The sequence below is a fragment of the Drosophila guanche genome, unplaced genomic scaffold (genome assembly GCF_900245975.1).
Source record: "Drosophila guanche unplaced genomic scaffold, DGUA_6, whole genome shotgun sequence".
Taxonomy (NCBI): Eukaryota; Metazoa; Arthropoda; class Insecta; order Diptera; family Drosophilidae; genus Drosophila; species Drosophila guanche.
In genome coordinates this window covers 5,387,854-5,459,942 of record NW_022995744.1, presented here as the reverse complement: position 1 = coordinate 5,459,942, position 72,089 = coordinate 5,387,854, and the positions used below count along the sequence as shown (strand labels likewise).

Below are 72,089 nucleotides of genomic sequence, written 5' to 3'. Positions count from 1 at the left end.
CTAACTTTATAATTTCTTGTGCTGACGCATAAACGCCGCCTAAATCAACATAACTAACCCAAGAAAAGTGCGTTTCCTTTTTGCTGCTGTCGTATTTATTTACATTTTACACATAAATGCGAGGATGCCAGAGCTCCCCAAGCTTGCCCGCATGAAACATGACAACAAGGCGCAAAATTATGCACAGTATGCCCCCAGAATCCTTCAGATGAAATCCCAGCAGAGTTAGCTCTGTCAGCGATGCTGTTGATGTGTGTGTCTGTCTGTCTGTGTTTCTGTGTGTCTGTCAGCCAGCAACAAGGTGGGAGGAAAACCGGCAGCACAAGCACAGAATGAGCCCAGGATAGACGCAGAGACAGTGTCAAAACCAGAACCAGACACAGCTACAACCACACGGCCAGACACACAGATACTCCATACAAATACATAGTTACAGGAGCCAACATGGGAGCCGCTCCACAGCACATAGGAAAATTCAACATGGCGTCAGGGTTGCTGCTGCTGCTAACTTCTGACGGATGACTGCCTCGTTCCTCGTTGGACTCGTTCCACTCTTTTTCCCAGGAAAAATAAGGAAAGAAAAATCCAACAGTAGCAGGAGCTACACAAAACTGAAGCGATTCTGTGCGGGCATCATGTGCGTAGGAAAAGTGTTTTTCTTTTCTATATTTTTTAGATGGGTGTTGAGGGTAGAAAGTGATACCCAGTTTAGGGTTTATTGTTATGGAATGTAGTGGCATGGAAGAAGGATTGCGGATGTATTACGTGGCATTAGAAATAACTTGACGTTTAAGAGATCCGATTACAGGGAAAAAAACACTTAAAGATCTCTGAGTTCACCTATTTTAACTTGGGATATTTACTGCATGGATTGGATTGGGTTTAAGCTGGTGTTCATGACCCTAAAACTGGCAAGGAAACCTAATTTATAAATTGAGCAATCAAGACCATTTCCTGAATCTTATCTAGGAAATGTCAGAAATGATTAAGTTTGTCCTCCAACTCTTCGAGAGTCAATCATCTTTCACGTTTATTTTCTTCATTAGCTCGTTGTTCCATTGCTTTTGCATGCCACACTCTGCTGCTGTAATTTCTGATTGTGATTTTCTACAGATTTAGATTTTAGTTTGCCAATTGAGAAAGAGGCTTTGAGGCTCAAACAGAATGGTTGAAAAGGAAAACTTTTGCAGCGGATGCTAAACTTTGAGCATAAATTGCTTATCGCAGTCAGCGAGCATTTCCATTCCTTGAAGCAGCATACAAGCGCGTAGGCCGCTGTAACAATAATTTTCATTTATGTGAATGCGCGAAAAGTTTTTCCTCCGCCTCCGCCTCCGCTGACTTTTCTCCTGACTGTGTGTAATCCAATTTTACCTAACAACAATTATGGAAAAAGGCCTAGCGCACAAAATTATGTATTATAATTTATGTTAATTACTCAATTACATTTTGAGCCTACCCACCACCACCCCTCGCCCGCTCCGCAGAGTGCTAACCTCCCCGGCCCTACGCTACTTGCCCCAATTATAAATTCCAAACACAAATGCGCCTCATTAATAAATATGAAAGCGTCAATGGGGAAGAAGGCGAAACGACACTATCGGAGAAAGGAGAGTGGAAGTGGAATGTGGAAGAAGTGGAGTGGAGTGGAGTGTGGAGAATGGGGAGTGGGCTAGGTGTGGGCGTGCCACAAAGATTAAGCAAGAAATCAATATGCATAGAGGGTGGAAAAAGGGGTAGAAAAGTGTCGCCGTCGACTCCAGAAACAGCCAAAAGAACTCTTGACTCCCTGAACTGCTGCTGAAGTGCTCCTTAAATTTAAATAAATTACACAACGTTCGACTTTTTTCCACGTTTTTTGGCATACAATTTCATGGTGTTCCCCCTTCCTCTGCCTACCAAAGAACAAGGGGGGGGGGGGGGGGGGTTGCTTCATTTCTGCCCCTCTACTCTGTTTGGGGCGAGGTTGACATACGAGTGGGTAATTTTTCAAGGGCAACTTCTCTCGAACTTCTCTCTTTTGATGCCGCCTCTCTTCGAAAGGTAAAAACAAAAGGGAAGAATGTCAAGGCAGGCCTCTGACTCTGCCTCTTCCTCTTTGACGGTATGTGTGTGTGTGCGGGTGTTTTTTTTGGGGAAGCAATTTCCTCGTACGTCCTGCTACTGGGTTCCATTCTCCACGCCACTGCCAGACCTCAGGGAAAGATTAATGAGGTTTTTTGACAGCGAAAAATTAGGCAAAATGTGATTTAAGGGTTGCTCGAGACCCCCACCACACCCCTTTTACCAGCCGAGGCGCCCAGTCGCCCATTGCTGTTGCTGTTGCTGCTGTTGCTGTGTGTGGTGTGGCCAGGAGATAAGCTTATGGGCCAGGAAAAGTAGCAAAATGTTTGGGGAAATTTGGGGAAAGGCAATTTATTTTATTTGCCAAAAGACGATAGTTATACGATGTAGAGCACGGCATTCAGGCAGGCCAGGCACTACTATTTATTTGATGATGTATTTTTATTACAAAAGAATTTATTAGATCTCTGTAGCACGGAAGAACAGATGTTGGCCGAAGCATTTTCTATTCACTTAAGTGTGGGGATACAGAGGTGTGGGAATATTTATGGTTTATGTGTTTGGTTGGCGTGGAGAAATATGAAGGAAAATATGGCTGCAGTTAAGGGAATTTTGATGGGAATTGAAGTTAGAATTATGATTATTTTTATTAGAAATATTACCATTTAATGATTAATCTTTGGATGTTCTGAAACTATTCAACAGTATCCTCACTTTTACACAATCAAAACCTCACTTAAACTGTAGTTAACATCGGGGACTTTTTCCCCCGCTTGAATGTTCGCTCATCCAACCCTCCAGCAGATGAGTTTGCAACCCACGGACATCAGCTATTAGCAAACAAAAAAAGCTCGGAAAATTGCTTAATAATGCATACTAAGTGGAGTGGCCCTTTCCTTTTTTAAAGCCCTGTGTGCGCCATGGAAAAACCATCAAAATTAACCCACACCGATTGCCAATTTTCCTTTATTGAAGATGTTTTTCACACAACGCACTCTCCAGCAGAAGCAGCAGCAGCACCAGCACCAGCACTTCCTGTCGCCTCCATCTCTGCTCTCATTTCCGTTTCGAACCGCCGCTGACAGCTTAATGGCCAGGCCGTCCCTCTACCGACTGCTCAAACATTTAACACACAAAAATGTGAATATAAAAACGAGAAAAATGAAAGGAAAATCTCTCTGTTTTTTATTTGAATATCGCAAAGAAAATTCTTTGTAATCATTTGATTTACGGGCAAGGGGGCCAATGTTTCTCCTCCCTCATCATCGCACATTTTCCTAGCACTTTTATGCAATCTGCCAAATGAAATTGTTTGTCAATGGTTTAATTTTTCATCAGCCAAATGATTTTCTATGATTTTTTCATGATTTAATCGGCGATATATTTATGCATTTATTTGGTGATTGAAATGTGGGTGAGGAATGCTGAAAGAGACAGCCAGAAGAAAGAATTTTCGACTTAATAAAGTATATATCGGTATCGTTTGGATAAAGAAAGATTTGCAAATCGTATGGAAAATGGAGAATTATTAAATATATATTTGAGTGCATAATCACAGGGTAGCATAGTGTCTAATCTCATCCATTTCGACTGCTTGATTGTGCAATTAATCAACAAGCCCAACAAAAATGTTCAAAAATTCAACTTGAAAATATTTCAAATTTCATATTTAAATTCCTCTACAAAAAACGTCTCTCCATCAGCGCCCATGCTCTATATATATACACAATACACTCAAACAGACATTTACCCTATAACAGGGAGATATTATAGTTGGTCCATCAATTTATGGTTACGTTGAGTGCTTTTTGGAGATCAAAGTGACGGCAACAGGCAGAGGCCGAGGCCGAGGCACATATTGCAATCAATTTCTTCGTTTCGCTCGCTAATGAGCTAAATTTGATTTTATTGAGTTGTGCGGTGGGCGATGGCATTGGTTTTCGGGCATATAATGCTGTTGGTCCAGTGACGCAAAGGCTTCCTGGGGAGAGATGCTGAAATGTATCTGAAATATAGAGAGGATGTCTCTCTCAAGCGTTTGCTGAAATGATTGTTGCTTCGGGTTTATATTTGCTTGTCTTTCTGTAATATTTGCTTTTACATTATTTATGTGCATAGATCTTCAACTTTATATATCAGTTTTCTTAAATGTTTCAGCATTTATTTGTGGTCTTAAGACGGATTTCGCCAGCTCTTTCTAAGGAAGCTCTGTCTGAAATATTAGGAAATGTTTTGGTATTGATGTTTGGATTGTTTCCCAAACGTTTTAATGCCTTTACTTGTTCTCTGCTAAAATCTCTCCCGAGTATCCAATCTTTGTGACCTTGTTTAAGCGGTTTTCTCCTATGCTATTTTCCCCAGCAGCCAGCCCCTGAAATGTAGGCTCGTAAACATTTCTTTTCCCAAACACGGAAATCTCTCTCTGTGCTGTGTATTCCTCTATAGTATAAACAGGCCGTTCTCTGGGCAAATTAATAAATTAACTTCCTTGTGTCATAAATCATTTCTGTTCTGCAGAACATTTTGGGCCATTAAGCAACGTCGTTGGCTGCCTGCCTGCCTGCCTGCCTGGCTGACTGCTTGGCTGGTGTGGTTTGCCTCCTTTTTGCGGTGCTTTTTCACTTACCCTTAAACCAAAGAATGAAGAAATAGAGTGAGAATGAGGCAGAGACTGAGACTGAGACTGAGAGTCGGAAGGAGCTGCCACTGCCCAAGATACCGCAGAGACCCCCTCGCAGACCATCCGATCATCATCATCTCCCTGCACATTCCATGGATTTCATCATGAAGGCCTCGCTCGTGGCATAATCAACGTGTTACAGCTGCTGGGTGCCCCATTTGGGGCCATAGGCCTACTTGGAAACCTGCCATAGACCTTCTTCCCAAAAAACCCTCCCCATCCAATCATAATTTGTGCTTTACATAAATTAATGACCAACCCCCTTTTTGGGTGGAATGGCAGGAAGTCTGTTTTTGATTTCATTCCAAAAAACAAAAAAAAAATGATTTAGTAGAGGTGGAAAATATACAGATTCCCTTAAAGGTAGGCGTTTTGCTGCTGTCCAAAATTTCACGGTGCTACTTTTTCTTTCGGGGAATATCCAACGTTCTAGCTTCCCTTCCTCATTCATTGTGGGTTCTCCCTGATACTAACTTCCTTCTTCTAGTGGTTCCTCTGGTTGCCTACTCCGTTCCTCTTCAGTGGGTTCCCTATGGTATCCCTGAATCCATCGTACTACTTCCTCTTCAATGCTTCTGTTTCTGGGTCTAACTTATTTCCCACCCCTTCTACTGCTTCTCCCTTTTGTTGCTCCTTCTGGTGCTGATGCTGCTGCTGCTCCTTCTGTTATTTACACACTTCTTCATGTGTTTTATGACATGTTCTTCTTTGGATTTTGCCGTATGATGGGGGGGGGGGGGGCTGCCTACCCGCTTCAAAGATTTATGAGTTTGTCCTTGGGGTTTATGTTTTTCGTGCTCTTATTTTTGGGGCAGGGCACTAGCATTTGTGTTTGCCTCTTAACTTTAATCATACTTGTAGTAGTTTTCCGGTTCAGAGAATGTCTCAATATGAAAACCAAACTAATTTGTTTCCCCCAAAATGTTTGATTTTTGCTTCAAATTGAGTCATTTTCTTTTTGGGATCAAATCAATATCCCAGATTTTCCCTGGCTTTTCCCATGTTGTAATTGTCGTAAAGTTGTCTACCCCCCGACCCGTCCAAAATTAACGATCATAAAAATTAGACACAAAAATCATAATAAAAATGCATTCATAAACATGAAATACGGTGAAGATACGGGGGTGCCATGCCCATGCGGTGCCATCTAGGGGGGATGGTGTTGGTTTGGGAGGGGGTTTGTCTAAGTCCTCTATTAAAAGCGCATAAAAATAACTTTTTCCTCGGATTTTACGAGGTCTAAGCCCCATTCATAACCCCACAGAGAGCGAGAGACACAAAGAGAGACAGATACAGTGATGCCCCCATCATCATCATCATCAACATCATCATCATCATCATCATCATCATGTGGTCTCTTCTGTATGTGTGTGCAGCAGCAGCAGCAGGGGTTGCGTGGCGGGACCCCTAGTGCATTTGGTTGGGTTAATTAAATGACGCCAGTGTTTAGTTTTTGTGACCGAGCGACTGCTGTTGCACACGCCGCACACGTGTTGGCAATTGTGTGGCATGACGGGGAAAATGAATGCACTTTTCCTCCTCCTCCGCTCCCCCGCCGCTCTTCAAACTACTCCTCTGATGGCGCATGAAATGGTTTATGGATGGCATTGAATTAGATGGATGCTCATAAATGGATTAGTCCAAAGCGTTTGCCTCATTTCAAATTCATATTTCATAATTTTCGAGGGAATTTTCACTCGAAGTGCTCCAAATGAGTCGCTCTATGTGTTTGCCATTGGTTTTCTAGTTTGATTGAAGAGATTATTCATAGTTTTTGAATAAAATTAAAAGAGAATTGCTCTAGCAGGCACATAGATTGAATTCCAGGTGCTCAAAGAGCCAAATGCAGGCTAATATTTATGATTATTATTTGTTGTTCTGATTGTGCAGTTTTCTTGTCTTTAAGTTATGCCAAGTTTTCCATTCAAACATCCCACAATCATCCCGTTTTGGCATTCCATTTCGCCAATTAAAGAAGAAACGAATGAAATCCTTGAAATTTTCAAACATTACTCACACGATTTGGAGCCAGCCCGGCCACTCTGAGGACTCTCTACCTCGTGGCGACAGCTGTCAATCTGAAGCCCAACCCAAAGCGAACCTCCGATGCACCACCGCACTCCTCTACTGCACAGGCAATGTCCAGCCGTCATAATTGATGAATTTATGGCATTTCTGAGAAACGAAACGAACATGGGCACACGAGACAGAAGCCATGGGCCATGAGGCATGAGGCATGAGGCCTCCTCCATCAATACAAAATGCTACTCGAATTATTCGTCTTGTATTCCGCCTGCACAACGCGCACAAATCTCTTTGTTTTACTTTGTTTCTGCAAGACTGCAAGGCAAACGTGCGAATTGCTCAATTCCTGGGCTGCCTTTTCCATTGACCGCAACCGAACAGAACCGACACACAGAACACAGAACAGAGCACAGAACATCCACAGAGCCGTTCCAGAACAAGAGAAATATGTGGTGTGTAAAACCGACAAAACTCATTTTCAAATTGTTCAACGACTACGTGACTTCCGCGAGAAATAATATCGAGAGCGTGTGGCTGTGCGGCGGAACCCTTTTCGGATGGCTTAGAAGTGCAATGAAAATGCATGGAGGTGGGGATAGGCATGAAGGCTAGCCAGGAGAACTACTAATAAGGAAGAATGGTTAGCAAAAGTCGTCATGTCTTAGACTTGAATGATTCGTGATGATTCTGCTTGCTTTAAGCCAAGAATAACAATGCACATTGTGAGCCATTGAAGAAAGAAAGGATTATTAATAGTTATAAGAAAGTTTTACAGAGATTTGTTGTGTATTTTGGTTACAAATAAATCTGGGATTCAAGTGGATGTTCCTCCACACTTAAAGAAAAAACTTTAATATTTACCCTTTGATTTAAATAGTTCTATCCTTGGAGGATGAGTATTCATTTCCGCCTTGACGCTCTCTCTCCACAGTATTCATATCAGCCACAGACATCAGCCATAATGTTAATTACATTTCATAATTGTACATCCCCCACCCGGCGCACATCAATTAACTCTCGCACAAATCATTTCTGATGATTAAAATCAACCTACCCGAATCAGCAGGCAACATTTAACTGTCAGTTATTTATGCATTTTTAAACATTCAAATCGAATTGGCAATTGAACGAATCGAAGCCCACATGCCCCTTAAATGTTCATTGTTTTCGGATACTCTGACATTAAACGTAACGCATCGAAATGTCTTTTAATTAAAAACAAGTTTTCGTTACGCTCCTTGATTGTTTCCCTTGTTTCTTTATTTTTTTTTTTTTTGTTAAATCTCGTTACCAGAGAACCGAGGTACGAGTGAGAGACACGCTGCCCAGACGGCTGCAAAGTTGTCAACTTAAACAAGACACAAAAAGAAAAGAGTTTTTTCAAGAGTTGATCTTGAAGTTTTTTTTCTTCCACCACGAGAACATTTTCACAGTTGGTTCTTGTTGCTTATGCCAAACACGTGTCTGCCGCCTTAAATTCCACAAAAGAAAAGTCGGAGAGTCTCATCCTTCACTCCTGCTGCTGTGGCGCCTGGGTTTCCCTTTAAAAAGCAAAAACTTTTTTCATTCACTTGCAACTTTATGACTGTGCTGCTGCGCCTCCTTCTTCTCTAGTTTTCGTCTCATTTTCAAGTGGACTGTGTGGCCATAAATCTTATGTTAATTTATGCTAAAACTAAAGACCAAAACAAATTTCTGTATAGCCAAATATTTTGTTACCAGTTTTTATGCCTTTTGTCGACGTTGTCGTTGTCGTTGTCGGTTGTCGGTTGTGGCTCTCCAGAGCTGTTTCCTCCACTCCACTCCGCCCCACTCAACTCTTGACTCTCGACTCTGGCGCGGCCTCGCCTCTCGCCCCCTCTGCTTCTCCCGCTCTGCCTCTCTTCGCTTGTCATAAAGAAATTTTAATAATGTGCGGCGCCAAAAAAGTTTGTTTTTGTTGTAGTTTTTACGAGCCGCAGCGACACCGAAGGGGGAATTTTGGGTGGTATAAAAGTGTTAAATTCAAATGAGCATCGTGCCAAATGACTTTTCCCCCACACCAGTTTGGTGGGTCAACAGCGCGTATGTGTGATATGTAATGGCATCAATAAGACATTCCAGGCATTCAGACTGCATAATGTGAGGTACATTTAGCAAATACCCTGTAAACAAGGAGAGGTATGCCAAGAATGCTAGCGTCTCAGTGGATTGGCTTGTGGGAGTGCATTTACAATTTTTTAAACGCCCTCAGAAGAAACAAAATAAAGCAAAAGTTGGCTGAATTTTTAAATGGTAGAGATTATATTTGAACCATAACAATTTATAATTGATCTTTGTTGTTTCTTAAATAATAACAAATTGCTGTTTCTCTTTAATTCCAGGCATTTAACCATCAAATATTTCAATCTGTAAGTAAACAACAAACAAAAATATATTCAAATACATTTGATGTCAATAAAACTCTCGGTTAAACAATCTATTTGTTTTAGCATGAAATGGGAACAACAGTGAAATATCAACAGATTTGTTTGCCTATCATTTATTTTGTTTGTTTTTAAATAAATTCATCATTTAGATACATTTTTTGTATGGTTTTTGTCAACTTTTATGCCACAAAACTTTCAGTTGAAGTGACATTTGTGGAATTTGGTTATACCAAATTGATACATAAAGTGGAACGGAACGCTTTCTGATGGCTTATTTATTTCCTTATAAATGGTATGCTATGGATTTATGTAAAAACAATTAAAAGAAACCTCCTCCATTCCATTGATTGAATCTCTTTCTCAAAATAACAATACTTTGAGTTTTATGGAACCATCGGCTGGCTTGCTCTCTCTTTTGTGGGATATTCCCTGCGTTATGAGACTGACCCACAAATCAAGAAGCATTAGGCGTCTGTCTATCTGTCAATCCCCCACCAATCGAAAAAGGCATTCAGCTATGTAAATCTCTCGCATACATCAAAATATACACTCATGGCATATTCCCCTCTATCTGGCTTTGGGGCTTTGCATTTTCTCTCTTACCATTTTAATGATGCGCATAAAATCCACAAAATCATTTACACAAATTAAAAGTTAGCTCAGGCATAAAATTAGCTTAACACCCGCTGAAAAGAAGGTAGGGAGATCTGACCAGTCTTCGGGCCACTTCCAGTCCAGAGTCTGTCTTTCTTTATGTTGTCTGGACAACAAGTTGGCTCTCCACTTTTTCCCACTCTGAATTTTTCTTTTCATTAAAATTTCCTGCTCTGCACCTTTTGCATTTCTCTCTTTTCCTCCGGTTTTCTGAGCTAAACCTGTCGCTGTCTTCTGCCACATGCCACCTGACAGCCGTGTCCATCGTTTTATGTAATTTGCAAATTTTCTAATTGTCGCTGGAAATTTTAGCCTTTGGCCAACACTTTGTGTGGCAGTTGGCTGAGGAGAGTGACGTCCGGCCCCAGGAATCGGAAACGTGTCGCTGACTCTCCTTCTTCTCGCCATAGGGGGAGGTGGAGGAGGAGGAGCTCGAATGGGTGTGTTCTGTGTGGCATAAAGTAGGTCGACTCGACGCAAAAACTCAATTTAATTGAAGGTGTTCTCCGTTCTCCTACTTCAGAACTCGACTTTAATTGCAATTATGTTTTGGTTTCGGTTTCAATTTTTGTGTTATTATACGAAATTTTTGTGGCTGCGTTTTTTGAGTCCAAAGTCTTGTGTGCCCCTCACGTCTAGTGCAAGCAAATCCAATTTATGCACAGAGCTCTTCAACGACCAGAGATTTTTATGGTTTTTTATTTCGAGTGCACTTTCGGATGAGTATGTTTTTAATGAATTCTACAACATTTCGTTATGGAATAACCTAGAAATAAAAGAGTGAGAAAGAGAACCGAATAAGCAGAATCAGTAGGAATTTGTTGTTTGCAATTTCTGGCTTTTATGTTGACACTTGAACTCCTATTGATTGCCTTGACTTGGTGGATAGTTTTTGCACTTCCTTCTCATACGAGAGCATCACACATTCGTCTAATTTCTGACCACATGCTCTGACTGGTTATTTATTTATTGGGCTGACATTCATGCCGCCCCATAAATAATTCACAATTCATTGACATATTTTTATGAATATAACTTCCGATCGTTAAACATGAGGCATATAAAAAAGAGGCAGAAAATACTGTGTGTGTGTGTTTGGAGGGACAACGCATTATATGATACCATCAGCATCTGTCTGCCCCTTCAATCCCTCGCTTAAAGTCCCTGCCTCGCCCTCTCCACCTATCTGTAGGGGGTGCAGAGAGCCATTAAAACAACATGAACGCATAATTTAATTTATATTTTTTCAAGCGTGTTCTCTCGCTCTCGACTCTGGGGCGGCGACACTTCATTGTTGCAGAGATAAACAAACAAGGAGGGGGCCGAGGCCCCCATATATGCCCCATTCACATTGCCATCCTCCTCCTCAGATCCCGGGCACATCGTCAACCTTTTCGGAAATATAATCACAGCATAAAAATCAATTCCGAACGCGTGTGTGCAGAGAGCAAACAGACAGACAGAGCAGCGGGCCAGAGACGACCCCTCTGCATCCACCCTGGCCCCATCCGCGATTCATTCCATGCCACCGCACAAAAATGTCACACATTTGTTCAACATTCGCGAGTCTGCAAACGGGTTGCCGTAACTGTGTACCCCAGCTCAGGCCCCTTCATTTCCACCCAAAATATGATGGAGAAAATGCCTCGTGTCGTCCTCTGGATCCTCCAGGAGGCATCAGCTAAATAAACAAACTGCGGATGGGGGAAAATCAGAATGCAAATAAAAATACGTGTAGGAAACGCGCTGGGAGAGCGTCAACAATGGGCATAGAGAGATGACAGCGGTGCTGAGCTTGAAAATTCAAAGTTTACTGCCAAGCCACACTGGGAAAGAAAGAGATTAGTTGACAAAGTATCTAAGTTTCATCAACATTCATTCATTTTTTAACGTTTTGAGTTCTCTCTTAGTCCATTAAACTCTATTTTCTAAAGGGTACAACGAAATCGTAGCGCGAAAATCATAAATAGCTGAGAAAAACGAAGTCAGCGACTGGCAGGAGCCAAGTAAGGGGGCGTCGCTTTGGCCTACAGCTCCTGCTTGAGGCGCAAATAGGCTGTCAGCCGTATACCAAATATCCTCCTCGCAACATGCCAGCGTCCTACATTGCCACATGCCCCAATCCCCTCCTCCTTCCCATTCTAAAGACCCAGATGTGTGTGTGTGTGAAGGCGCATTAATATGGCCAGAAAAAAAAGGGAAGAGCGAGAGGGAAAGAATGTGAAATACTTTTTTTGTGATTTATGGGAATGTGTGAAGGAGCCCCAGAGATTTGCCATAAATGTGTACCGCCCTGCCCCGGCCACCACCGCTCTTTCCTGTCCACCACTTTGCCGTGACATTGGGACACACACAAAAATGTGTTTTACAAGCAATTTTCCAGCTGGTTTTTATGTGTATGTGTGTTTGTGCATTCGTTTAACTATTTTGGGGGCATAAAATATGACAACGGCCCAGGGCCTGGCTCCTCCATGATCCTCCACTTCAAGAGCGCCTTTCTGCGCTCCCTGCCTCCTGTCGAATCTATAAGCCAAATTGTTTTTGGCCCCATCGACAGTTTATGGCCACGTGTTGTGGGAGCAGCTTCAAGTGTGTGTTGTGTCCTTGTGGTTGCTCTCAGTATACTCTCAAGCTCTCTACATTTCACTGCCACTCTGTCTGTTCTTTCAGGCTGATCCCAGGCTGATCTGCATCTCCAGCACATGGTCTGACTTTGTTTATACCCTTTTAAAATCGGAAATAAAGCTTACAAATTGTGTTTATTCCTGATCTGCATCAATAAAATGTTTTAAAAAGGGTATTTAAAGCTTCGTTTTGAAGTTGGAGTATGAAAAATGGGTATGGCAAAAAACGTTGTCATCAAGTGCTTTAGATACAGTGAAGACTGCCTATGAGTGATATTTAGCAAAATGAAAAGATCCAAAGAGACGATACCCATAAAAATTGATAGATTTTCGGCTAAAAACATATTTCTATATACCATAACTACTCCTTTAAAGTTTGCACTGTTTTGTAATCTAACTTACAGCCCCTTGAGGTTTTTTTCACAGCTGACGCTTTCGAGTGGCATAAATCTTCAAAACATCATCCAACATTCAACATTGTATATGGGTTTGTGTCTCTTCAGACTCTCTCTACCAATTCCGTGCGGTGTCTCTCCAAAACGTCAAGTTCAAGTGGCACTTGTCGCGGATTTTAACAACTTTATACAATGGGAAGAAATCTACTGCTAGACTCAGAGAAGCAACTGTTGCTGGTGGGGATGCTGTCTGTAGATTGTCTGCCACTTGTAAGCAATTTCAACTGTCAATAGCAACAAATTTGTTGTTGTTGCTCGAAATCTGAATACGAAACAAAACAAATAAAACACAAAAACTGCTTAGGTTGACACCCAAGCGGCTCTAATAGCTCAGAGAAAAAAAAACCGCCTTCAAATGGAAACTTGTTTTCGGCTTCAGGCCAGTCCCCAAGCTGTTGTACGAACCTTATATGGCATATGGCAAATGGAAAACCCATTTGCTGATTTCGCAAAACCCCAACAACGACAACGAGGCTACTAAAAATATGTTTTGTATGTGGAAAGGCGCCAAGGCATCTATCAGCAAACTGTGACAAATGTCGCCACGTTTCACGGTCGGTCCCAACCCTTTAGGGAAGCTTCTTCAAATCAATTTACATGGGAATGCCGTAAGAATCCCCCCCCCCCCCCCCCCCATAACTAAATCATTATTTATAGGGCCCGCGTTGCGACCGTCGGTAACCCGTAACCCCTAACCGGATTCCTCTGCCTTCCTCCTTCGTTTTACCGCTTCCTTTGACCGCAAATAATTTCATTTTTTCTGCCCTCTCTTCGCGCTCTCTGTTTCGCCTGTACCTCGAATATATTTTCAACAGTGGGTGGAGCTGTGAATATTGGCCATTAAATTTATGCCCCAAGATAATAACACAAGCGGCAAGTCGTTATAAGTACAGGGCGGGAGGGGGCAGGCAACAACAAGCCTGCGGAGGATAACTGCTGGATGCTTGCTGCTCCGGCTGCTGCTGCTGCTGCTGCTGCTGGATGGAAAGATGCGACGACTAAAAATAAAATTATTGCTTGGCAAAACTCGTCTCGAGATGCAAAGGCAGCGATAGCTAGAGGAAGAGAGAGACAGAGAGAGACAGCCAGGGAGTCCCTGTCCTGCCTCCTCTTCAGGTGGCAACTGCAGTCGAAGTGATGGTCAGGGGTTGAGGGCTGAAGGGAGAGCGAACAGAGCGCTTGGACCCTGAGCACCTTGGCCAATTACCTAAAGCCCCCCTCTCTCTCTCTCTCTCTATCTTACACACACATAAATGTATGTGTGTAGTCTTCTCTAACCACAGTGGTTCAAATGATGACATGCGAAATAACGTAAAATTTAAGGTAAACAAATGATTTCTCGGCATGTCGCAAAATACAGAAGAACTCGGAATACCTCAAAGCAGAATAACTCGATCACCAGAGTGTGTGCTGTGTGTTGTGCGAGTGAGTGAGACAGAGCTACGTTTGCTTGCTCGCAATGAAATGGAAGAATAGGGATAAGCAAGAAGTAACGGGAGCTTTACAGTTATCTCTAATTTGGTGTATGTGCCTTTACTTTGTTTACAATTTTACTTCAGACAATCTTATGACTTGTTTTACAAAAGTTTGCCGAAATTTCCATTAAATACCAGAAATTAGAGAAAGAAAGAATTTAAATAAGCATAAATGAATATGTAAGTGGACTACAAAGGTGCCCCCTTTTGCTGGAATTTCTGGCATAAAAACAAACAGAAATTGTAGCCATTCCCTGGAACACTCGTATTTCAAACATCGTGCACCACTGTACCGCCTGGGCCGCTGTCCAGCGGACTTGTTTTGTATCTGCTTGCAACAATATTTGGTTGCCAACTTTGCGCAATGTATCAACAGCGTTTAGGCTGTGTTGCAGCAGCAGCAGCAGCAGCCACTTCTCTCCTGATTCTGATTCTGCTTCTGCGGTTACTTCTGGGTTTACTGGGGTATCGTTCGGAGTTTTGCCTGTGTGTGTGTTTGCTCTTGGGCTGTGGAGCTGGAGCTGGAGCCCTAGCTCGGACTGTGTCTCACTTTTTGGTAAATATGTATGGACAGGGGGATAGCTGGCGAGGGCCCTTGGCTAGTAGTAGGAGCCCAGACCAGCTCAGCAGCCTGACTGCTGCCACATCCTTTGGCTTAGTTAACTATGCAGTCAGCCGCCTTTCGTGTGTTTTGCCTGTTGTCTCGCTATCAGAGATGTTGCCAGAAGCTTGCCTTAGCCCCTGCCCCTGCCCCTGCTGCCACCCCTGTCTCGCTCGTTTACCTCTTTTGTGTTGCTGTTGGTATTGGCCAACATCGCAGGGAGGAAGGAGATGCGCAAAGTCATCAGCATCATCGTCTACATCGTTTGCAATCATCCTTTGGCTACAGTGCCCCCAGCGGGCAGAGCTGTTTAACTGTTTCCCATGCCCACCCGCTAGTTCTATCTCTGTGTACCGCTCCCGCTGACTGTGTTTGGTATGCAAACAGTGCTGCCAACTTAATGAAATTGAAATGAGCAAATTAGACAACGCTTGTGCAATGGGCAATCAGGGATTTCGCAATGCGACAACGAACAGAGATACAGAGAGAGATATCATGAGAAAAGCAGTTAAAATTATTCAAAGAAAGCAACTTAGAAAAGCTTTCACCGACCAGCAAGATCAAGAAAAAAACAAAGCAAAGAGACTCCCATTTACATGTCCTCAAAGAAAATCCCATGAATCAGACGGCTGAAAAAACTGTACATCTTTCTTTCCATCTGCCATCAGCTCCAAAACAAAATCAATTCAGACTGCATTTTCCTGCACTAGCCAAAGCCCCCCATAAATCTCTCATCTCAATTTCTCAACTTAGCAGCAGCAGCTGCCACACATGGAAAAACTAGTCTAGCCATTAGGACACTCTACCAATAAAAAAGTAAAGAGAGAAAAAAACTACCCAGCAACTCCCACAAATCGAGCAAATAGAAGAGTAGCAATGTGAAAAGAGAAAGGTGAAAGGAGAAAGAAGCCAACTCACATGTCATGGGAGTTTATTCGCAGTCTCCAGGAGACCGACACATACGGATAGATACAAACGACTTCATGACGATACAAAAGAGAAGCATGAGCATGAGCCATGACGATGAAGGATGGAAGGCAACGAAAGGCAAGAAAAGATATTTATTTTTTCTTTTTTTTCCCGAACTGTCTGCATCATTGAATTGGCATTGGCTTCCAGCAAATTGATGAATGGCCAATGGCCCTGTGCCTCAAGTGGCAACAGTTTAGAGCCCAGAAGAGGCAGAGAAGAGTCCGCCCCCCCCCAACCGGGCAATGGCATTTTCCACTTGACAAGTGGTATGAGGCCACTCTCATTAGTTGAACTCTTCTCCTGCCTCTGATGTTGCTGCGGCTGTTGCTGCTGCTGCTGAGTCGTCCCTTTGTTTATTGAAACTTTAGCACAAGACAAAAAATTAAACAGCTCATAAAAATTTATGTTAATTTCGTTTAGAGCCACGAAGAGTTGCAGTCTGTGGGGACGCGACGACTGCATGCGTAATGAGGTAAACATAAACTCTCCCCCTTTGTCCCTTTGGTAGCTCATTAAAACATCACGAACAAATCAGAAATTTAAATAATGATTAACGCCAGCAAAACACACAGAAACAGGCAGCGCCCTCTCTTCCATCTATCCGCCCACATCCACATTGAAGCGGCGCTGACTTCATGCAACAATTGAGAATTTCCACGAAAGATGCTGTGAAAATGCAGTGTGTAAACATTTAAAGCAAACAACAAAGTGCTGTAGTTTTTCCCCGACATGCATTCAGTCAGTCGGTGGGGAGACATCGCGTCGTATGAGCAACCGTCGAGCAATTTCTGTTGATTTATTTGTATTTATTTTCCAGTCAATATAAACTATGTGAATTTCTACTGTACATAAAAAGAGAGACAACACGAACCTGAGTTGGAGTTGGGAATGGAAATGGAAATGGAAGCAGCACACGAACCAAATACTTTCAATAGGATTTTCCCGGAAAATGCACAGCCAAAGAGTTTTGTAAATAAACAGAACTTCGAAATACATTCCAGAGCTCTAATCTTTCCATGGAAAGAGACATCTCTGTTGTCGTAGGAAAAGGTTTCTCTATTGATTAGAGTCTTTTGGGTAGAAACGATTGATGGCTTCTTTTTTCTAGTTTACGGGGGATAATCGTTTGACCAATTCAAAGAAAACTTTTGAAAGGGAAGTTTTGTTGGTTTGAAATGTGTAGAGGAAAGTTCTTTAATGCATAAAGATTAATCAGAAAATTATGAACTTGAGTTGTGGAAAAGAAAGATTTGACAAAAAGCAGCTACCACTCTGATGCCACTTGAATCTGTAGAACAATCTAGAGCCAATCTATTGGTATTCATTTTGAAATCGAAGTCTAGTCTAGTCTCAGTGGTTACTGTTACTCTCGCGAGCATATCCCAAAGGCAAATGAGGGCGCTTAGGCGTATACTTAGGCGTATATACGCAAAAATAGTTTTAAATATAAATTGCAAGCAACATTCATTAATCTCTGGCGCTCCCACAAGAAACCGCCAGGCAATAGTTTTTGGCTATGCATTAAAATTCCTGGTGCTGTGTAATCTACTAGAAGCACGTTACCCGCCAGAACTTACACTTGCAACACACACACACACACACACACAGGCACACACTAACACTGTTACAGACCTAATCTAAAGCCCAGTCTGTGGGGGATTGTCCCCCTTTTCAAAGTCATTTGCCAAAAGCTGAACAGCAGCAGCTCATCAACACCTTTAGTCGGCCATTTTTCAACCAAAGGCGATAATATGGCCACACAGGCTGAAGGTGGCACACACCCAAACTCAGAAAGAAAGAGAGGGATGCATAGATAGAGGGAGAGGCAAATACGCAAAAGCTCGAGCTCGAGCGAGCGTCGTGCACACTAAATCCACTTAAATTAATTGCAAAAGGTGATTACGTTGCTGTTTTGCCTGTGGATGGTGCGGACTTTTTGCCTGGCAGCAAACAGACAGCCAGCAGACAGTTGAGAAATGAAGCCAGGTCGCAGTACCCAGTGCCCCAGCCACCCACACCGTTCTCCCAGCCACGCAGGATATCAAGAAGCTGCAGCAAGAGGCAGCGAGGAGCAAACGTCGCCATTTCTCTAATGCCAGCGGGCAATGGCAAACACTCGACGACAGGCTGCAAGGCTCTCTCTGGATAGATATTTGCTTTGCTCCTAGCTCCCTGCCGTCTCCTACGCTCCCAAGTGTTTGCGCATATTCTGGGAATGTTGCAGGTGGGAGGGCAGAGTGGCAGTGGCAGTGGCGGCTGTCTCTTCATTTTTGCAAAGTAATTTGCAAAAGAGCCAAGCGAAGGACCAGTGCGGGACATAGGACACACACAGCGTGCGCAGTGAAGACACTGGAAAATCTGAATGGTGTGGTGGGGGAGGGCCAAGGAGAGGTGACAGGGATAACAGAAAGCAAGTGCCGCCAAAATGCAGTCAAGGATAAAACGGGTAAAAGCACACAGGATATGCACAGGGATACCAATAACAGGAGATGAAGGCGGAATACCTGCTCAAGGGCCATCCACCCACCCATCCACAATCTTCCCTTGCTTGCACCTGCCACTCTCTCTCTCTCTCTCTCTCTGTTTCATCTGTCGCTCTTCTACCTTCCACTGTTCTACTGCCCCTCCACCTCTTGTTCTCTCACTGTTCTTCTTTCTTCCACTCCTCTTCGCTGGTTTTTTGCGCGACAAGGTGTTAAGGTGTCTCGAAGTCGTTATCTGTCGTCATCTGCATTTGCCTGCTCGCGTTTATGCGTGCTCATAAATCATGAACAGAGAAGAACATGAACATAGACATATATTTTATTTGGCTTTGTTTTCTTTCACTTAATTTATTTTGGTTTAATTTTTTAAATTTTAATTTCGATTGAAATATTGTAGTATTTTTTTGTTTTATTAGTTTATTTGTTTAAAACAAATTTATTAGAAATATTCACTTACAAAGTTTTCTTATTTAACAGCTCCTTTTCCAACATTTTTACTATTTATTTTTGGTCTTCAATATTTTATCCTTCCAAAAGTTACCTTAAGAAAAAGCGTCAGAACTTCTCTGGCGCGCATAAACATGTTTCATTAGTTCCGTTGCTGCGTTGCTGCCATGTTGCCATGTGGTATGGGCTTCTGTGTGCTTAAAATGTCATTAAAGCACAGAAAGGAAAGGGCGTGAGACTACAAGGAAGTCCTGGACCAGACCACACGGCCAATCCAAGGATCTGCGTGTCTGGCTGGCTGGGAAATTTACGTATTCCCCACTCGACAGCCAGCCTCTACATAAAGACCATCGAAGATGTCTTCGACTTTCAGTTCGGCACTTCGACAACGCAGATAAAATTCAAAGAAAAGACAAGAAGCCACTTTCCGCCACTCCATATCCTTAATCAGTGTGCCGCTGATTCGAGCCACCACAGCCGCCATTCCCGCCACCAAAAAGCTTTCCCTGGGCGATGATTCCTTTCTGGTTTTTAGGTGTGGAGAAGGGTGAGGTGGAAAATTTATTGATAATTGATTATTGCTTCGTTAGGTCGCATTTAAGGCGGAGCTTTGTGTGGTTTCCTTGCTTGTTTGTTGTTGCAAATTGAAAATGCAAATTGCCCAGATGATTGCTCCACCGGATTGCTCCTCCCTTCTACCACTTTCAGAGCTCGCCCCAGAGCTGCCACTCCTCACGATTGCAGTTGGTGCCTTTTGATGTTTTGCCGGCACTTCCTTTGGGGAAAAACAAATTTTCATAAATTTTTAAAACAAACACACGAGCTGGAAAGGAAAGAAAAGAAAAGAAAAGAAAAGAAAAGAAAGAAACAAAACTCTCGACTGCGGAAAAGAAAGCAAAAGCTGAGTTTCGACTTAAAGCAGGGGCTTGGAGGTTGCTTGTTTACGCCATTTTATGGGGGGGGTACCCTGTAATAAAAATAATGTTTTCGGGGTTACATTAGGAATAGAATATCTTCGCTACAATCTGCAGCTTTCATTGGTGGCACAGGGTATACATATTGCGCATCGTTCTCATTGGAGGTGTCTACAGAAAATATATGACATGACCTAGGAAACATTTGCAGAATGTCAGGAATTTACTTTGAGCAGCAGAGGGTATGCCCCTCCCCAGGGTATGCCCATTGTCTATCAACCTCCAGCATAAACAATCCATTTGTATGTATACAATTTTTTATCCCAGAGCCTTTGTTGTTTTGGCAGGACGTAGGACGTGCCTATGTGCATTGCTTTTGCTCACCTTTTGAGCTTTTAAATTATTTTCCAAGCACGTAGCTTCTGTCGGCTGTTTGCGTATTTAAACATGGCCCAAAGAGTGGGGTGGTGTCAAGGAGTGTAAGAAGCGCGTAGATGGCAGCGATGGCGGCATTTGCTTTGCATTTTCCTTTAAAAGGATTTGCGCAATTTGCGTTTTTTGTCGGTGGTGGCGGGAGGGGCTCTCTGAGAGTGAGCGCAGAGGGGTATGTGTTGGGACTGGGCTACGGGTTGTTGACAGACAACACACAGGCGTTGAGTGACGAATGAACGAAGGCAGGACCTAGGACATGCGGCAATGGCGGCGTCGGCGGCGAGCTTTGTGTTTGACAATGTCCTTGCTGATGTCGCGCTCTACCCGCGCTCCCAGCCGCCTTCTATCCATCGCCCAGTACGTGACTTGCATTTCATTTTTTTGCAACCAAAGACCCAACCCTCAAACCGCTCCCCAGAAAAGCGGGGAAACTCGTTAGTAATTTACCAAAGAGAGATACAGATACAGAGATAGGCGCGAAGGATATGGCCAGAGACCAGGGTAAAGTTGCTCGTTTCCAAAGCAATCAAACGCTCGTCTGTATTCATATGGGGGAAAAGCACTTGTGTGTGTGTTAGTGTGAGGCGCAGGAAAACTAAAAATATAAATCCCCGAAAAGAATCTGATTTTTCCTCCTATTTTCCAACTGCAAATAATTCCATCAACAGTTGGTAGGAGAATCCACACACAAAAAAAAAGAAACAAGAAGAACCCAAACCCGAAACTGCAAGGGCAACGATTGATAGCCACTTGAAGAGCCGGCAGCAGCTCTCTGGCTATGCCTCAATGGTATTGTCAGCTACACTCAAAGAAATTATACGTGACTAGAACCTGCAGCTTTACAGCTGCCAAGTCTGTAGGCGAGTACAACACGGCGTTAGCCCCAGGCAAGTTCCAAATGTGAGCTTTAAGCTGAAGACTACTGAAGACTGAAAACCTAAAGCTGCGGATGTAATGCACTCTCTGGGAACTGTGGGCACGGAGTGGCTGATACCGCAGATTGAGCGTCGAAGCCTTTGAAAACTCCTCTTGAGATGTAGACGCTCATTTTGCTATTCGTTGCCATATTCTCTCTTTATGGTAACTACAATTTCGAACAAAACTAACCCACTATAAACACTACTCGCATTTGCATTCAGAAACTCTCCTGCATTTCTCGCTGTGTAGGCACCTAGCCTGTAGGCTACATTGCATCCCAAATAAGAGAAAACAAAACGCATTGGGCGGGCGCTTGGGCACAGTGGGACACATAGACACTTACAATAGAGAACGGAGTCCCTGCACAGCTGCTGCTGTGTGGTGGGGGGGGATAGGGTTTTTGGGAGGCTTTTTCGTTGTGGGGGTTTATTCAATCCTTAATGGTCTCAGTCGCAGCCAACGAAAGAGTTATTGAAAATGTTTTATTGTGTGCATTTGATTGCTGTAAGTGTTGAGGTCGGTCTCTCCATCGATTCCAGTCTAACTTATAAATATTTCAATAACATTTGAAGTGCGCCTGCCTGCTGGATAGCTGGATGGCTGGCAGCCTGGCTGCCTAGCTGGCTGCTGCTGCTGCCAACTCCCGGCCCCTCCACCGAAATGTAAATGCACTTTCCATTGTGTGCGGGTGTCTAGTGCTTTGGCACTCCAGACCATTGGGACCGAGCGAGCGGCCATGGCACTTGCCATATTTGGATTACCAATCTAAAAATCACAAAAAATACATATCCCAAAATGCAATCGCCTAGGCAGCGAGGTTTATGCGTTAAGCAGCTCAAGATTATGTTTTTCTGAAATTTGTTTAGAAGTTTGAAGTAAAAATGTACAAAAATCACATCTTATATTAATTCCCCTGATAATACCACAAATCCATCTGGTTTCATATAAACTCCAGCTTGATTTGTTATTGCTCATATCATGATGTTGCAGGCCGCATAAACGGCCACCTACCATCCGCGTAGAGGGTCTCTCCTAGGTGCGATGTGTGCTAGCATTTGTTAGATGAATTCTATGGCACGTTTCGATATGGGTTCGATATGGCAAACACTTTTGTGTGTGTTAGCATGGCAGAGTAAGAGAGAGAGAGAGAGCTTTAGAAACTTTCCACAGTGTTTTCACCCATTGGCCAGCCCCTAACGCTTCTCTTTCCTCTGAGAAAGAGCACACGTCGAAGCCTTTGGGCCTGGCCCAGAAAAGTTTAACTCAATTACGAGTCGAGACTCAACACACGTGACTAACTTGGGGAATGCTGTATCAGATGAGAGGTCGAAGGTGGGTTTTAGGCGAGTGACCCGCTTAGCCGGCCAGGCGAGAAGCTGGAGCTGGCCAAAGGAGCATTAAGCAGGTCGTCAGGGCAGGGCAGGGAGTGGGAGCGGGAGCGGGAGTCACCTACAAATCCCCTTTTTCAAAACTCATTAGCACAAATTTGTGCCTTTCAATACGAAGGCAGAGAAGGAAGAGCAGTCTGTGGTGGAATCGGATGAAAGGGAAGGCTAATTTGGGCTAGCTGACAAAATTTATGCTGATTGTGGGGCAATTTACGAAAATTCCTTGTGCCTAGGAGTCGGAGGCAGAAAATTGCCAGAGCACAGACATCTCAGCCATTGAATGGACTGGACCTAACCCAAGAATACAGACGAATTTTCTGTTTTCCCTTTGTATCAACAAAAGCACAGAGCACTCAGCCTTGAAACAACAAATATAAAAGCAACGGAAAACCCTTTAACCCTAAACCTTTTTCCATTACTTTAAGAAGAGTTTTAAGGCAGAATGTTTGCTGGGATAAGTCAATGCAGTTCTTAGAAATGTATTTGTGCTTTGATCAATCCAGCTTTTGAGGGAATAATATTTAAACTGAATATCTGATGCTACAAGGGTATGCTTAAGGGAGTCCTAAGCCTCTTTTTATAATGAGAAAAAGTATCTCCATCTCCTAAGCAGTGTGTACATTAATCCCAAGCCTTTTCCCCGATTTCGTAACAATTTTGAAGCTAATTTTTCACTTCTTTGTTTCTCTTTTTTGCAGGCACTTGGCACTCGCTTGACTTCTGTCTGGTTTATTGAGTGCAGGCACACAGCAGTTGAGACGGTAAGCAAAATCTTAAACCTTTTTTTTCCCCCCGTCTATATGCAAAGTGGCGTTAAATGATTCAGGGGTTAGGGATGGGGTGTAGGGAAGCGTGACTCCTCGTGCATGGAGTCTGGTAAGACCCCTGAGCTCTCTGGTCGTCGCTTGGTTTCCGTTTCCGCTTTTGGCTTTCGCTTTTTCATTTCCGCCTAATAAACTACATAATTAAACTGGCAGGCAATGGGATTAAAGGATTCAAGCAGGCCAGGCCAGGCCAGGCCAGAGCAGGGAATGCCAGGATAGGGCAGAGCCCTGAAGGACTCAACCAGAAACACACACACACACACACCCACACACACCCACACACAAGTACTCACACGTACTGGCGGCACTCGAGTATCCCAAGTATCTGAAGTTTCGTGGACGAATTAAGCTAAATTAATTTTTGTTCTTTGCTGTTTTCTGTTGCCACTTAAGTCCCTTCGACTTTTCCTTTCTTTGCCAATGCGAGTGTGTGTGTGTGTGTGTGTGTGTTGTGTTCTGTGTTCGTCCTCGGGCTTCGTATTAAATTAATGATGTGTTTTATGCTGCTCTTGCAACGAATACACAACAAACCCTACAAAAACTAGAGAAAAACGAGCAAAAAAATCACTGCCAAATGCGATTTAGACGTCAAAAGCGCAACATTAGCAGTAAATAAAACAGGATAATGCGGCAAGTCGACCGCGAGGAAGAACAGGGACAAAAAATTGACAAGAAAATTAAGAATGGAAGGGAACTAAGGAATAACCGGCTAGAAGATGAGCTACGTTTTGTGGAGCAAGAGAAATCACCATAAATTGGCATAATAAGTATAATGATAATGATGCCGGTCCTTCACTGCTAAGCCACACTGGAAGAGAAAGTGAGGGGGGAAATGGAATTGTCGGAGCTGAAACCATTCGTGGCCCAAAAGAGTATTTCCTAAGCACAACAGAACAGACAGATGCTGCTGCTGCAATGCAGGAAGCGGTTAAGGGAGAACCCTTACAGGCCAAAGGATTATGTGCTCTAAGCCAGAAATTTTTCACAACAAACAAAGGGGTTTAGAGCTGGCACCTGGTACATCAGGCTACTCCTTTGCCTTACTGACTGACTGACTGAATGACTCAATCTTTAATCTCAGACGAAGCACAGCCATCGATAAAGACAAACAAAATCGGGTGTACAAATCGTAGAAGCTGAAATCTGTGTGTTGTGGTTCCTGCTTGTCATTTCTCCTCCCGTCTTACACAAATATTTTGACAAAACGCCTGCTGTTTTCCACATAAATATTTATATTTGCCCCGCCAGCGCCTGCCACACACACACACACACACACACACACACACACACTCAAAAGGATACATGCAGCAGTCTTATCGAGAGGCATCTTTACCTGCAACACAGTGTAGTCTCTGTGCAACGAGAGAACATGAGACGGTGTACCAGCATATCTTTGGCATCTCTCCCTCTCTCTACCTCGGGTGAGCGTCGCATTAATCTGTCGTGTGCGTATACAAATTCTGTGGGACACTCTCCTACCCGACCGCCACGGATATCGAAATCGAATCCAGACACACACAAAAAACTGCAGTTAAATAAATTACAAACGCTCTGTCACCCAGCGGTCGCCCATAGCCTGGATGGAATCTGTGTGGTTGTGGCTGCGACTGTGGCTGTGGATTCGAGGGTTAAGGTTGTGGAGAACGGCGTTGCATGTCGCAGTTTTATCGTTGTTCAGGCATCGTCTTGTTCTTGATTTTGCTTATGTACATATATTTCTCGGTTCTGGTTGGCTCTGGGTGCTCTCTCCCTCCTTATCCTGGTCCCCAATCTGTCTGTGCTAATGAAATAAATGCCTGGACAGCAGAGTCGTTCCTCCAAAAAGAGTTCTCAAGTTACTGCAATGCCGGCACGACACCCTCTTCTCCTTTATGCCACAAACATGAGCAATCTGTCGCTGGGAAGGGGGGCATTGCCCACATCTGGTAAACGTTTTTTCGCTGCTCTCAGCATCAGCGCAGCTTTGCGGATGATAAAATACAAGATACAGAACACTGAAATGAATATTGAAATTATGAGACAGTCATGTGGCACATAAATTCCTCAATGTGTGTGGGATTGGGGATTGGGCCACGAAATGAAAGAGAGCATTCAGATCCACTAACTAGGGAGAAGGCACAAAAAGAAAGCCAACTTTTTCCTTTCAAATGTTCTTGCATTTGTAGCGAAATTATTGAAGCCTTTGCTGGGGTAAAAGTTAAGAACATTTAATGGTGGAAGGTTGAACTAGTGACTTTTTACCCAAAAATAAACCCGAAACGATTCAATCCAGTGAGACTTGTACTGCAAGAGGCAAGTGACTCATCTACCCATCTACTTGTACAAACTAGTTCCATCTTCATTCTGTTCTTGACTGTCTTGACATTTACTCCTGAATCGTAATCACACTTCGTAGAGCTACCAATTGACGACATTGGCAATAAATATCCCTCGTTCGTAGCTCCTGCTCCGAATCTGCTTAATTATTAATTTCGCATTTACCGCAAAACGTTTATTGGTCTGCCTGGCTGCCAGCTCCAGCGCCAGCTCCATCTCCATCTCCATCCTCAGGGCAAAACCACAAGCCCACAAAACCCGAAAGCAATCTTCTATACAGACGTCGAAGTTATTTCCTCAATTGCATAAATCGAACAGAAAAATTTGTGTTTTGGCGCGTGTCACGAATGAGCAAAACAAAAGTTAACAGAGACGAGACGGAGACAGACACTGAGACCCCGAAAATCTCCCACTCCTACTACTACTCATACTTCTCGGTGTAATTTTGTTCTGCTGGTCTGTTGAGACAATGTGACAAGGTCTCTGACTACCCCATCGGAAGGGGGCATGGGGGTGCACACTCTATGGAGACGAGTCTCTGTTTGTCACCCAAGTCATTTACATGCTCCACTCTGTGTACGTGACTCACATATAGTTATTTGTCGTCCCCACAGTCGGGGAATTTCTTTGGGGTCTGACTTGACTTCCATTTGATTTGAGAATAAGAACGAGAACAGAGAGAGAGAGAGAGAGAGAGAGAGCGACTACAGTCACGACTAAGCATTGATAAAATATTTAAAATTCATTTCTAGAACCACTCCCGGAGTTGAAACTTCAGCAACGATTACTCATGCCACCGAAACTGTGTTGCAGCCAGCCTGCCACACAGATAACTGTTGTTTGCTGCTGCAACGAACTATCTATCCATCTATCGTATCTATATCGAGGACGGGTGCTGCTTTGATTTATGTGCGTGAATGGCCCACAGAGAGATTGTGGAGCGAAGGTGTTTACCTTCGTTTGGCACACACCTGGGGTGGTCCCCCACCTACAAAACAGCAGAACAGACTAAAAACCTCACGGACAATTGCAGTTTATTGGTTTTGCTATTGAATTACATATCAATGCAGTTTTCAGTGCCCCTCATGCGAGTGTTTCCCATATCTTTAATCATTTTCCCCAAAGCCTTTAGAGCTTCCAGGGAAAGCCAAGTGTGTTGGTTTTTGTGTGCGTTCTCGTTTGATTGCTTGGTCATAAATATCTACAAATGTGGGGAATGCTCTACTGTACTAAAGACTGTAAATATGTGTTTGTTCCTTGCTCTCTTTAATCTTGTATCTTTAATCCATTTTTAGCCTACCTTTAGGTGGTTTCATTGAAGATCTTTTCACACATTTTGAGTTATCCTAATATCCTCTGATAATATTCCTCTATTGCCCATAGGTTTATCCTGTGCAAATGTTGCACAGTTCGTTCATGATTCTCTGCTACCCTACTATCATGTGTAGTATATTTTGTTTATTTATTATTATATGTGTGTACCTCTCTACTCGCTGATAAACTCGCGGCCCTACTGCCACTCAGCCCCACTGCTCAGAGTTGTGTAGTGGAAGTTGGAGAGGTTCAATTCCCATTGTTGATTTTTCTAGATTTCAAGCACTGATTGTGCCGCACATTTTACAACCGTACAACCATTCCCCGCCTCCATCCGCTACCCCCTCTCGTACCCCTGGCAAGGTGTTAAACTATGGGACGGAACTGCACTACAATTGGATTTGTCGCCTGGGTTCTGGTCTCTCTTTACCTTTTTTTGATCGACAGCTTGCCTAAAACTGTCAACACGTTTCTTTATTTTTTATTTTTTGTTTCTGTTACGATTTCGATTTCAGTCTCAGTTTTCTCTTTCCCTTCCTGTGTTTTATGGCGCAGTTTTCTTACGATTTTCCAGCGATTTATTTGAGTTTGCTTACTGCCCCTGCCATACCGCTTGAATGTTTGCACGGCTGCTCCTCAACGCTGGATTGTAGCCTACAATCGCTTTTGTGTGTGTGTTTGTTGTTACCATGTGGCCCTCTCCATCGAGGGTTTCTGGATCACTGATCGCGACCCCTTTGTGGGCTGTGACTGACGCTTAGATTAAGATTAAGAGCGTCAATTGTCGGCATTTTGGTTTTGCTTTTCTATTTCCTTGTCAAAATATGAATACAGATATCATAAATCAGCGTTGGGTTACGTCTGGCAAATGGAAGTTGTTCTTTTCGGTGTAATAGTTTAGTGATTTGTGTTTAAAAACCTCTTTATTAATACATTTCTAAGTAACTCCCCAACTCTATCGCAAACTATTACCTTAAATATTTGCAGGTTTCTTCAATCTCTCACTCCTTATGCCTCCCCTGCAGAACATTTAATCAATTTCCCATAAATCACATGCCAAATCAGCTTGATGTCTGGCTACTTGAACAGTTCTGTGGAAAGTTACACTCCCTATGCCAGGACTCCTCGTACTCGTCCTGGTATCATGACAGCAGAAAATTGCTTAACTATATGGAAAATTGACAAGCTCTGATGTGGGGCTGACAGTGCGGTGGTCTCTTCTGCAGCAGCAGCAGGGCTATGCATGATTTGCAATGAAAAATGCATAAATGGAAATGGAAAATTTGATCAAAAATACGGCAGTTTAACCGGTTAGTTCTCCCCAACTATATATCGTGACCCTCAATGCTCACTGTGGTCCCTTTTTAGAGAGTTTAGAGAGAGGAGGGACATGGCGTGTTGCAGCACATTTTCCGTTTCTGGCCAATTTTCGGAATAGAAAAAGTTTCCTGCTATTTTTGTTGTTTGTTGGTGATGAGTGACAGGCATGAGAGGTGGGCTGGGGGCAGGATGGATGGATGAAAGTTGATTGAACCTCGGCGACAGTTTTCTTTATTTTTTCTTTTTCTCCTTATTTCTGTTTCTCAATTGATTAGAGAGAAAGAATGGGTAAACAATTTGTACAAATGGCATTAAACGATCCATAATGTTGTCTAAACAGAAAGTAATTTCTAAGGCGCCTGCATCCCTGTTTTGCTGCATCCTGTGGTCCTTGCTCGAGGGACCAACCGCAGTCGCAGGACGACGAGACATGTCATCCGCTAATGTCACTTAAATGCCAGAGCCATGTCTCGCACGGCCTCTCCCCGAATGCACATGTCTCTGTGTGTGTATGTGTGTGTTCTTTGGTTTTCTTTTGTGAATGGTCGTGGTCCTGACCCTGTCAGGACTACGTCTACATCCGCTTAGGCGTACTGAAAATTGGATTTTCACAGCTGCCAGACAGAGAGCCAAAGCCAGCCCAGGAACACATTGAATAGAGGCGACGGCGACGGCGACGGCGACGGCGACAACGACAAGAGACCGAGGCCATTGAGGGACTCTGAGATTTAACACGCTTTAGTTTCTCTCTGTTTCTCTGTGGGAATTCTCACATTATTCCGCTGTCCAGTGGATTCGTCACAGCCCCGTCTTAGGCCCCGTCTCAATTCCCTATTCTCCTCACACATTCTATGCCCTTTTCGAGCAATTTCAAGCCTCATTATTAGCCCTGGCTAATGCCGCTCACAAAACAATCAGCCACAACAAATTTCTGTTAATTGCATTTTGCAAAAACTCATTTGAATTGAATTTTTCGGTGGGTTTTCCAATTATATTCTTGTGCCTGCGTGCGTGGGGTATTTTGGGATAGAATTGTATTTGCCACTTGGGAATACGTTGAGTTTTAGGAATTGAATTGAAATCCCAGTTTTTGTTGCCTTACCTAGGTATCCCTTAGTCGACTACTTCCATTGCTGCTTTTATTTCCATTGCAATAATGCGCAATGGTTTTAGCAGCACATTTCCAACACCTTCAATTGCTGCGGCGCGTTAATCTAACCATTCATTCAGTCCGCCATCTATCCATCCATCCATCCATCCATCTATCCATTCATCCATCCATTGGGGCTCAACCATGCCCAAAATCCATTCATCTCGACCAACTTCCGTCGGCCATTTTGCCGCTCGGAGATCGAAAGTAATTTCCTTTGCCACTAAACTGTGTGGTTGATGACAGATAAGCCGCCTCGTCTCGGTCGGCAATGGGTGAAGGGAAACGGGCAAGGGAATGGGATCCCCGTACGGTTCTCTTGGCCGCAGCCACATGAATAATTTGCAACTTCTCCGGAACTGCCAACTTCCTCTCCAACGCTATTCTGGTCTCACGCTCTCCTGACAACTGCTCTCCTGACTCCTGCTGCCCAGAATTTGATGCTCTCCCTGTGGCTGTGGTGCTGCCCAGTGGCTGCTGCTTTCCCTCTGGCTCTCCTGTGGACCAGAGGCTCCTGCTTGAACTGTCTCTCCTTCTGTCCCAAATGTGCAAGTGCAGTGAATCATTTATTTGGTGTGATTGCTTCACACACACACACACACCCCCCACGCACATCCAACGACATGGCTCTCTGTGGCCCTCGCTCTCTTCCTTTGGATATATTTGCAGCGGGTATGATGATTTTTCAAACATCTACATAATCTGCTTCTGCATTGCAGATTTTCCGTATAATTAACACTCCTTATCTTTCTTTTAATCTTTCCTTTTTGTTAATATAAATAATTTAAAATTATATGAAAATCGAATCGTCCATGGTTCTCCTAATAAAAATCACTATTAAAGGGTACCGGTCGGTGCAAACTTCTTGGAGCGCATTCCTTGTTCTCTTCGATTTCCCTTCTGGCAGCAACCAAACAGCAGTTGCCGTTTGTGGTCAATAGATGGCGCCAAACACACACACTCAATAATATGGGAAGGGGGACCACTCAATGATGAAGGGAGGTGGAGAGGTGGGCAAAGGCTTTGGGCTTTTGTGAATTTTAATTGCCACGTTGGGCTAAAGTGTTTTGATTGCTTTGTCATTGCACTAATCAGCACTTGTGCTCTGACTCTCGCTCACACTCGGCCTCTCTCGACTTTTCTCTCTCTCTCTCTCTCTTTGGCTCAACACTTCTTGTGGGGCATTTATTAATTATAAATTCCCTTCAATTGCTCAAAGTGAAACGGCATTTGCCATTGATTTCTTTTGCATTCGCATTTGCGTTTGCAGGTCCATCGATGCTGAAGCTCAATCTGAAGTCCTCTCGCCTGCTCTCACTCTCTCTCTCTCTCTGTGTCGCTTTGACTGACTTTTGCTGTAAAAGCATTTTCAATTGAGATTTATTGTGGCGTGTATTGGTTTTAGAGGGCGTGGCGTTGTACACTCGCTTTGCATTCGGCCTGCAATGCCCTACCCTGCCCTGCCCTTCCCCCCTGCCCGAGTACTTACTTTACAGCAAAAGAAGAGAAGTTCCGTTACGTTCAGAACAGAAGCTACCGCGCTCTCACCCACTCTGCCTCTCTCTCTTCGTGCGTGCCTTTAGTTAAGTTTTTACGAGTAGATTGAAATTTATTGTAGTGATGGGACTCCAGCAGCCCACTTTGCCTCCCACTTTGATTTCTCCCTGCCCCTTGCACCGCCCTGGAGAACCATTCCAGGCCAAAGTCAATTCCTTTGATTTGTGGCGCTTTTGCGTGCAATTTTTTAAATTGAAAATCACTGCCGAAGCGCAATCCTTTTTACATCCTTTTTTGCTTCAAATGAATTCGTTTCGTTTGACATACTCTCTCCCGAAAAGGGTATGATTGGTTTACACAAAAACACAAAAACACAAAAACTTCTAAATTGTTCTTATAAATTTGTATACTGTTCCATTGAGCTGACAGCTTGAAGTTCTTTCTAATATTTTATAAAAAGTACCATCAAATTGGGTATAAAATTGAAATTTCTAGGGTATTTCCCAATAGTCAGTAAATTCATTTTCCTCTGATTTTCGTTTCTTTTGGCGTTTATTTTTTCAGTTTTGAAATATGCAGAGCTCTTGTATTTACTTTTATCGTGATTTATGCGCTACAATTGATATTGAGGTTAATAAATTGAAGGCTAGAAATCGGAACTCAGAACTCGTAGCAATTCCCACCCAAGAAAAAAAACACACACACAAAAAATAACCACTCTTCAAATTGAGCTCAAGTGCAGCCAAGGCGAAATTCTGTACAATTTTGCAATCGTTTGATTTTTCCAAAAAAATTTCATTTTACAGTCGTGGAGGGGGCGCAGGGTCACCGTTGACTAGTTAACCCTTTGGCATGGATTTCTGGTTGCCACATACACACACCAGACTTGACCTTGGACCAGTCGTTGTCTGACTTTAAATGTGTGTTTTCTAAAACGCTTTTGCAATTTACCCGGAAAACTCTTTGTGTACTTTTGTGGGTTTCCTTTTGAATGGTTAACGGACATTTTATGGCTCTCTCGCTTCCTGCTGCTCTTCCACTCTCACACTCTGTGTCTGCTCTACATGTGTGTGTTCATGTCTCTGCGTGTTGCCTTGGGTCAAAAGTGCATAGTTCGTTTGTGTCTCTTTGACAAGAGCAGTTTCAGGGCAGGGGCCGTGAAGGTGTTAAGCCAGTTTTTATGGCTACATAAAGGCCTACATTTGGCCACCTGGCCAAAGAGAGAGGTGTGGGATATCAAAACTAGAATGTAGAGGAAATGCTTGAGATTCATTTAACCCAGAGACTTTCCTATGTGAACTATGCAAGTTTTAGGAATGCAAATTAAAATCAAAGAAAATGTAAGAATTGAAATTTACATTGAAAGAGCAGAGCGGAAATTCAGCTGGAAAATTCAGTCCTCTAATGTGGTGAACTCTTTGATTGAACCCTCGAATAAATTGCTGGTTGAAACCTTGAGGTGTTGCTTATTAAGAGAACTTTTTACAGGGAATAAATATATAAAAATACATCAATTCCCTTCGTTCAAGTACTTTTATTCGTACGTTGATGCAGGATATGCGCCTTGCAGACTGCAATACATCCAACGACACCCAGAGGAACCACAAACCATGTTGCAGATTAAAATATTTTAGAAAACAAAGAGCAGTGTATTCCTTTAACAATCACAATCTTCACAAATTTTTCTAACTTTTACTGCACTCCTGGAAGACTCCCTAAGAAATGTCCAATGAAATCGATATTAAACTTTGACTTTTCTTAGTGACAATGGGAACTTCCGTTCCACCCCCCGCTCGGCAGTGTCACCTCATAAATATGATTTTAATCGATTCTCTCCAGCACACACAGACACATTTGTTCCTCAGAACATTCAGAAAACCATTCGAAAACAATGAAAAAGCAATCAAATCTGATGCAGCTCGAACACCCAAAAACTGTAACCACAAACACGAGCGCACACGGGCAACGCACATGGAAATGTGGAAACTTTGTTGTAAAAAGTTTTTGCCCCGAACAAATGACACAAAATTTGTGTGCATATTTCTGCGTAAAGTAAGGAGAATTGCAGGCAGGGAAGACTGCAAACAAGTTGAGTTAATGTTTATGGGTGGGGTGGGGGAACAGCCAAAGTCTCAAGTCAAAGTTTGTCCGTTGAATGTGTAGATTTTGACAGTCATATGTATAACTCCGATATGTGTCGATAAACTGTCCCCAACATAACTTCCTCATACAAGTATGCCCCCAACTTTTCTCCTGCTCCAAATAATTCCAGAACTTCTACTTTGCTGCTCTTACTTCCACATACTGTTACTTATACTGGATGCAGAACTCCTTTGGCTTTGCTCTTGCTTGGTCTTTGGGCTCTCTACTTATTGTTGCTATCTGATTTCAGCAACTGCATTTGGCCCCCACGACCTGACCCGATCTCTTCCTTGTGCTCTCGCCCCCCCCCCCCCCTCTCGTTTTGTCACTAGTTTCGGTTTTGGCCAGCAAAGTTTTTAGCTTTCAACTTTTGTTTAGTGGAGCAACACAACAGCCAAAGCCATGAACCAACCCAGAAAGCAGTTGTCGCTCGATTTGCCAGTCTCGTGTCCCCCAACTATTACTAACTCTCTCTCTCTCTCTCTGTTCCTCTTCTCCTTCTTGACTGCTTTGGCATGTTGCACATTGTTTGCCGCACTGCAATTGTTCCGGTTAGTTGGTTGCGGAGCTTCCCCTCTAATCTCTGGCTCCCGCTCATCGATAGGGAATTTTTTTCTGCAAAAGTTTTGTCATTTCCCTCAAAGTAAAAAGGGAGAGAAAATTCAGAGGAATTCCCTTCATGTCATTTAATGTTATTTTGCTTTTCCTTTGTCCCCTTAATGAATTGGAAAAGATTTTAGCTTGGTCTTTTTTTTGTTTTTTTGGCAACATCTGTGCCAAAGTAATTTCCACAGGGAATACATATTACTGCAAAAGAAAATGTTGCAGCTCGCTGCATACATTTGAACCCACGTCCCGGGCTTTGCTCTTTGCTCTACAAATTCCAAACATTATCTGTTATTTACAAGCTAAATTATGCGGTAGCTGCTGGCAATATATAGCACTACTCTATGTACCCCCAAATATACAATATTTACTATATGTATGGCACCCACCCTTCCTGCTCTTTGGTGTGTGCTGTGCCTGTCAATTTAGTTGGTCCATAAATTTCAATATTGTACTCCCGTTGCTGTTGAATTTGTTTTTGGGTTCCACTATGCACGATATCTATGCGGGTTATCTTCTTCGTGGTCTGACTCTGACGTGTGAGGTTATCGGGAGGAAATACTATCCCTAACTATTCCATAATTTGCTTTAGGATTGGTGTGAATTCTCTCTTGTTCTCTCTTTCTCTGTTGTATCTTAATTTTCTTTAATGCCTTATTATGATCGTCGACTGCAGTTCGATTCGTTTCGATTCGATGTTTGTGCCATGCGTGTGCTGCAATCCCCCGACTCCTCTATCCTCTACCCTCTCTACTGATAATAATTCCGTGTGATTGACAATTGTTTTGCTCCTCTTGCTCCTCTCTCTTTCTCTGTGGGGTTTTTCTCCGTTTTTTGTTCAATTTTGTTCGTTTATTTTGCTGTTGCGATAATGATAATAATATGTAATAATACTTATTTCGATGGCCATAAATCGTGCTTATTTATGGAAAATGAGATTTGTAGTGGCGCATTAATTGGTCGCCGTTCGCACGTCAGCTCCCCTCCGCTCCCTGCTCTGCCTGTCCGATGAAACGATTGTGGAATTCTAGTACTTTTGAGTGTGGTCTCATTGCGATGACATTGATGTTCCTCGCCATAGCGGAACAGAGAATACCGATCTATACCTACTGAGAGATATCACTCTGCTCATTGAAATGCTCGTTAATTGAAATGTTTACTTGATTTCGTTTTGCGATGATGATCTGAGATGATCTCTGGATGGGACTTCATTAATTAAAAGAGTCTTTGATTGCGAGGCAGACCGATTTCTGTGAGCCTTGAACTTGGTTAGGTTGTAGCATTGACAGTGCCATTAAATGGGTGGTTTTCCGCTCATAAATTAAGGATCATTATTTAATTGGTCATAAAAAATAATAAAATCATAACATAAAGAATAAAATCAACAGAATTCATTTAAAACCCATTAAAGTGGGAAAATATAGGTTTGGGGGTTATAAAGTTTTTGATTTTGTTTACACCTCTCTCTCTCTTCCTCAGCAAGTTTCTCCGAGCACTCGTGTGTCCTTTAATCATTATTCATGTACTCCTCCAAGAGTGTTCTTCAACTCTTTAAACTCTACTCCCCTCCCTTTAAGTGTTTTCTTGCTGTGTACTTACAGTAAGATTAATGATCTTTCAATTGTTGCCAAGATTTATGAGCTTTTAAGTGGATCCTCACTCATTTGTAAGTTGTACTTAGCGTTGGAGTCCTTCAGACTCAATTGATTTGTCAGTTGGGAGACCCAACCCAAAGCCAAAAACCTCAACTTGGACATCGAATGGCTGGGCATGCCTGCTGTTGCTGTTGCTGTTGCTGCTGCTGCTCGGAGCATTTCCAGGGAAGTGAGCTGTTTCGCCGTCTGTGGCATGGCGATGGCGATGAGGCTTCATGGGCATTGACAGAGCGCCGGGTGCAGCATTGCAGCAGCAGCAAACAGTCAGTTGGAGTCGACAACAACGCCACCGGTTGTCTAGTTAAAGCGAAATTCCCCTCTGGGGGCCGGGAAGCGAGAAACAAACAAAGGCCCCAGACCCAGCGATCGATCGACAAAGTACAAGTCAAACAACACACAAAAAAAAATACCAGAAGCAAACACTCTCCTATAGGGCCGAAGTCTTTGATACCCTTGAAGACCTGTCGTTCATAAAGAGGTAGTCCGAATTTAGGAACACCTTTCTAACCGCATATCTATCTATCCAAGACACGATTGAACATTTCTGTTTGAAATATCAGTAGATCAAACATCTAGCATCTTGCCTTGTAGGGTCGAAATACCCTACCTTCTTTGGCATTATGTATAGGGTATAAGACCTAAAGACAAAAGACATGCAAAAAGGAGGAGGAGGAGAGGTACCACCCAGGAAAATCACGATGACGGACTGATGCCTGGGCAGCAGATACTTTGCCTGCGAAAGCGAAACAACACAGCGAACGACAGAGGCAACACCTCTTGTTAGTTTTGCTGATCATGATCGTGGCAGGACGGCAAGGAGAAAGGGAAGGGGAGAAGAAAGATCGCCCAATGGTTGATTGCAGCACGAACGAGCAAGACGACTTTTTCGTGGGTCAATCATCGGGTTTGCGGCTGTAGTTGGAAGATGGGAGTCGGCAGTTGGGACTGCTGAGGTCAGGTTCATGTTTCACAGTTTGCAAATAACTCTAATCGGGACTCTTTTTCCCTGTGTGGGTGTATGTGTGCAGTCTTTTCTTTGTATCGTAGCCCTCGTACAGTGATCCTTCTTCGCCATCAGCACCCACTCCCACTCCTCTCTAAGCTGTTAGCCAGACTTCTTCTCTCTGTGCAACTTCTCCCTCTTTTTGGAGCCTGAACAAGCCGTGCATTGTAAGTTCATTAGCGGCCCGGGCGCACGATTTGCTTGTTGGTTGTGTACCCTTTCTTAGAGGGTTATATGATTGGGACCAGAACTTAGGGCATCTTTATGTAAAACGATAAAGTCAAATTCCTCTGTCTGGCTCATAGTTTTCACTGTTCCCTGACTGAAACTGTCTTTAGATTATCATTTTTGACTGTTCACCATGGAATTGTGGAAGATTTCTACGGATCCATATTCTCGCTACCGCATTTGTGTGCGTTTTGAGATTACTCTCTACTTAAGATTACTTATACCTCTGGCAATATCAATCTGTAAGAGTATTCAAAAGCTTTGTTCTGATAATGTTAATACTTACGAGTATATGCAGTCCCACCTCTCTCTTGTTTATAGTTGATGGTAGATCTGACTTTGGCTTCCTCTTCTCCGCGAAATGCATATAAACATGAGATTTTTTTTCCTTCCCACTTCTTCCACCTTCTTTTGGCATACCTGGAAGCCTGCTCCGCCTCCTCCTGCTGGTCCTCTCCTAACTAGGCAAAATCACTCATACAGCCCGCCACATGTGGTCGTGTGGTATGAAGAGGAGGCCAGAACCGGCTGGCCAGGAGAGGAGAGGTGGTGCCAGAGGAAGGAGGCGAATGGAGAAATCTTCATCGAGGCACCCTGCAGCTAAAGAACAGGGTGTATTGAACCGCATCAGCGCCGTTGCGCAGAGCCGAAGCCAAAAGTCAAAACGTGAGCCTGGACGATCGCTCTCTCTCTCTCTAAAACCTGCCTTGGGTCTCCTCTCCTCTACTCTACTCCCTCCTGTTGCCTTTTTATCGCTCTTTTAGCAAGCGAGCGATGACGCTAACAAGCCAGAAGAATGAAGCAGGAGAAGCAGCAGAGGAAGAAGGGCGTCAGAGAGAAGAGCGCAGACGCGACGACTCGTTAGGGGAGCCTCTCTTCTGGCTCGTGGTCGGTGCCGGTCCGGGAACGGCGTTATCTGGTAACAACGTGTTACGAATTACTTTTAACAAGACCCTTAGCAGATAAAAACCAGAAAACCAGTTGTGAGAGAGGCACAGCCAAAGAGAGAGAGAGAACCAAGCAAAGCAGAGAGATGGAGAGAGAGAGAGAGAGAGAGAGCGGATTGGAACGTGCGTTCATTAGCGCAAAGAGCATGGAAGCGTTGCACAGGGCAGGACAGGAAGGGCTTGCAATTAAAGCGCTGTTTGCGCTAGTTCCTGTGATTGTCATGCACTGATAGGCCTCCTCCCTCCATACACATGTAATGCCTAATGAGGATGAGTGTGGAGGGGGTGGATTGGCAGCGGCAGAGGCAGATGAGACACCCTGTATGGATTGAAAGTCGCAAAGAACTTGCAGAATGTCAGCAGGGTGCTTGCTTGCACTCCTTCCTTCCTCAAATCCAGAAAGAGAGAGAGTGCCAGAGAGAGTGAACAAACCTGAAAATATGCCAGACCAGACAACAACAGATGCCAGCCAGTGGATGGATGGCAAGGATGGTTGGCTGGCATTTCGAAGGGGGGTGGTGGGTTCATGCGAAACGCAGCACATGTGCAATGGGTGGAAACGGTAGCCCAGGCCGCGGAGAGCTGTCAATCTATTCGGAGAGATTTGTCACCCAAGGAAAAACGGCTGACATTATTTTGTTTGGCTCGGGGGTGGGTTGAGAAAGTGCAAGTTTCACAGCGGAAGCGCGTGTGTGGCCTAATGAGACACTCTAAATGGGAGCAGCAACCCATACAGATCTTGGCATAAACGGCATCAATAAAGACCAATATGAATTTCCCTTTGCCAGATTTATTGACTTATGAAAGCAATAGAAGAAAAGAGAGCGCAAATCTCAGGCTAAAAGAAGGTACATCTTTATTCGACGCCGACTATTTGAGTCACTTACACTTTATGAGATGGGAAATACTTTACCCTCTTCATTGCGATAATTTGCAAAATAAAATCAAAAACTTAATACTCTCTTTGATATGTTCCATATACCCATGGCAAATTCAACCCCGCTCCATACACTTCATAATATGGGAAATGCACCCTTGTTCCACATGCCAAAAGCCTAACCAAAATCATAAAACTCTATGAGAGAGTATGCCCGCTGCTCTCTCCGGTCTTGCGCTCGCACTCTCCCCCGACCCGAACCGAACCGACACACACGCTCGCTCTCTTGCCTATTGCTCATTCTCTTTTCAACGATCGCAGCGAACGGTTCGCGTGTACGGTGTGTTCGGTTTTTTGTGCTCTGTCTTTTCGTGGCGCTGGACAATTGCGCGATTTGTGTGGAGGGAAACCTTAATTACACCTTTCAAACTTCAATTAATCAATAATGAAACTACAAAATAGGCAACGGTAAACGCCAGTGCGACTATCTGTGACATCTTCTGTTTGTTCGTGTGCGTGTGTGCCCCATTGTCGTACACTTTTAACAGAGTAACAATAGCAGTCGTTGATATAAAAGAAGTTTCATAAAAACAGCCACCAATCCAACCAACACTCGGTGGCGTCCTCGCGCGTTCGCGACAATACAAAAACACGAGAAATAATAAACAAACCAAAAGCAAAACGAGTTATGAAAATACATCAAATTGTGTTTCGTGCCATGTGAGAATGTGTGTTGAAAATTGTTATAAAGAAACGATATCGCCCGCCTCTTATTTTGGGCCCGATCTGTGATCGATGGGGATGTCGACAACGACGACGACGACAGGCGTCAACTGAAAAATATTGGATTTGCTGGCGCCTTCAGTACCCACCCAGTAACCCACCTTAAGGCGCAGCAACCCAACACGGCGACAACATTTTCGCGCAACACAAAATGTTAATTAAAAAATCTGTCCGAAAAATAAGGTAAAAATTACTTGCAAGATGAGAGGAAAAACAACCGCACAAACCAAAGTTTCCATCTCCCCCCGTGCATATAGTATCTAGAGTGAGTGAGAGAGTGTTTGTGTTTTGATGTAAAGCCAACGTGAAATTGGATTAACTCTGACAAGACGCACGGCGGTTTTTAATTACCACAGAAGCAGCAAGAGTTTTTCGAGTTTCCTCCGGGGATTACCATCTCAGCATCTCAGGTACGTGTCTTACCCCTTTCTATGCGAAGTGCGCTGCTCCGTTCCTCATGTGGGGGGATCTGGAAGATTTCATTACAAACTGCCTGCCAGTCACAAAGATCAGTTGCGGTGGGAATGGATGGCTCCCAACCGATTCGTTTAATGGGATATGTCAGTCAGTCAAAGCATTGGAAAGTGAAAATTATTGTGAAAGATGTCTTTGCGGATGAACAGCTCACATGTGAGGAGCTCTTTTAACACATGAGTACTTGTGTTGCCTTGATTATCTTTTATAAGAAAAGTCTCCCTGCAAAGAGCAGGATTGAATGGAATGTTGATCTTCTCTTGGGACTCGAAATCATCCACTATTTAGCTAAGAAGGAAAACTCATTTAGGGTAACTCTTTTCGAATATTGTTGATTGTTTTGGTCTTTTAAATCAGATTCCCTTGCAAAATAGATCTACCGTTGTGTTGTTCTTCTCTTACCATTACCTCTACCGCACACAACAGTTACTTTTTACACCGGTTCCTACTGTTCTTCCCCCGCTTTTGCTTGCCGTTTGGCTTGCTGTGCACCTTATCTCATGCTCCGTCTCTCTCTAGCCCTCTTTGTTGACTCAACAACAAAAAAAATGCGGCTGTATTTTCTATTTCTTCTTTTTTTTCGACAATTTTCGTTTATTTCATTCGAATTCGAATCAATATTGCCGTCAAACGAATGGAGAAGCACTAACTGGGGGAATCTTATCTGCAAATGGGATGGTGTGGTGTGGTGTCTGAGGGGGCTGGCGGCGTACATTATTTCATTATTTGTTGTCAAAGTTTTCGGCTGCCGAGGCAGCGCAATGACTACCAGAAGAACTACCATTGAGAGCACAACACACAATCGATTGGAGGAGAGAGCGGCATTGCAGGTGCTCTGTCTTTGGCTTTACCTGGAAAGAGTCTCTGTTTTGCCTCCCTCCCTCTCTCTCTCTCTCTCTCTCTCTCTATCTATCTGTATCTTTCTGGTCTTTAATCTTTAATCAAGATAAGCCATTGCATGTCGATCGTCTCATGTCGCAGACACACACAGATAGAGAGAGAGAGAGAGAAAGAAAGAGAAAAAGAGATCTTTGTAGATAGTTTTCCTCTTGCATTGGAAACTTATGGCTCGTCTGTGGTCATAAATTATGCGTAACGCGACACCTTACCTCCGATGCCATACTCTGTGCAGGTACAGGTTTGGTTTCTTCTTCATCGATCCACGATCGAGCCACAAAATGTGTCGTTAAATATTTTATTTCATTTTTATTGCTCTCAGCCATTGAGTTTTCGCATGAATCGACGAGAGGTGGAGGTGGAAGATCGTTGAGACGAAATGATTTCATTAATTTTTCAGACGCTTTCTCAAGGTTAGGCTGGACTGGGGACACACTCACTCGCCTGCTGTTCACCAGGCATTCGAAAGGAAGTAGCTTAAGGTGTTGCCAGAACACAGACGCGAGCGACCAACAAAAATATCAATTTACATATTATAGAGACAGAGGGACAATCGAGGATTGGAATCTCTCTCTCTCTCTCTCCCTGTCTCCCTGTCTTTCTTAGCTGCTGCAACATGGACATCATGTGGTGTCTCTGGCCTCGCCTGGCCCGCACTTTTGCAATTCGAAAATTCGAAATATTGCGCTTTGTCACACAGCACAAGCAAACGTCTTTCTGGGACGGGAGCCGCCTGCTGTGGCGACACTCAAAGAGGCAAGGCTCTCGGGTCTTGTTGCCTGTTGCCTGTCGGGGCACTGCTGCTGCTGCTGCTTCTGCACTGTGGTGCCAAAGCAGTGCAAATAGGAACACTTTACGAGGCGATATTCGACAACATCCTGTGTGTACCACTGTGCACTGTGACCTCCCGCAGCTTTAAGGCTCTCTTCGGTCGCTGGCAGGCTCTAACTGCCTCTCTCTCACTCTGACACTGTCGCTGTCTCTGTCGAACAGGTGATCATTTTACAGAAAACGTTCCTTGGGCTACCTTCCTGTTCGCCCGCTGAGAATCCGAGAATCCCAAAAGTCGGCCATAAATTATGTTTTTGTTTGGTTTTTTGTCATTCCTCTTCTTTGGCTATAAATTGTCGATGCCTGACTTGGTGGTGTGTGCTCCTCGTTGACTTTTTTTCCACTTGTCAAAGTCCTTTCTTGTACGACTTTTTTTCATGACTCTTATTTTTGGGGTGCCTTGTCTCCTTTGGGGCTTAATTGTGAGGATTATCTCGTCGTGGGATGCGTATTTTTTTTTTTGTTTTAGCTGCTGCGAAAATTTATTGACAAGCGCATTGACACTCCACTCACTTGGCCAGTGAGTCAGTCAGTCAGTCAGTCAGTCACTTGCAGCCGTCAGTTGACTTGTCAGCGTTGCGGCGGCTGTGCCTGTCAGTTTTGTATCCTGTTTAACATTCCTTTTTTTCTTCCAATGGATGATGCGTTGGATGATGGAGCTGTCAGCTTAGGCACTAATGTGAATACAAATGGAGGTAGTTCTGAAACTATCAGCGGAGCCTAGAGTTTGTTTTTGATATTTCGCAACTCTATTTCCCAGTTTTAGAAGAGTTTGTTAAATTGTTTAAATGTATTGGAACTATAGAAATGTTTTCAAATGTTGTGATAGCATCCTAAGAATAAATTAGCATCATATGACCACTTCTTCATTCAGTCCTTCCACTTGGTGCCTCTCCCTCTCTTTTTTCCTTCCCGCCCATCTATCTTCTTTGGCAATTTGTCGGAAGAGCCCCAGCATTATCTGTTTGTTCCCATGGATCATACAACGATCTTGTTATAATTATAAAACCAACAATTGTCGAGCGCTCCTCAACTGACTCTGGGCCACTTCTACCTTCTTCGTCTTCAATGGTAAACCAATAATTTGAGGGTTCACCTGAGCAAACGACCCTCATAATTATAAGGAAAACAACATTTCTCCCTCTCTCTCTCTCTGTCTCTGTCTGTGCGTCTCTTGTTTAAATAACAACAGCAGGAACAACAAAAACATATTGATTAATTTTTTGAGGCAAACACGGGTCCCGCAGTTTGGTCTGAAGCAGGTCTTGGTGGAGCAGCAGCAGCAGCGGCGCGAAGCGGCCAAGTCGTCCATCAAACTGCCCAACAAGAGTCAACTGTTACCCCGTGCTGCAATTCATCAAACTGCCCGGCGGGGTCTACCGTACTCGTGCTCGTGTACTCGTACTCGTACTCTATCCACGAATCTGTGTGTGTGTGTGTTGCTGCTGTTGCCTGAGGAGAGGAGTTTCTCTGCTTCGTTTTGTTTGATTTATTTTGCAGCTCCTTCAATTTTCCTTTGCTGCTGTCTCTCTCTCTCTGTCTCTCTCTTTCCTTTTCTATCCAACTCTTTCGTTCAAATCAATTTGACATGATTGCCCACTGGATCATCCATAACCTTCTGCTTCTTCGCTCCGCTTTCTTTGGGCCATGTTTGTTTTGAATATTTTGTTTGCCGGCTATTAGGTTTTTTGTGGTTTTGTTTTTTTTTTGGTTATTTATGAACCCGCAAGATACCTACGGGGCATCACCACATATGGCTCATTGGAATTGGCCCGGCAATTAGCCAACAGCAGACGCCTCTGTCTCTCTCCCTCTCAACATCTCTCGGAAACAGAAATATTTGCCTTTCAATGAAAAATCACCCAAAAAACAAAGCTACAAAATCGTGCGGCTGGCCCTTAGATCTTTTTTAGCATTTGTCTTTGGCCAACAATTCATCGAGAAATTGCCTTTTAATGGCAGTTTACTTGTAGCCGTTTTTTCGTTGTTGTCTTACCTCGTTTTATGGATAGATCTTCAAGCGATTTATCTTCTATAATTTTTCAATAAATTTCCAAGCAAAAAAAAAAATCGTTTATTATGCATAGTTTTGGTTAGACAGGCAGGCAAGCTATCAATTTTTCACTGGCATTCGTATCGTATCTGGCAGATACATCAAACAAAAAAGTTTCAAACTTGTTGCCTGCCTGCCTGCCTGCTGCTGCTGCGGCTGCCTCTGCTGCAAACTGTGTCGCTAAATGTATGGTGTCGCTGACGCTGTTGTTGTAGATACATTCCATAATAAAAATCAACAACCGCAGCGACTAACAGAAAAAAAATCGACGACTACCTCGAAAAGACAACGCGAGAAAATGACAAAGGCAAACGGCAAGCGACTACGAGAATGAACGAACGACGCTGACGCTATCTAGAGGTAGAACTGATGATGATTTATGAGCGTCAGAAATCAAGTAGAAAATTACAGTAATAGCAGAGAGAGAGGAAAGCGCCCAGAAGCTACATAGCCGATACATTTTATTGTGCTATGCGTATCTCTCGTATCACTAGTTCTTGCTGTGGTTGTGTCTCTCCCCTTTGGTTTTATTGGGCAATTTTAAGCAGAAGCGACATACACATTAAAAGATACCCAGTACTTGGTTTCTATACAGTGTGGATGTTGCTACAGGGTACATAGGAATAATTTAACCCATTGAAAGCTACTTTTTCTCAACCGTTTTCTGGGGAAAATGCTGAATATGGTAATTGGCTATGCAAATATTAGGCTTATCGCCTGATTAAAGCAGTTTGGATGGATTTCTACAGAAATAAAATCAAAAGTGTCATGCTATAAATGTATAATGGACACAGATACACATAAATAAAAGATACAGGTACAAATACGAGTACATCTACAATATTTATGGCCATATACGTTCAGCATCTCAGGTTCTCTCTCTCTGTCGGAATAGTCGAGACAAATTCATTTAGCAAGACGACACCTTGTTAGGGAACGCTGACTTATGGGCAATACTGTGGGACCTCGATGATAGAAAGGGGGTGGGGGACATGTGCCACATGTGACTCGTGTGTGTGGGTTGTTTTTAGCAGGAAATGTAGCGACTAGGTGTTAATTTTGTTTGTTATGCTGCCACCCCACCCCTCCACCCCCACAAACAAATAGTTTTCCATAAGCGAGAAAAGAAAACACAAAACCAAAAAGGGAAAATTCTCATTTCAAATGCAACAATTAACAAGACAAGAGACATGCGGGTTCCACGAGAGCTGAACAGAAAAAGATTGAAAAATCTAAATGGAAATTCGTTTTGGAAGAGCAGCATTAACAAGGGTTACCAGATGGAGAAGAAAATTTACATTGATTTCTACCCAAAATTTGAAAATTAAAGAATATATTTTCGACCAAGAAAATACTTTCTTTGAAGCTCAACGACTTGTTTTCAGCGCAGGAGCGCTCGTGTCCTTTTGCTACTTGAGGTGAAAGGAACTTTCCACCTTCCGCGGAAACTTCTATTCCATGGGGGATATATGGGTACATATCCCCTTGATTAAATGAAACTTATTTGAAATTAAATGTAATCCTTATACAGAAAACAGTTAATTAATTTTTGCAGCTTCCCTTGAAGTCAGTTAACAAAAGACCAAAGATAAACTGGGCTAAAAAAGGGTGGACGGAGGGGCACAAAACCACAAAACGGAGCAGCAGCAAAGGAAAGAAAAGGAAAGGCCAACGAGCTGAGAGATGGAGTATAAAAATGCCCAAGTTTTAAACAGAATTCAGATCTTGGGAATACGCGGAGAGTGCTGTTGGGCTGCCCCAGGCATCATTAATTCTCACCCAAGTGTGGCACGACTACTACTCCACGGCCTCTCTCTCTCTTTCTGTCTCTGTCTTTGTGCATATTTCCAATTAAAGCCACGCTGCAACTCTAATGAACTTGAAGATATCAATCTACGCGCTGTTTAACCCTACAAAAAAATAACCGCAGACTGCAAGAAAGCCACAGACAGACATGCGAGGAGGAATCGACCGAAAGGCAGGCACAAAATAAATGTCAAGCTAATTAAAAAGCATCATCTACGGTCCATCCTGACTGCAATCGAGCCTGCAATATTACTCATAAATGTTTTGTAGAAAGACACAGATGCAGCAGCAACTTTGTTTAGAGGCAGGCAAAATTAATTGAAATTATGCCCAAAAATAGAAGGGAAGAAACCAATGCTCTAGAAGATACGCATCTCTGGGATGCAACATCTCCACGAACGAGTATGCACATGTTTTTTTGTCTACTTTTTTTTATTTGTTGGAAAAGGAAGCGGCTGCTGCTCTCTCCGCCTCGCGTTAAAACAAACAACAACATTCACTCGGTATTATTCTTATAAACAGAACAGAGAACTCCCGAAGTAAAATAATTTGTTATTTTCAGCATTTCAAGGCATCAGGTTATTTTCTCTCTCTCTCTCTTTTTTGTATCTTTTTTGGGCTCGGCGAGGCTCTCTCCCTGCGTGTATCTTCTTATTTTTTTTGGGTGCCTGTCTCTCCTCCATCGCATCGAAACATAATTAATTTCTGTTTGTTTAAGGTCTGCGCTCGCTCGTCTGCTTCCTGCAACAGCCTCGACGCGACGACGATATTTGTTTTTCTCTAGAGAGAACGGAAGGGTACACACGAGCACAGGGCACAAGGCGGCGGAGAGGCAGTCAGTGCCTTGTTGCTCCTTGAGATTCATTGGAATTTCAATTTCAATTTCAATTTTCAAAACAAAACAAAACAAAAAAGATGCAGATACAATACATATTCATTGTCTCCTCTCCGGTCGGTTGGTCGACGTCGTGTTGAGCATTTTAATGCTTGATCATAAATATTGTGGCTTTTTTGCAATGTCATAAATTAAACATTTTGAAACTGATAGGCTTCTCTTCTCTCTCCCTCTCTTTGTCTCTTTATTGATCAGTCAAATTGTGGGAAAAGCCAAGCGAAAGAGAGAATATTTTTTCGCCATAAATTATGTGCTTAATTAATTGGCCTACCAACCAGAGAGAATCTTTCCCATTTAATTAGTGAGAAACCGAACGAAAAAACGAACCCTTCAAACTATTCTCAATCGCAGTCTCTCAATCTCTCCAAGCAGGTTCTTTGCCTCAGATTTCTATTGAAATAAGCTTGGATTCGAATTCAAATTGGGTTTCTTCTTCTGGGAATTCTGTTTTGTTTAGGGAATACGACAACACATGATATTTCTTCAGATTTCTAAAGACCCCGCCCCAAAGAAATGTTTTTCAGAGTCTCAAATGAAAAGAAAAATATATAATTTGATAAAATACCATGATTTATGCGCCCAGAGTGATTTATACCCACGAACAAGCAAAAAAATATAAATATGTCGTACGAGTGGAGAGGAGAACTCCATACGTGATCATATTTATTCGTAATCGTTGTGATTTTCCTTAATTGGGTAAATAGTAAATTTCGAATGAAATAAACACAAAACCCATGACACATGAAACCCAGAAAGCATAAAAGAATTTCAGGGTTTTTTCCTCAGAAATTTCTCAACACAAAAGCACAAAAAGTGTCCCACTAATGTTCTAAGAGAGACAAAAATTACTGTTTAAATTTCTCAAGTATCTATCTCCCCCCCAAAAACAAGAAAAACTCACGCACGCATTTTCGCAATAATCTCCATCATATCCGCCTCCATATCTCTCATTAGGCCGAGATATGTACTCGTACAGCGACAGCGAGAGCAGCGGTCGGAGGAGACGCGCCATAATTAAAAAATTGTCATTTTGCTGTCGTTTGCTTAACTTTATCTGCAATTGGTTACACCAGAGATTACACCTGTGGCAAATTGTATGTGAGAGGGGCCTGGAAAGGGGAGCAGAGCGGCGCGGAGCAGAACTAAATCAAAGGCGGCAACGACGCGCACAAAGGGACTGCATTGTGGTTGTCTGACTTATCTGTGGGGGAGTCGGTAGAGCGGTAGGGCAGGCAAATCTCTTTAGCGGTAGACCGAGGGACAGACCTCTGCTCTCTGCCACTTGTCTATTTCGTACTCTTCTGATCAACTCTTCTCCTACGTCTAGCCTCCATGTTCTCCCACTCTTTACTCTCTCTTATTTTTTTTTGTCGCTGGCTGATTAAACCTGCATTACATACACATAAACATACAGACTTATACACAGAGACACACAACAAATACTTCTATACAAAGAGTGCCGTTAAGACAAACAACGTTCGAGTCGCGTTCTTTAATAAGAAATAAAAAAAAATAAAGAACAAGGCAGGAGAAGAAGGAGGGGAAAAAAAGTTAATTAAATTGTAAGCGAGCTTCCCGGCTCTTCCCCTTCTGCGCACACACGCAACTTCTTCATCATCTCTTCAGCAGCAGCAGCAGCAGCAGCAGCGTGTCGGACGGGGGCCCCTTAATCCCGTGGCGTGATTAAAGTAGACCACTTTTGCCTAGGACCCATGCCCCATGCCCCATCCGCTGCTCTCCTTTCCTGTTTGTATTTGACGTTGGGAGTGGGGAGCCGCTGCTGCTGCTGTTTTTCTTTCGCTTTTCCGCGTTTGAAGTCGCCAGAGACAACTCCAATTGTTCTTTAGCCGCCCCAAAGAAATTTATTGTCCAAATATTAACATATTTTCCTGGTTAGTAGAGGGGTTACTCGGCCGCAAATTGTGGCAACTCTTCTTGGGGGAGGCGCGCATTCCTTTTCGGACAGACAGTGTCGCTGGTCGCCATAAATTCGGTTTTATGCCCCATTGCATAATTAAGTTATTTTGTGCTTTTAATATTTTCTAATTACAACAAAATTTATAAACATTCCATTTACGACCATTTTTGGCGATAAACAAAAGAGTGAAGTGGAAGGGATTTGGAAGGTGTTTTTCGGTTTAAGCTTTATGTCAGTCGCTTTATGAATGTCTCTGCAGCGTAAAAACCTTATCCAATATAACAGATAACTTATCAGATCTTTCGCTTGTTCTCTTTTGCATCTCATTACAGAAACAGAGGAGATTCTCGTGTATGAAACCAGAGTAGCAGATCTACCAGAAAGCAGCTAATAAATAAAACCCAACGGAATGGAAAAAATGGTGAGTGGAGGAGCTTTGAAAATGTTTAGATCTATAGAAGGTTTAGGATACAAGTGAATTGAAAGAAGAGCTTGAAGATTGCAGTTCTCCTCTATGAAGAGTTCCCATTAGAGTCTTCCACTGTATTTGTTGCTGCAATTTTATGTAGCTTCCCTGTCAATCTTATTTTTGCTTCTATTTCTTAAAACATCTTCTCTGTAGACGCAAATATAAATAAGGCAACAGAAGACACTTGACCTTAGTGGCAAGCGCTTACCTTCCTGCCTCCCCACCCTCCCTCTATTTTCAGTGGAGACTTAACACTTTGGCCCTGGCTACTTCATTGCGCTTAGTTTGCCACACAATGGAGAGAAAAATGCCAGCACTCTCTCTCTCTCTTTCTCTTTCTCTTTCTCTGTGTGACCCTGTGTCTGGTGCAATTGACCAGGCAAAAGTCCATGTCCAAGGAGAGCGGATAGAAGGAGACTTTAGAGTCCAGTATTCAGCATAGCATTCAGGTTCCCACAACAGCAGGCACATCATCATCATCATCATCTTCCGCGTCTGCTTTTGCTTCTGCGGTTGTTGTCGGCAGTTACTTTTCAACGCCAATTTTGCACTTCAACAACGGCAGCATCTCCTGGCTGCACTGTGAGAAATTAAAAGTTTTTAAGGAGGATTTTACATGACATAAAAAGAGAATATAATCTTAGTACATTTATTTCTTAGAGGAAAGTAATTTCCATCACCTTTGAACATTTATCTCTTAAAATTCCATGCAATTTTTCGCTCAGTGTAGCAGGCTGGTTGCCCTCTCGGGAGACGACTTGGGCTTTGGTATTCTCGTTTTTGGCTGCCGTGGGCGATGCATCTCTTCAGACGACGCGACTTGTTGCCCCATTGTTGGTTACCCTTTTGAGCGAGAGAATACCAGAAGAGCCTGACAGACCCACAGAGAGTGAGTTCTCAAAGAGAGGGCGAGAGAGAACTGTGATGATTCTTTGGGCATATCTTTTGCACACTTTAACACTAACGAGCTGTTGACTTCTTTCTGCTCTTCTGCCGGCAGTTGAGTTGCCAAGTTCTGCTACAACTCATCCAGCAGCAGCTCTCCTTCCTATGCTTCGTCTCCTTCTCCTCCATCTATCATTCTCTCATATATCACAATTTTGCTTATGCATTCCAGCTTTAATTCATAATGTAGTAGTATCCCTTTTCTCGAGTCTCGAGTGTCTTTTCATCTAGTTATTGTGGCATTTCTCTCCACCTACCTTTCCCCCGTCGCTTTTGTTAATACTTTTTTTCCTTAATGTTTTGTTTGCGGCTCATTTGTTATGCGAGACATTTCGAAATGTTCTCTGTAATTAAAACATGGAAATATTTCCATAAATACACGGACGCCACTCGATTCGTTTCGGCTGCCAGATGGGAGCAAACCATACAGAAATGACACATCATCATCGACATCGACATCGTCATTCCTAACTTCGTTTGTGTCTCTTGTTGCGGCATATTTTGTGTTTTGTTTTTGTTTACATTACTTTTCTGTTGAGAAATTACAAATACAAAATAACTAATTAAATATGCCGGAGCATGCATTGAATACCCCTTCCACCCAGCCCAGCCCCCACCAACAACTTCACCCAGCATGTGGCGCTCGTTGTCTGTCGAGCGACAGAACAGAACGTGAGGGTGAAGGAGAATTGAGAAGAGAATTCAACTGTTAATTGAATTATAATTGTAGGCTCGAGCACTACTCCTCCTCCCACAACTTTAACTCTGCCTCCCACTCTTTCTGCTGTTCCTCCGTTAGCCACTGCTCCCTTTCATATTCCTCTTCTAGCCGCTGCGCCCTCTACTTTTCGTAATCCTCCTCTAGCTACCTCTCCCTCTCCCTCTTTCTCTTGTTAACCGATCACAATCACGTCCGATCATGTCGGGCAGTCAATCAATGTTCTAAAGCTATTTTCATATTTTCTCTGTTTATAGAAGAGAGATGGGGGACAGAGTTCATTAGAAATGTGGTGCAGAGGGAGATCATTGATTTCATGGGTTTGGGAGTGGAAGCTGGTAAAAGATGAGATAATTTTTGATGAAATTGTTGGGAAACCTTCGAGGGAATTAAGCCAAGAGTAAAAGATAGATTAGAAGGGACACATATTAATCATTGAATCTATAGTAGGAGAAAACCTCTTTTACGAATAGCTTCATTCCCCAAATGCACGTAAAATCTGTCAATCTGTGAGGAATCGAAGAAAAACAACATTTCTAAAGCTAACTAAAATATCCAGTTAAGCTACAGCCACGAAATCACGAAATAAAACTGCAATATTGAAACTGGGGATTGTTTCCAAATCAGTTTCCACCTTCGAATCGGAGAGCCAATTGCCTGATTCAATTGGAAACCAACTTTTGCGGCACCTCGGGCAGCGGTGGAGCAGGAGGAGAAGCAGGAGTCATGGAATGGTCGACGGCGTCAGTGTAAACAACAAGAGGGATCCATACCAAAAGATGTATAGCAGGCGTTTGAGGCACGCACCAAACGCACCTTCAGGCAGGCAACACCACCACCCGTTGAGTGGGGGCATGGAAGGGGTTGGGCTGCTTCTCCACTGTGGGTGTGTGTGTGTGGAGTCGAGTGTTGTACAGGGTGGAGGAACATCAGCCAACACACAATCCAAAAGCATCCCTTGGTGCTGGTTTCCTGCCCGAACATCACGCTGATTGTTGGATCTGTTGAAATGCGCTTGAAAAAATAAACCAAAACTCGAGGAAAAAGGCATAAATTATTTGAGGCACCCCCACCCGTTCTCCTTTTTTCTCTCTCTCTCTCTCTCTGTCTCTCTCGTTCTGGTGGGTGGGTGTGTGTGTATGTGTGTTGCACGGTAAATTAAGGTGACCATATGTGGCCGGAGGGCAGTGGCAGCACGGGCAGCACGGCAGCACCAGCGGCAATTGCAGCCCCCCGACTGAGAGAGCAGCAAGTGAAGCAAGAAAAACAGTTCATAAAATCAACAAACAGGAGGCATGGGGTGTGGGGTGTGGGGCAGTGGCAGAAGAATGGAAATGGGCAAATACAGAATGGGAATGTGTATGGAAATGGGAATAAGAATCTCGAACAACATTCGAAATGCCACGGAGGGAATGGCGCGTGTTGCCGCTACTGTTGGCTGTTCAAGTTTCAAATAAACTTCGAAATGCATAAATAGTTTACAACAATAACAAGAAAATCAGCACCGCCAGAGCAGCCAGCCACAGCAGCTAGTAGACCTGCTGCTGCAACCTGCCACATCAGCAGCGGGAAAGCGGGAAAGCGGGAAAAGCGAAAGAAAAACAGGAACAAGTGCGTTGATTGCAGCCGCCTGCACTTTAGCATGGGGAGGGGATCCATGGGGTATGTCAGTGGAGCGTAGTGAACAGTGATGGGGGGAAAATGTGTGGGCCGTGTCTGCTCTCGGGAGCTATTTTGAAAAGCGTCTGCCACGAAGGCTCGGAATGGAGAATGCAGAATTCAGATGCATCTGCGGTGCATACTAAGAGTTCATTGGTTTCCACTTCCTCTGCACTCCGTTCCATTTCATTGCACTCTCTTTATCTCGCTCTCTCTCTATCTGACTAGAACATGTCTGTGTCTTTGTCTCTGTTTCTTTCTTTCCCTTGGAAGATCTCTTTATCTTCTTGCGGGCACGTCTCTGCCATTTGTTTGGTCATCTATTGGGGCTGAGAGAAGTCGGCATTATGACCAGTCTAATCATTTCAGGGAATTAGCTCAATGTTTGGGCATTCCTTAACAGATAATCATGAGTGGATGAGCAGTTTCAACTCCAATAAGGATAAACCGTCTCTTAAACATTTAAGACAGGAATAGCAGACTGGAATATATTAAATGTGAACCCACACAGTTATCAGTCCCTCTCTGGTTACAATTTCTTGAGGTATTTCCCCATTTTATTGTTAAATTTTAAATTGATTTTCAACAAAGAAACGTTTTCCTCGCATCTTAAAATGCAAATCAAATAAATTCCCAGCCACTTTGCAACTTGAATTTCTCTGTTTTACAAGTGCAACATTTTATGAACTCTCTTGTTTGCCTGCCCCCTCCATCCTGCCGCATACCGTTAGTTAGAACCAATGCCTATACTCTCTTCCTCCTCCCCACATATTTGGCGCTCTATGGCATCGTAAATATTTTTATTGCATGGCCGTAAAAATAAAACAACAAAATAGAGAGAAAGAGGGAAAAAGTGCAATAGACTATCAACAGTTTCACGCCTTCCTTCGACGACCTTACATATCCGTAGAATACGAGTATGTAAAGTAAATATGTATATGTAGATATGTATGTAGATCGGTTAATACTCCACCTATGCCGCCCTGCCGCCTTTTGTGTGTTGTGTTGTGTCGGTCTGTCCATTTTGTATCTTTGTTTATGCCACACACATGTTACGCCTACGAAAAAGTCGTATAAAAACATAGACAATCGACAACAGGCAACAGCCAACAGCCAACAGCCAACCGACAAACACACACAAAAAACGTCGTCGCATGTCCCGCAGGCAGCGGAGAGGTTCTCCTCTATTGTCTAGTGACTGTGCCTGTGCCTGTGCCCGTGCCTGCATGCCATATGTGGCATGTGTGGAAATGCTAATGGGGAAAAACTTGATAGCTGGAAGGGAGTCGGTCCACGGTCTACGGTCTACGGTCTACCTACGGGTATCGTTTCGTGTGTCGCTTGCACTCGTACTTTGTTTGTCTGTCAATCAGAAATAATAATTATGCACGCGGGAAAAAAGTTTGTTCAGAATTACATACACACTAAATGCTGCATGCAACAAGCTTCACCAAAAATGGGAAACCAATAAATGATAAAGCTCTCCCACCGGCTATCGGCATATCGTGACCCTTGTGACTCTACTCCGCGCTTCCCTCTCTGTCTGTGGACTCTTAAAATGTCACTTAAAAAACTAACAACTAAAAAAACTGTCACGACTGTGCTCGCGCTCGTTCAAAGTTCAAATTCATTGATTGGAGCGTGAGGGATCCCATCCGGATCTGAATCCCACTTTGACTTTAAATCGGTATCGATATCGGCGGCCGCCTCAAGTGTCATGTGCTGTCCGTCGTCCACTTTCCACATGTATTTTTTTCGGTGGCGGCATTTCCACTTTGATACCCCACACACGAAAAAAGTGCTGATAAGCCTGCGATTTATTTATGATTTTGTTCGATTTTTGTTGGCGCTTTGATGCTTTCATAAATTTAAATTATACAGTGGCTCTGCGTGGCTGTGTGGCAGGGCGTTTCAATTAAGCAATTGTTGTAAATTGTTTTTTTTGTTTTATTTTCGTTTGGTTTTTGTTTCCTCGATATTGATATTGAGTGATATATGGCATACCGATAAGATTCTTATAGAATGACTGCTGCTGCTGCTGTTTGTTGTGGCCTCAAGAAATTAGTCAGAGTTGAAAGCCGCTTGCATGCAAATTATGGCTATGGGCAATTTGGCCATTAGCCACAGGGCCATAAATTATAAACAAGACCCAAAAGCAGAGCAGAGCAGAGCAAAGCGATGCCAAGGCTCATTGAAATTCCCCTCTCTAGCCAGGCAGAAAGCCAAGAGGATTGGCAGGGGAAGCTGCTTTGAGGGGACATGTGTGTGTGCCGCCTGCAACGCATTTAAATGTATATCTAAATATGTATGCACATTCGTATCTATTGAATTTGTGGTCTCAAGACTGTAGCAACAGCAGCGGCAGCTTCTCTGATGACTGTCAAGAGGGTGTTAAATTAGTTGGAAAATATTCCAGAAAATTATATATATTTTTCAAAACATAAATCGTCCATATTTGTGGTTTTTGGTATTTTGTGTAGATATTTATAGAATTTTCAACACACGCAGTCGATGCCGAATGCCGAATGACGTTGGTTGACTCAGCAGAGGTGGTATATTAATCAGACACTCTCTAGAACGAATTCTCATTTGTTTATCAAATTTATGACATTGGGTATCGATAAATTTGATTGTGGCCAAGAGGTTATTTATGCGACATCAATTGGGAGGGTTATTTTTATTGGTATTTATGGGCAATGTGTAGGTATCGCTGGCATCAATCACATTGGTGCACCTTAAGCAATGATCGATATTTATCGATACGAAAATAGATATTTATCGATTTATTATTATGAAAGAGAACGGGTCTCGGCATTAAAATATTTGCCAATCCCACAATCGATATCCACAATTTAATAGCCCACTCTGTCAGAAAATTGAACATTTTGTGCCGCTTTGGATCTGATTTGAAAGCTGAACCAAAATGTACGCAACTAATTGATTTCGATATTTATTTAACATTTTGTGCCCGAAAGCCAAGAAAAGCAAATGCTGCTTCAGCAGCAGCTGAAGACGGTGGGAAGGGAATGGGAATGCCATTAAAAGCCATTAACTGAAAACTTAAACGCATGCCAGAGACTCACACACACACACACACACACTTAGAGAAGTGGGAAGGGGTGCCGGTGGCCCAGGGGTTGGGGCAAACAGGCAGACACTGAGGTGGGGCGAACGACGGTGGCTGCCTGCCCCGCGTGTTTATCGCTTGGCGTCGGGTCGCGTCTCGTCTCGTCGCGTCGCGCGCACGCATGCCAACAAAATAAAGCAAGCTAGAAATACCATTAAATACTCTGAGGGGGGAGTAGTGGGCATGGGGGGAGCAAATATATGTATATACAAAATACTCGTAATACAAAGCATATAGCCAAAAAGGAACACAAGAGAAATGGCAGCGAAAACAAGCATAAAAATCAATGCCAGGCGGCAGCGGAAGAGCTGCCTGCCACCCACCATGGAGAACCCCCAGGCGTATGCGTATTATTGGAAAGAGCAGAGGGAGCTACAAAGAGAGAAAACAGAGGAGAGGCAGATCAACTCAGTGAGAGATGGCGACCAATTTATAGCATTGAAATGGAAACCCAGACATCGAGACGTCCACGAGAATTGCCCACACAAATCCCACCAATCAGCATTCACACACACAAACAACACACACAAGAGCTCCACTGTTCACAGCATCCACAACATTCAGCTTCCACTATCCCACAACATTCTGTATCCTATCCACTCGACAGTCACACAAATTCAAAGTCAAAAACTACATGAAAATTGGCAAATTTGTTTCCCAAAACAAATAAATAAATAAAGCAGCAGGAGCACTTCTCTCTCCTCTCACTAAAAACTGCAATTTATGAACCATGTGTGAGCAATGTTGTTTGCATTGCATTAAATTGCATCAATTAATTGCCTTCCACCCATCAAGAATGTTGCTTGTTGCAGCAAAATGTTGCTCAAATCTAGTTCGGCTTTTTGTGCAAAAGTAAATAGAATAAATGTCAGGGAATTAATTACGGAAATACGAGCGTAAGCTTTTAGGCAAACAAATGGATCAATTATGGTTAAATGTTGCAAATTTTTGGGCTACATTTTTGTGCTTGATGGCAGAGGAAATGAGGCTTTAAGGTTCAAGTTTCAAATTCTGGGAAAATCTTAAGAGAAGTTTTGACCTGCCAATGGAATTCTACTTCACTCTACTGTACCTCTGTTTGTCTCTCTTTGGGGGCTGGGCTAGGGGGAGTCGTCATGTCCCAAGTTGAGCAATTAAGCAGCTCTGAAAACAGCACCTCTGGAAAAGCCAGAGGTTACACACGCCAACAGACACGCTTTCTAACCCCCAAAAGTCACCTATGTGCCGCCGAAGACCCTTACCCTTATCCCTACCCTACGTCACCACCGCATAGCCACCTCGTGGCTCACCATTAATTATCCATGTCAGCGGCATTTTGTCACACAAGACAAAGGCAACAGCAATAGCAACAGCAACATAAAACATGCGAGTGAGTAGTACGAGTTTGTACATCCGAGAGCTACGGCTACGGCTACGTATGATGACGATGACAGCGACATCCTCGCACATTTCTCGGAGAGGCGGCATGTTGCAGATATATTTCACTTAATTTCCACACTGACATTAATTAATACGTGTACAGGGAGGAGGCGGCACACACATGTGGAATGTGCGGCCTGCGGAATAAGGTAGAAGGACAGCCGTGGCCATAGGATAGGTGTGTAGTAGGTGTAGGCAGCTCAGAGGTTGAGGAGCACTAAAAATGTTGTATGTACGAGATGTTATGGCTAAATGGGTAGCAGCTAGTTTCCACAACTATATAGACTGACAGACAGTGAAAGGGAGATGCAGAGTGAAAGGAAACCAGGGGGGGGGGGGGGCAGAAACATGCTAAATTGTCAACCTAGAACTTTGGACATACTCGTACTCGTACTCGTACTCGTACCCAAACATGCAACATACTCATACTCCTCCTACTCCTACTCGTGTCGTTGTGTTTGTTTCGGGTGGCACCTCCCCTCCTTCTCCCCGCTCTTTGCCGACACCCTTCTCGTTTGCCGCTTGACGCTTCCCGAATGACCATAAAAATCGTTTTTATTGCATGTGTGACACAACAACACAGCAGCAACAAAAATCTCGTAGGGAAAAGCACTGGGTAATAGTTTTTCCTGTGTATTTTTCAATGTCGTCCGAAAGTTGCTTATGTTTTTAACGGCGCTGGGTTCGCTTTAATTGCCGTAAAAAAATATAATAAAAAAAAGGGACGAGCCAGACGAAAAGTGACAGACAGACAAAACGGCGACGGAAAGTTAACCCGCTCTCTTAGACTCGTTTCCTCTCTCTCTCTCTCTTTTTGTTGTGTGCTGTGTCTCCCTTTCTCTCAATTAGTTTTCCCAAACACACAGAACAGAGAATATTTCATTGGATTTTTAGGATTCAATTACTTTTATTCCCCCCCCCCCCCCGCGAAGTGTGCGGGGTGTAAAAAATGCCATCAGCGGAATTAGCCATAAAATGTTGGTCGCTTATTAAATATGGCCCATAAATGTAAATCGTGGGATAAATGGCGCAATAATAATTTTTTGTTCACACAAAAAATCATAAAATAATCATAAAATAAATGTCGTAAAAATAAACCAACTGCAACTGAAAGGTGGAAAATGGAAAATGCAATAAAATGACCAAAAATAATTATTTTTGTGGTTATGAAAATATTAATAAAAATTCATAGAAGTAAAACAGGAAACATAAGTAACAAAAATGTGGAAAATTAAACATTTATTGCCAAAAATTTGAATTAAAAATCGTATAATCTAATTACATTTTTAAAAGCTTTCAGAAACCCCTTTTAAAATGCATAAAAAACTAAAAATCCTCCAGCCCAGGGGCGGAACATCCGTTTATTATTTACTCAACACTCAATAATCGCGAGTATCTTTGTGGCACCTCAATATATCTTTGTGGCACCTCCTTCCACATGTGTACGCGTGCAACAGTGCGGGGAAAACCCCATGAAAATGTTTATAGTTCCTTTCTGGCTTTATGATGCGTTAAAGTTCCATCGTAAAACCTCTTTTTTTTCTTTCGACAGACTCCCCTAAAAATTGCATTCTCCTGTAAATGTGCCACATCCGGAAGCAACAAAAATGTCTGTATTATATTTTCTTGATTCTTTTGGGGTATTTAATTTTCGTGGCCCACAAAATGTCCTTTTTTGATGGGAGGCGTGAAGGCGTGATGGCAAGGATAGAAAGCGACAGAAGGAGTGCGGGGAAGTAGAATGGGAATGCAAGGCAATTCGTTTTTAATTGTTTTCCTTCCTTCCCCCCGCCAGTGCAGGGAGTGCAAACGAAACGAGGGGGCACTGCTTGCTGCTACTGCTGTGGGGCGCTAGGGGTGTGGCAACAACTGTCAAAATATAAACGCCTGCTCATGCTGCAGAATTTGAAATGAAAAACGGCAAGGGAAATGCAATACGAAGCTGCGAATGCTCTTTCTAGCAGATGAACTAGATGAACTAGTTCTAGGATAGATTTCTGATATGGAAATAGGATTTAGATCCATAAGCAAGTATTCATTGATTGATATTTTTACGGATATTCTCAAAGAATTAGAAAGTGGGAGCGCCATTTAAGATCTCTTTATCGATTCTACTTCTACTCTTACCTTACACCGCCTTGCAAACAGCTCATACAACTCAGCATACCCCTCTTCCAGAGCATAAGAAGGCATTCCACCCACCCAAAAAATAAGCAGCAGCAGGAGGATTCGTCTTTTATTTTGTTTTTGCCCTTTACAGTGGCGACACTTGACACTCTTTTGTGTTTAGTCAGCCAGCCGACAGTTCACATTGTACACCCCCCTAAACCCCCTCTCTGCATCGTGTGTCCTGCAGCTGCAGTCGTCCTCGCTTGTCTTGTTATTAGCAAAATTTACCAGGAAGGGCAAGCCCGTGAAGGAAACCCGGAACAAAAATCGGAAATTTAATTTTATTTTCATGTTGTGTTTTTTTTGTCGCCCTCTTTGCTGTCGTCGTACGTTTTGTGCTTTCTGCGGTGTCATTTGCCAAAAAGAAAAGGAGAAATAAATATTCAATAATAGAAATCCACCCCGTGGCAACCCTTATCCCAGGGGGGTGCTATACAGGGTTGAAAAAAATCACACACACACACAAATTTGACATTTGCAAATCGTTTTGCTCGCTCATTCTCCGTTTCTGTTTCTGTTTGCGATCTCTCAGGATGGATCGTTGGTTATTTATGCATTTTAGCCTTTGTGGCCAGAGCCTCATAATTCATCAAAAGACCAAAATGAGGGGTCCCAAGAGAGAGCGGCAGCAGCAGGAGTGGCACGAAGATACTTTTGGGCAGTAATCATAATTCAGCAAAGTCAGCAGCAGCAGCAGCAGCTCAAAGGGGGGGGGAGGAGAGAGCCTCCACTTAATTAAAATTTAATTGTAAAAAAGCTAAAAAACTATGCCAGAAAAAGCAGCATTTAATGATGGCCAAAGGAACCCAAAGGAACCCAAACAATTTGCATTCCCGCAATGGCAGCCACAAAGCAACAAAAGCCATTCCCTCAACCCCTTCCCACCCATAGCCGAACATCACATCAAAGGGAATGGAACGGAACCAAATGTTTCAGCGGGTAAGAAGAGAGTACTTAGGGCCCTGCCCTGCCTTGCCTCTCCTGCAAAATTGTAGCAAAAGTGTGACAGAAAAGCCAAGTGGCAGTGGCAGCGGCAGTTGCACGCTTAAATGTCAATGATTTTAATGGGCGGACGCGCAAAAATCTTGAGCCAGTTTTCGTGTTTATTAGAGAGAGAGAGAGAGAGAGAGAGAAAAACACAGAGAGAGAAACATAGAAACAGAGAGCTGAGAGCTGAGAGAGTGGAAGCACCCAGCAGTGGGAGCCAAAGCTCACAGGGGACCAGCAATAGCCTGGAGGAGGTTGCACACAACAACTGCGGTGCAACTGTGCAACCTGCCACCGATTCACCCGTACGCCTCCCTCCCCGCTTCTATTTGTACTGTGATGACTGCTGCGTTTGTAAGGTCATGGAACTTGTCTGCATTGACTGTGAGAGGCAGGAGACCAGGAGGACAGGAGGACAGGAGGCCAGGAGGCGGTGCGCTGGGCAAGCCAGTGGGTGGTAAAGAACAACTTTTTTCATTTGCCTTCTCACTCTACTAAACTCTACCTGTCTACCGCTTCCCTCTCCCCAGTGGAGGAGGACAAACTGTGTTTTCATTTCTGCGCCGCTACGCGCTTTTTGATGCCGCCGCCAACAAGGCAAACAGTTGCTCCTGTTTCTGTTGCTGTTGCTCCTGCTGCTGCACCTACTCCTCGCACTCCTCCCTTTGGGGTAGTTGGTGGCTGTTTTCCAGCTTTTCATGGCGAGTTTTTCAATTGATTTTCGCGGTTTGCTTTTGCTTTTGCGAACCAGCCAAGGCCACCAGCTCCACCACCACCACAGACAGAACCAGAGTCAGAGTCAGAGTCAGAGTCAGAGCCATGGGTCCGACTGTTGCACCTGTGTGAGCCCTTCTGGAGTTTTGTTGCTGCTGCTTCAACGCTTCTTTGTGTGATGGATGCAGCGGCAGCTGGAGGGGGCACAGCCATAGAAAAGTTTAAGTGCTTTGTGGGCAATTTTTGCTGTTGTGTTTTCCTTTTTTTTGGCTTTTTTTCACGATTTTCCTTGGGTCTTTTCTGCTCCGCGAACGATTTGGAGCCGTTTTGTGTATGAAGACCTCTTTACACTGAAGTTTTTTTTCCGCCCTCCCTCCGGTCTCTCTCTCTCTCTCTCTCTCTCTCTCTCTGATTGATTGATTGATTGGCCACCATCGGGGGAGCGGCTATAAGCATTCGATTAGCATTCTCTTTGAAGAAGAGAGAAGATGCACAGCTGCCCTTGCCCCCATCTGTGGTCTCTCATTGTTTTGGTTAATTGCTCATCAACATTAACCCTTCTCTGCCCTGCCTGCCTGCCTGCCTGCCTCTTTGGCAGTTAAATTTACTTCCTGCACCTGCCCTTGCTCTCTTCTGTTTTTGGCTTTTGTTGAATGAAGTGAGAGATTTCTGGATGAGCGGAAATTGGTTTTTAAACTTGACTCAGACGCGGCACCCACACACGCACACACCTCTGGGAGATCTCTGCTTTGGGGGCAACTGTACTTTCTGCAAAAAACAACACTTGCCACATGTCTCGGTGCCTCTTTCTCTTCCTCATGTTGCTGTGTTTAATTAAAACACAGTCACCGGCACAGTCAGGTTGCAAGCAGAAGCAGCAGGGGCAGTAGTTGTCGCCGTTGCATGTCTGGGATGTTGTCTTGTTGTCGCGCTACCAACTTTGGTCACAGCTTCCGCTGCTGCATGGTGCATGGTGCATGGTACATGGTGCATGCTGCCGTTGCCGTTGCGACCTCTTTAGTGCATTGAAGCGCAGAGCCATTCACCAATTTCCAGTTGCTGGCTGGCTGGTGGCACGCACTTGCAGATCGACAGAGAGATCTCCCTCTCCGCTGTCCTCTGTGCGTCAAGTCTTTGGCAAACATGGCCAAGAGTCGGGCAGCCAGGCAGCCAGGCAGTCAGGTCTCTAAGCCTGTTGCTATATCTGTGGCCATGTTGCCGTGTCGCGCCAGTCGAGAGAAAAGAGCAAACATCGTTGAGACTTGTTGGCATCGTGATTTTGTATAAATTCTAGACAGAAGAGCCCCACGGAGCACCTCTTGGCCACGCCACGCCATGAGCTGGCAAAAATGCGATTGGCATAGCCTTTAGGTTGTTCTTCTCTTTCCCTCAATAATAATAATAATAATTTGTTACTCGTAACGAGCTTTGAGGGCCTCTGAGCCGCTCCACCGCTCCACCGCTCCACGCTTGTTAACAATTAAATAAACAATATGAGTCTGCAGTAAATATTCCTCCACGGAGCGGCGAGAATGAGAGAGAAGAGTGCAAGGGAAACAACAAATCATTAAACAAACATTAAGCCACAAACAAACATTTGGCTACCACTCGAGTGAGGCAGCGAGAGAGAGAGAGAGAGATCCGTGGAGATCCATTCGTCACCGCCACTTGAGACATTTTTCTCTATTAAAAATAATATTTATGCATGCTCTTTCCTACGGAGCAACAGTGAGAAACAGAGACAGCGAGACATATAGAGAGAGAGTGGCACGTTTGCTATTATTTCCAGGCCATTTCCCATGAACATGCTGGCCATCCCCTTTCCACGTGGAGTAATCGGACAGATCCCATAGACCTAAGCCACCGATTCCTGATGCCGCCTGCCGCCTGCCTCTGCCACTTGACTCTTTGTAATAACAAGAGCATGTTGTTCTTGGACACTAGACTACCACTATGGGCTACGGCTGAATGTGGAACCCGTTGTGAAACGTGGCTTTTCCCATATAGTTGTGGCACTTGTACCCCTGCCCGATATGGGTTTCCCTTCTTTTCATTTGAGGTCTCTGTGCTCAGTGCTCTCTGGTCACCCATTTTAGTCACGTTTCTTTCATTTCGAATATGATTTTCGCTTGGGCTGCTTTTGGACAAAAACCAATTAGACTTTTCCCTCGTTTTGGCCGTCAGCTATTTGTCGCATTGTTTTTTCGGGCCAAAAGGTCTCATTTTCACTGCTTGAGAGGAGGGAGAAGGCTGCTTGTGGGTTTAATGTTGAGGGGGAAATCTCATGTGTGGGTTTCGTGGTGTATTTTCCACTTTGACTGCTTCCAAAACGAATCAATTCGAAACCTAGACCTGATTTTCTTTAAATTATTTCCATTTAACAGCGAAAATGTGCTCCAAAAAGATGGAATTTCCGATCTCTTATATACCACAACAAATTGCAATTGGGATATTAAAACCTCAATAATACCTTGACAGATGGCTGATGCTTGGCTGCGGCAGTATTGTGTCATTGCATAGGAATCACCACAAGCGACAGCCATCCCGTCTATGAGTAATAATCATTCTATAACTAAAACAAATATGCATTTCGGTTGGGTTTCTCGGTAATCAATATCGCACTCACGCGCGCGCCTTGCATTATTTCTCACGATTCATTCGAATGTTTCTGCTGCTCCGATCCGATCCGAACCGAACCGCCTCGATATTGAATTTCAACGTTTATTTTTGGCGCTACCCTCCCGACTGCTACTCAAGCGGTAATCACAACAGCACTTGGGCTCCAAGCAACCCCCAATTTTCCCCAACTAGTAGCGCATTTTCCCATTTCCCTGGCCCAGGCAGCGTATTTACTTAATTATTTTGAAGTGCTTGGCAAACATTTTAACACGAAAAATGTTTCAGTCCGAAAGCAGCAGCAACACTCTTTCTGCAGGGGGGGGGGGTGGTGTGGTAGAGTCTCCCCACTCCGTGGCATGATGGACGACGGACATACACACAAAATGTTATTAATTAAAATGTCATTCAGTCAGTAAATCAGAAACAAAGAAAGGACTTTTCCTCCATGGCATAGAACAAAAGCGGCGGGAGTTGTGTGTCTTGCAGCTGCTGTTGACAGTTTTTCCAAGGGTCTTGGAGCTCACTTTAAAGCTTCCTTTTAGAGAAGCTTCAACCATCGAGAAGCAGCTGTGGACCACACGCAGCAGCAGCAGCAGCAGCAGCATTGAGAAGGCTGAAGAGTCCACTCTCGTGGATGGGAGATGCTGAAACTGAAACCGAGACACTCTGACCACAAGAGCCACAAATATGTATGTCACTTGACACTTGCTAAAAACTGTGCTCCAGCAAGCGGCAGACTAAAGTACGAGCATCTTGTAGATAAATTTCGTGACTTTGAACAGAAGCTCTGCTTAAATTGCCCTTCACTGGGAGCTGGGAGCATTGCTTGGAGCTGGGAGCCCAGCTGTCAATTTGTGGATCTCTCTCGCCCTCTGCTGTCTGTCTCTCGGTTACAGCTGGCTGCCTGTCATTTTGGGGTTTACCACAAACTGTTGGGGATATCATGTCTTGGATATCCATGTTACGGTTACACGTACACTCTCCTAGATAGGCAGCTGACACAGAAATGAAAAAGGTGCTCGGCCTGTCTCTGTCTCTCCTCCATTTTGAGTGACGCTTCAAGTGAGCAATTGTCTTGAATTAATTTCTGCCTCATCACATCCCCAAACCCATTCCCATTCATCCATCAGCCATTTCACACCCTTTCTGGGCAAACACTTTGATCAGCAGCAGCAGCAGCAGCAGCAGCAGGCAATGGGATGCAGTCCACTGGCCGACCAGCAGACGCCGTCAAATTTAATAAAAATCACTGATTTTGATTGATGCGCCTCCTCCAGAGGGAGGTAGAGGGAGTCGAGTCGCTCATCATCATCAGCAGCAGAGTTCCCTTTAGCAAATATTGCTGCAAGGGTTGCAACAGCGGCAGCAGGAGGGAGGGAGTACGCACTGCTTGACATGTGACATCGGACGACATGTCCAAGTGTTCGCCTCGACGCCGCTCAATTGAAACAAATGAAGCGAACGAGAGAGAGAGAAAGAGAGAGAGAGAGAGAAGTCCGTTTCGCTGCAGAGACAGGAAAGAGCATTTGACAACAACTTGTCGACGCCTTCCATTCATGGATCGACACCCCCCGCCCAGAGCTCTCTTTAGAGTTTTTGTTTTTTCTATGAAATCAGTTGATGGCTAACCCTCGCATAGACAAGGTCTTATAGCTACAGATTTAAGGATATAACCAACCAAAATTCGCACTAATTGTATCTATTATCTCTTGTTTATTTGCAGCTAGGCCAGGCCGTTTGTCGAGCGTTGACAATTTGACGCTGGATCTGAAGAGAATCTACTTTGCACTCGCCTTCATTCACCACCCCTCTCAAGAGGAAGGGAGAGAGAGCCACCCCAAGGGTGCGTCGTCCCACACTCAAGAAAAAACTCAAGCTTACAGAAAGCTCAAAGCTACAACGCACACACAATGCAGTGCCACAAGAACAAGCGTGTGGCAGGACTACTCGCAGTGCTGATCCTTTGCCTCGTCAGCAGCGGCAGGGCACTGCCAGACAGCCCACAGCACAGTCTCGACCATGGCATGGGCATGGGCATGGGCATGGGCATGGGAATGGGAATGGGATCCCACGGCATGGATGTGAGTCCGGCGCCAGGGTATGGCGTGCCAGCCATACCCAAGGATCCAAACTCGCGCTGCGAGGAGATCACGATACCCATGTGCCGGGGCATCGGCTACAATATGACATCGTTTCCCAATGAAATGAACCACGAGACGCAGGACGAGGCGGGCCTGGAGGTGCATCAGTTCTGGCCTTTGGTGGAGATCAAGTGCTCGCCGGACCTCAAGTTCTTCCTGTGCAGCATGTACACGCCGATCTGCCTGGAGGACTACCACAAGCCGCTGCCCGTGTGTCGCAGCGTCTGCGAGCGGGCGCGCTCCGGCTGTGCCCCCATCATGCAGCAGTACAGCTTCGAGTGGCCCGAGCGGATGGCCTGCGAGCATCTGCCGCTGCATGGGGATACGGACAATCTGTGCATGGAGCAGCCTTCGTACACGGAGGCGGGCGGCAGCGGTGGCAGCAGCAGCGGATCGGGCAGCTCTGGCAGCGGCTCGGGAGGATCGGGCGGCAAGCGCAAGCAGGGCGGCAGCTCCGGGGGCAGCTCGGGCGGCTCGTCGGCGTCCAACAAGTGCCGCGGAAGGAATTCAAAAAACTGCCAAAATCCCCAAGGGGAAAAGGCAAGCGGAAAAGAGTGCGCGTGCTCGTGCCAGTCGCCGCTAATCTCCCTGGGGAAGGAGCAGCTCATGCAGCAGTCGCCCATGCGGCACCATCACTGGTACATGAACCTGACTGTCCAAAGGATCGCCGGCGTACCAAACTGCGCCATTCCGTGCAAGGGTCCGTTCTTCAGCAACGACGAAAAGGATTTCGCCGGCCTCTGGATCGCCCTGTGGTCGGGTCTATGCTTCTGCAGCACCCTCATGACCCTAACCACATTCATCATCGACACCGAAAGGTTTAAGTACCCGGAACGGCCGATTGTCTTCCTCTCCGCCTGCTACTTCATGGTGGCCGTTGGCTACCTCTCGCGCAACTTCCTCCAGAACGAGGAGATCGCCTGCGACGGGCATCTGCTCAAGGAGAGCTCCACCGGCCCCCACTCGTGCACCCTGGTCTTCCTGCTCACCTACTTCTTCGGCATGGCCTCCTCCATCTGGTGGGTGATTCTCAGCTTCACCTGGTTCCTGGCCGCCGGCCTCAAGTGGGGCAACGAAGCGATCACCAAGCACTCGCAGTACTTCCATCTGGCCGCCTGGCTGATACCCACCGTCCAGTCGGTGGCCGTGCTCCTGCTCTCCGCCGTCGACGGCGATCCCATTCTGGGCATCTGCTACGTGGGCAACCTCAATCCGGACCACCTGAAGACCTTCGTGCTGGCCCCGCTCTTCGTTTACCTGGTGATTGGCACGACCTTCCTGATGGCCGGCTTCGTGTCGCTCTTCCGGATACGATCGGTGATCAAGCAGCAGGGCGGCGTGGGCGCCGGCGTCAAGGCCGACAAGCTGGAGAAGCTGATGATCCGCATCGGCATCTTCTCCGTGCTGTACACGGTGCCGGCCACCATTGTCATCGGCTGCTATCTGTACGAGGCCGCGTACTTCGAGGACTGGATCAAGGCGCTGGCCTGTCCCTGCGCCCAGGTAAAGGGTCCCGGCCGTAAGCCCCTCTACTCCGTGCTGATGCTCAAGTACTTCATGGCCCTGGCCGTGGGCATCACCTCCGGCGTGTGGATCTGGTCCGGCAAAACGCTCGAGAGCTGGCGCCGCTTCTGGCGTCGATTGTTTGGGGCGCCCGATCGCACTGGTGCCAATCAGGCGCTGATTAAGCAGCGACCGCCCATTCCGCATCCGTACGCCGGTTCCGGGATGGGCATGCCCGTGGGCTCGGCGGCTGGATCGCTGTTGGCCACGCCCTACACACAGGCTGGAGGCGCCTCGGTGGCCAGCACCAGCCACCACCATCTGCACCACCATGTTCTCAAGCAGCCGGCGGCCAGCCACGTATGACATGGAGAGTCGGGAGGAGCTTCAACCATGGGCGGTGGTGGCGGCGGCGGCAGCACCATTGGCGGCGGCAGCGTGCTGGGCGGACACGGCACGGGCATGAGCAATAGTACGGTTGGCATGGGAGCTCCTCCTGGCAGCTTGATGCACGGCGGCGGCGGCCCCAATGGCGGCGCCCCCGGCAATATCTACGGCAATGGCAATGGCGGTGTGGGTGTGGGCGGTGGGCAGAGTACGGCGCCCGGTTCGGTGATTGATTCGAGGGCCGTGTCCGTGGTGGTGACACTACCAGGCGGCCCGGGATCCCAGCATCCGGGGCAGGCGTTGAGCGACTACGGTCCCATATAGTTAATGGTACGCCCGGACACCACGCACTGGGTCTCCACGAGTAGCTTCAGTCAGTTGTAAGTCCTTTCACTCACCCACTCGAGCTCCCCATCTCTGTCTCACTGTATGTCTGTCTGTCTGGTCACTCTCACACGTAGTAGTCTCCTCTAACACTCACAAAAGCACACACAAATGCACACTCTTTCTGTCTCTCATTCGCAAAGGTTTGAAGCAATTGCCATATTAATTCTTGTAGCCGTAGATTTGTTTTTAGGAAGGAAAGAAAACGCAACAAAATAAGCAACATTCTGCATTAAGATTCTAGTCCAAAAACCTTTGTCATCGATATAGCCGATAACCGATAGGAGACAGTCGTTAGTCGATAGCAAGCGATAGCAGACGAGAGCAAAGTGCAGCGAAACAGCAGCAGCAGCGTGTGAGAGCAAAGGAGAAACAGGATGAAAGCGAAACGGGAGCGAAATCAGAATTACGAGAGCCAAAATGAAGATCAAATCTATGCAGATCCAGAACCAGTGGCGCGGTCTGTTCCATCCCTACCATAATCGAAAACTACTTTCCTATTCCTAATTATTTATACACACACACAAACGCCAGCCTTTGTTCTAACCCAAACACACACACACACAAACACACACTTTCTTCAACGAAATAGACTGAGAAATGCAAAAACCAATTAAGAAGTAAAATACGCGGGGATTAAAACGAGAGAGAATTACGAGTAGTAAGCACTCTGCCCCACACACTGCCAAGTCAGAGCCACGAGCCATATTTCGAAATTACAACTAACTTTTAATCAAACTAACTAAACTATTAACCTTAACCTAAACATAAACACACAGAAAAGTAAACTAAACAAAGAGAAAACAAACAAACAAACAACAACAGATGAAACCCTTTCGAATGAACGTAGAAATACATTAAAAAATATACATTTGCGATTCCAGGGTTGTCGCGTTATCAAAGAGAGCGGGGCGAAACAGTGTTGCCAGATACCATTTGTAAATTATTTAATCTTACCTGTAAGCCATTACCCAACACTAAGTTTTGTACATAGTATTTTCGAAAACGCCGCTTAGTCTGTAAACGAACATTTTTTTGAGACTAGACGAGATGTGAGATGAGAGGAATCCCTGAAACTAAAATAGAAATTGCATTTCAAGCATCAAAAGCAACTCTGCATTTAAGCTCAAACATTGAATTTAATTTTTACAACAAACCCCCCGCCCCGTGCCCCGATTTCCCCTTAAAAATACAAATATATATAAATATATTTATATATAAATTGCCAACGTTTGCAGCCGAAAAGCAGGGCATTTTTTTGCATTTAAAAAAGAAGCGAAAATAAAAATTGTATAAAGCTAAACATTTATATAAGAGTATTAAAATTAAATTGTAATCGTAGTCGTAATCGGAAAAAAGAAAAAGAAAACAAGCAAAAATATCTATCAAGCATTAAAAATTAAAAACTATTGTATTTAAACTTAATATTTATATATATATATTATTGTATACAATATATGATGTATGTGTATGTAAATGTATGGTAAAAGCGACAATTTAACTGTTGGCATTTCAAACCATTTCACATACGAACAAAGAGAGGGAGAAACCTTTAAATTACGGGCATAAATTATATGATATAGCAACAACTACAATATATGTGTGTAATGTTTTTAGCAACTATAAACTACTTCTATAAACAAAACGAAAAATATGCAAAAACTGTAATAAAAAAAACATACAATTATTTAACTTTTGATTTCGATTCTCTATTCTGATTTTATTTCCTCAGTTTCTTGTGCATGACAAGTAAGTACATTTTTGCTTTCTGCTTTGCTTTACTTGTTGTTTATTTATAATTATTTCTTGTGTGATTTCGTATTGATTTTTAGCACTTACAAGAGAATCTCTCGACACTTATACGTATCATTAAAACGAAGCTCTCCAAAGTTAAGCAAACAAAAGCGCAGAAACCAAAACCAAAACCAAACCAAAACAAAACAAAAACGAGTAAACATTAATTAGCAAATTTCTCTACACGACGTACAATGTTTAATATAGTACATACATATATTATAAATATTGAACACGACGGAAAACCGAATCCATAGCATTACCAGATACCAAATTTATGCGTACTATTTGATGTTGTTAATAAGCTTAAAGAAATATTGCTAGCTAGTAGCGTTAGTTTAGTTTCCTGGGAATTCGGGGCGTCCCATTGGGCGCTTTTTCCCACTTTAGTTTGAGGCGTAAATAGCAAACGCTTTTATCTATTAATAAATATAAAATACAAAAATATTGAAGGCTAAAGAGTGTAACGAATATACGTAAATGGGATAAAAACCAAATGAAATGAAAGGCAGAATGTAAAAAATAATTAATGCAAATATTATTCAGTTTAAGCGACTCGACTCGACTCGACTCGAAACAGTTTCCGTTGATTTTTTGTGATTGAAAATTCATTTACTAAATTGATGAACCGATGAAATTGATTGCAATTTGCGAATGTATACGATTTTTTAATTTTAATAAAAACGAAACCTATAAGCGGAAATATTTCACAATGGAGTGGATTTTAAAAAAGGATAATGCTGAGCGGAAAGGATAGAAATAGAAGGAACGGTGATTGATCGATTAGTTGACGTTACACAAAAACCAGAAACTTGACGTCAAGTGTAGTTGTGAATTGTATTTTGTGAAATGTTTAAAATTAAATAAGAAACCAAAAAACCAAAACAAATTCTATATACATAACGAAATGCATTTTAAAGATACAATATATAAATCAAAACCAAAACAAAGCGATGTTGTAAACTGTGAATCAATTTTTACAACACCAACAAAAAAAAAAAACAACAATACGAAAAGTCGAGAATCAAATGCGTTAACACAACCGAATATACGAAACAGCAGCAGCAGCAACAACAAACAACAATAATATTAAATACATTTGTAATTGAAAAAGAAAAACCATTTAAAATAAAATTTAACAGCATAAGATGTGCAGTTTCTTTTTACGACAATGGGCACAGAAATCAATTGATTGCCTCAAATGGCCCAGTCAGGCCCTGGTCAATGGATGGATGGATGGATAATGGGGGAAGCTCAATGAAAAAAAGCGCTCAGGCTAGAGCAGTTTCAGTCAATAGTATTGCTTTTTTTGTGCGCCAAATCTCGGCTATTCAGTGACAAATAGCAGAGAAAGCTTCAAGATATAAAGCACATTTTTCCAGTTCGGACTGATGGATGTACCGATCTGAACTGGGTAAGTCCAACTCATTTCTAATCATGACATGAATAGGATCATATTGATAGAAATTTACAAATTCAATGTAGCTTCGTTTTGTGCGTTTGAATAAGTTGGTGATACTTTTTTCTTTTCGAATTTAATCTAAGGCAACTAAAACTAAAACTTCCTGCGACTCATGGAATCTCTGGAATTTATATTAAAACATAGCCTTGTTACACTATCGGGCGGATGACAAGCTGAAGAAACTCTATTGGCTGATTGGCCGCAAAAGCAAACTCAACCTGCGATCGAAGCTGCTTGTCTTCAAGGCGATCATTAAACCAATATGGGCACACGGAATACAACTGGGGAGAACTGCCAAACCAAGTAACCGGCGGATCATACAAATTTTCCACAATAAAGCCCTTCGAAGAGTCGGTAAGGCTCAGAAGACTTAAAAGAGATCACCCGCTGGACCTCCCCTGGAACTAAGCAGCTAGACAAATCAAAATTATTCATAATAACTTAATAATAACATAATTGTAAGATAACTGAAATAAGATTGCCAAGTACCCAAAGAGGAAATTTAATAATTGTCTGCACAAGACAGATCTTAAATAAGGTTGAAACACGGCTAAAAAAAAATTGCATTGAATTAAATGGCATTGAAATAAAGGAAAATAAGATTTAAAACTACGGCATACTTTTGGGGTTGTCTTTATTGAATAAGGATGGCATAGTTTCAGGCCAAACGGTACATGCGTTTCTATTTCAGAATATCATAAAAATGTCTAATCCTGGCAGTCCTTGAGGTCCTTGGTGGACACAAACAATACTTCAGAATCTTCCGCTCACGAGGACTCATACTACGTCCAAGAAATGGTGAATTTATAGAAATTATGTCCTTGATCCTTGATGTCCTGCAAAAGAAACAAATTGAAAGGAATCGGAGAAGTGGTCCTGATCGGTACACAAATAAAGGAGATAACAACAAAAACATTTTGAGTTGTTGTTGTACAACAAAAAACAATTGTTGTACAACAAAGGTGGTTCTTGTTATTGTTGTACAACAAAAAATAATTGTTGTACAACAACCACCCTCAACTTGGTGACGCTAAGAGTCGAGATTTCGCGATTTTCAGACCTGGGATACCAGGCGAACAGAAATCAGCAGAAAGTAGCTGGTCTTTTTGTTTTCCATTCTATCAAAGGCTGGCTGCTCGGAAACTGAAAATTATAAAATAGCCAAGTAACTAAAAGTATGCAACATAATTTTGGTCAGAGTGCACATCCAGAAAATGTAGCATACTTTTAGTTACTTCAAAGTCTCAAACGTTTTTTGAATAAAAACGTCGATTTCTTGACCTCATCCCAAAAAATAAGTCATAACGTTCTCATCCTGTTTCGGAACCACACTTTATTTGGAAAAGCTTATTCTGAAGCTTTCGCAAAGGATTTCCAATGATGTGGCAGCACAAGGACTAAGATCTAAAGTTAAATTTAGTACAATGAAGTAAACTAATTGCTAAAATTGGTTTACGACCAAAAGATGGTGCCAGCAAAAAGTTTTCAACTTGATGGTCGTTTGAATTTAAAACTA

The 72,089-nt window shown here is 43.7% G+C and overlaps 2 protein-coding genes across 2 annotated transcripts; both read left to right on the top strand.

Annotated features, from left to right (window-relative positions):
- Positions 1-38,729: 38,729 nt before the first annotated feature.
- On the top strand, positions 38,730-66,943 carry LOC117579087 (frizzled-2). Its single transcript, XM_034264798.1, has 3 exons — positions 38,730-39,612; positions 48,409-48,497; positions 64,626-66,943. Exon 3 carries the CDS (start codon positions 64,813-64,815, stop codon positions 66,910-66,912), a length of 2,100 nt encoding a protein of 699 aa, XP_034120689.1. The 5' UTR covers positions 38,730-39,612; positions 48,409-48,497; positions 64,626-64,812; the 3' UTR covers positions 66,913-66,943.
- Positions 66,902-68,114, top strand: LOC117579088 (glycine-rich cell wall structural protein 1.0-like). Its single transcript, XM_034264799.1, has one exon. It carries the CDS (start codon positions 66,940-66,942, stop codon positions 67,255-67,257), a length of 318 nt encoding a protein of 105 aa, XP_034120690.1. The 5' UTR covers positions 66,902-66,939; the 3' UTR covers positions 67,258-68,114.
- The last annotated feature ends 3,975 nt before the right edge of the window (positions 68,115-72,089 follow it).

Bases quoted from the DNA above. Each gene is read 5' to 3' on its own strand.
- LOC117579088 (XM_034264799.1), top strand. From the start codon at position 66,940: ATGGGCGGTGGTGGCGGCGGCGGCAGCACCATTGGCGGCGGCAGCGTG.
- LOC117579087 (XM_034264798.1), top strand. From the start codon at position 64,813: ATGCAGTGCCACAAGAACAAGCGTGTGGCAGGACTACTCGCAGTGCTG.